The sequence below is a fragment of the Gambusia affinis genome, linkage group LG04 (genome assembly GCF_019740435.1).
Source record: "Gambusia affinis linkage group LG04, SWU_Gaff_1.0, whole genome shotgun sequence".
NCBI classification, from domain to species: domain Eukaryota; kingdom Metazoa; phylum Chordata; class Actinopteri; order Cyprinodontiformes; family Poeciliidae; genus Gambusia; species Gambusia affinis.
The window spans coordinates 11019903-11087503 of record NC_057871.1 but is presented as its reverse complement, the minus strand read 5'-3'; the positions used below and the strand labels follow the sequence as shown (position 1 = coordinate 11087503).

Sequence of the window (67601 nt, the reverse complement as noted above, 5' to 3'; positions counted from 1 at the left end):
CATTTTTTATGTTGTATAAGCATATATTGTTTTGGACATGCTACAGAAAGTGTTTTTGGAATACGGGCCTTCGAATTCCCTTCATTCAACAGCAGTGTCCACACAGAAAGGTGTTGTCAGAGGAACCTGTTAGTTCCAAAAAAAGAAGCAAAAGAAGAAAGGATTCAATGCACAAGTCAGTCAATCTCTCCTTGTATTTCTAAATAAAACAAAGCTGTATTGTTTTAATGCAGTCGTACTCACCTTGATTTCTGCTAAATGAAACCAAGGTGAGTTGGACTGAAACTCAACTAGCACGTTGTTCCCCATGAGTATGGGGAACAACAACCACAAAGGTAGAACAGAACCTATAGGAAAACCTGCAAACCTTGGCATTACTTTGAGATGATGTAACAGCTGCCAAAATGGCACCTCAGAGAGCAAAATCTGGACTGGGTGAACTCAGAAATGGGACCTTGGAGACCTGACACACACACAAGCCCCGGTGTCCCTGCACTGGCCTTTCAGTAGCATGCCACTTTGCCCGCGGGTATAAATGCACTCATGTGCATACACACACAGAAAGGCAGACACAAATATCAAAAAAAGTGTCCACCTACTATTTGTTTATTGGCATGCCATCGCCCTGAGGGTATGCAGATTTACATACACACGCACACGCCCACGGCCATGCACGCACACACACAAATACATTCACAAAGACAGAGCAGAATTCACATTCCACCAGAGGTTCGGCATTAACCCAGTGCAATTAATAGGGCTGAAGTAACAGGGAACCATAGTGAATTCAGGCAATGTCCCTGCAAACCAGCAACAGCCACAAACCGCTAATTACATGTATGCAAGCTTTAGACATGCCTGTGTCCAAGTGTGCAGAAAGAGGAGGGAAAAAACAAGTGAAAGTTTTCTTCCAAAGTTCAATGTCTCTCTCGCTCACCATGTCTTGCTGAGCAGCAGTTGTGGTGCCAGTTATGGAGTGTTTGCCATAGCAGGGAGCTGCCTTGGCATCGTGCCCTAATTTGGGAGAATTAAAAAGCACTAGACAGGCCCCTTTGTGGTACCATGCGCCCGCTTTAATCTCCCCACGCCTCAGCGGGCACCCACAGCACCAGGAGTTGGCTCTATGCCCACATGACCCCAGGCAATATGGAAATTGCCACCAAAAACCCCTAACTGAGCGCAGAACCCATGCCCTGGTACACAGTGCACACAACTCCCAGAGACATGCGCAAAGCGAAGCTATTCCTCACGCAGACACAGTGCAGGAGGGGCAACTCCCGGCTCACAATGGTGCTTTGTACAGTACGCTTACTTGCACATACTTACACATATGATTAAAAGCATGAAAAGTAACTGCAGGCTGAATGTGTGCTCCAACCTGCAGCACTGAGACACACACAAACACAGGTTTGTTTGTTTGAGAAGGCTAAAGGGGCTTGAAATGGATTGGTACTTCACATTTACTTTTCCACACATCCAAACTTGTTTCTGTTGATTGTTGTGAGGTCATTCATCAGGACTAATGAAACTGGCAGACCCCAACTCTGCTGCACTGGGCACCAACTCTGGCAGCACAAGCTAACTCAAGGAGAAAGGGGACTGATTTAATTACACGCTGAGGGCAAATGCACACACATGCATGGCAAAAAAAAATAAAAAATAGATGAAGTACAAACACATACTTTTTTTAGGTTTTCAGAACCAAGTCAGGGTAAAAGGAGTTCTCACACACCAATGTATAGACACATTATGGAAAATTGCATTGCAGTTTTTTTTTTTCTGATTCTGCTAAAATAACAACCTCATAAATCCAGCTGTTCTATGAAGGCCACAGCAAACACAACTGCAAACCTTTGTTTACATGGCCATCCACCTCAACTGTTGAGTCTGGCAAGGAGAGGGTTAATCAGGGAAGGAAACCAAGAAACCTATAGTGACTTTGGAGGAGCTGTGGAGATCCAGAGCTCAGGTTGGAGCATTTGTTAACAGGAGAGATAGTCATTTCACGCTCTCCAAATCCGAACTCATGAGAGACTGGTAAGAGGAAATGCATTTTCGAAAGAAAGCAATTAAAAGTACATTTTGAAAAGAACTTTTTAAAAATGGCTGAGAAGGTACTGCTGTTAGATGAAATGTGTGGTTTAAAAGTGACGTTGTGCATGAACCGATCATTTCCATGGTGAATCTGACAATAGCAGCAACATCCCGTGGTGATGGGAAGACAAATGAAGCTGATTAAAGAGAGTTTGTGGAAGAAAGCCTATTACAGGTTTCAACAGAATTGGGATTGGGATGCAGTTTCAATTTTCAGTGAAAGAGCAGATGTGAATCCAAACAAAATGAAATAGATGAAAGACAAAAAAAAAAAGTTATATTCACAATAAGTCCAAATGAGAATGAACTATTTTCTGAAGATCAGACAAAAGAGAAAATATTGTTTCTAGAGACTCTTGAAAGATACCTGAAAAGATTTTTTAGCAATTAGCATAGCAAAATGATGATCTTCAGCAAGTTTAAAAGGTACACTACACATTCCAGATATTTGTTTGTAAAAAAAAAAAAAAAAAAAAAAAAAAAAAAAGGCAAAATTATTTACTTCAAAATTCCATTTTTGTTGGTCTAACACATGACAACAAAGACACAAAAACAATTTGAGTTTTATTGGACAGATGTTCATCCTGGCAGGTGTTGAGAGTCACCGATGCAAGTCAACCCGGCATGACGGACATTTAAAAACTCCTCATCAGTGGCAAACTTTCCTGAGACAAACAATATTGTGCACCAACCAAACAGATTAAGGTGGACTCAGCAACTTTGCAGCTAAATTCAATGAAGGCGCCATTAGTGAGGCCACTAACCCGCCTCTCTGCAGGTTCACAGCGTTCCCTTTCCCTAAAACAAAGAGCCACTTTGGCCCTGGAACAGGATGCACTCCCATCCCTCTCTCTTTCTCTCTCTGTCTGCGTTTCCCCCAGTTTCCCCTTTCCCTGCTCGGTCTCCCTCTCTGTCCATTTGTCTCCCCACTGGGTTCACTTAATAAGCTTCAAAGGTTTCTGGGCAACGTGGTTTTCAAAAAAGAAAAAGAAAAAGTTACCATGGCATTTATTTGGCTCACAACATCTTCCCTCTTGCTGAGTATATGGGGTTGCCATGACATCAGTTGGCACATTATAAAGCATACAATTGTGTATATGTGTGTGTGCATGTGTGCACGTGTTTTTGACTCTTGATAGACATCGTGCGCCAGCCCCGGCTAAATGCTCAGACATTGGTGGAAAAGTGAGCAGCAACCGCACTAACAGAGTTCAGATTCGCTCTGCCAACTTACCGCTTCAGAGCGATGCAGCCCACAACATACATGTGCACTCAAACTCCTTCTTGGTGTGTGATGCTAATATGAATATCAATTGGAATTTTCATTAGGAAGTCAATCTTGGATGTGTGTATTTAATCTCACAATCTCAGAGCTGAGCATAAACTAGAAAACGTAACATGTGTTTGGCTTTGACATATTATTAATAAACTCAGCAACAGAAGATCTGGCTAAGAGTAACAGCAGAAATGCATTTTTCTGCGAGTACATTCTGTGTTTGTTTTGGTTAAACTTACCCGTGAGAGTCCTGGATCCAAGTGCAAACTTTGGAATTGGCTTCGGGTTTCCACGGATGGTTAATGTTTTTGTGCTGGCATCTCTCTTTGTTTCTGCTCCTGTTTGTCGCTGGGACTTAGGTTTTTTGTGTCCGTGCATTTATCCTGTGCAATTTAGTTAGCGACGAGCGCAGAAGTAACTTGTCGTCCCTGATTTGTACGTTTAAGGGAACAGAAATGAGATAAGTGGGAAGGTCAAAGCAACACTGAGTGTAGCAGGTAATGTATTGCAGAATGATTATTTTTCTTATTGTCACATTTCTACCTCTAATTTTGTGTGCTGGGCTTTTTATGTTTTGGTACCACGTTCAAGAGGCCTCAGTGAACCCCACGACTCTCTATTGTATGCTAACTGAGATGATCAGACAGTTAAGGACCAAATTATTTAGATTTACTCTAAAAATAATTTTCATTTAAAACTAATATGTTTGTTTCTCTTAGGATTTGAAACAAATATATTTTAAAAGATAAAACAATTAAAAAAGAAGTACATACTTAGAGGGCAAAAAGGGCTCTACATTTTGTAACAACAATAGGCATGTTGAATATTATTATGTTTAAACCCATCTAATATTTGCTAAGCAGAATCTTTTGCACATTTCCACCAGAATTTTGACAATTTATCTTTGATGACGAGCTCCAAATCACTGAGGAAAGGCTCTTTGCCTTCACCCCAATCAGGCCAGGACTCTTACTGTGCCACTTCAAAAAATATTAAAATTACTTATATTAAGAAGAAACTTGCTGACAAAATTAAGAAGATTATTTCAAACTAAAATCTGTGAGGGGCATTAATACCTTTTGGCTTCACTATTTTCATGATTTTGGAGCATCATACATTTACATCAGGTAAAAGATGAGAAACTAAAATTTAGACATTTTGGTCAGTATGTACGTTTATGCTCTTAAAATGGATCTCTAATGACATAAAAGTACGTTTTAGCAAAGTGAAAGATCAAATGAGTTTCTTTTGCCTTCTTTTGTTGCCCATACATCTGTGCGATTCTTTGATATTTTGTCCCTCTAGTGGCCTCTAGTGGTTAATGTAGAATGTTGCTGATGTCAAGTTTAATCAACACTCTACCTGGAGTTGATTGTTCTCCTGTACATGGTGTTCTTTTCTATCACCATTTAAATGCTACATGATTGCAGAACTAAATTACCTGTATGATAAATCACTATTTAAACTGTTTGAAAATGGTGTAAATTATGAATCAAGCCTCCTGGTAAAATTCAAAAATAGAGATTTAATAGCAACCAGGTGATAATAAAAGATTTGGGAATTTTGTTTCATAAAAATTTGTTTTATTTGTACAATTATCAAAGGCATTTAAAACAATCTCTTAAATCTCTTACTACAGAAGATTTTTCTTTGCTTTTATAGTCTGAAATATGGCAAAATGTGGAAAAATAAAAAGCAGGACAGTCAAAATATTTTTATATTTATATTTATCTCAGCAAGTACTCACACCCTTGGTGAACAGCATTAGGCCTTATTAGAAAGCCTCTTCTTTACTGTAGCAGGAATGTCTAATCTGGAAATTTGAGAACAAGTCAACATCTTATGCCTTGATCTATTCACACACACTAAGAAACAGTGGCAAAAAATTTTAATTGCTGATGTAATACGCCGCTTGTGCAAGCTTCATAAATACATTTCTAGCCTGTGAAGAGAAGATGTTCCCAATCTTCTTTTATGATATGCTGAAAACACCTGCAACCTTTTCAAGGCCAAGAATCCGGAACCAGCACTCCTCCGTTCCCAAACAGCTGTTTTTTTGTGAAACGTGTTGTATTGCACAGTAAAATGTTCTCTGTTGCCTTGAAGAAAACTTGTTAGTTTCGTCAACAGCTGTTGTAGAGCTCATCAGAAGTAACACTTTTACTTTTCTACATGTCTAGTGTTTATGAACACAGCCAATGGTCTTCAATAGGTTTTATAATGTCAGTCCTTATTTCATTGCGGTAAAATAAACTATGGAACTTTTTAAATTTTTTATTTCAACCAATCTGGTGAAATAACTGTTATTATATTACTGGTGCCTCAGGTATTCATGAGAACTGTTATAAAATAAACTAAAAATCAATATTTCTTCCCTTTTGTTATAATATCAGAGAATCTTTCTATTTTCTGTAAATGAAGTGTGACAAAACAGAGGATTGTTTAACTTGTTCCCTCCTCAAAATGGAAGGGATAAGAGCCACTTAAATGATATTGGTGTTCTTTTTTTAGGTCAGAAGGATGGTACTAAACACATGTTTATTTTTCACTTCAATACATTTGTAAATATAACAGCTGAAAAAAATATTGCATATGTTCAATAGGGGTGCCAATAGCAGTGGCGGCGCTATCACAGAAAACAATGATTAACGTCATGAGAACAGAAAGAGATGACCGCAGTTCTGTGTAAAATAGATTCCATCAGTGTCAGGATTACAGTGGACATGTTCAATGTGTAAAAGTGTTTACATCATAGTTAGAATTTGTCAAAAGTGGAATTACATGTTTGATAGTTGTTCGTCTTCCCTCGCAGAAACCTACAGAACAAAACGACTGTTTTATTCTCCTGATCTGTTTACGCTCGCCTGAGGAAATTTAACCAGCCAACGAGCCAAGAGTAAGAAAGCCCTTTCTCTTTTCTCTCCCTCACATCCAAAGTGGACTTATTATGTTACTTGTGGCAGTATTCCCAGTGTGGCATTAGGACTTTGAGCTCTGATAACGTTCCTGAATCCCGGCGCAGGCCTGCTTTAGCCGGTGGTGGTCACACACTGCTTTCTGTCTTCACCCTGAGCCGGCCTCGCCAGGAATTAGTAATTAATAGGCAGACAACTTCAAGCTGTTACTGTTTCTTATCCTGCTGAGGTAAGGAGATGTTTTGCAGTTCTTTAGTAGGACACAGAAATTTTAGGTTTGGTTTGGAATTACTGTGTCTTTAAAGTCTTCTTAGTCCTCATTTTTAGCAGTGCTATCTCCGGGCCCTCATGTTGCAATAGAAAAAAAACAACAAAGGGGCAAAAATCTTCCAGTCTCCCTAATGTTCACTAATCTAATGAGGGCAACAGGGATATTAAGCAGATTGCTGAGCATTAGGTTTTAGCAATAGCGACACAGACACCAACTATTTCAGCACTTCTGGGCTGTTTTTTTCTATCCAAACCCTTTACAACAATCTCCCTTTTAAAAAGGAAAAAAAAAAAAAGAAAAAAAAAGTAATTTATTATTATTATTCCTCCAGTCTGATCATATCAGCCTGCTGCATCTTTGGTGGATTATTTTTTGGCATGAAGGCGAGAAGTAATCCAATCATGCTGCTGCAGCTAGGAGTTGTTATTGCTGAGTGTTGGAGAAAGTGAGGGGGAGTAAGTGTGAGTTTTTGCGTGTGTGTGACTTTGACAGCAATAGAGAAAATGGTGCGGTTGGTCTGAAGCCAAGTTAATAAAGGGAAACAATTAGGACATTGATAGACTGATATAGCTCACAGAATCTGCAGCTCTCGTCTGTCTTCATAAAGTTTCCTCGACTTTATCTGCTTCACACACACACACATTCACGCCTATAGGCCTGCTCGCTCTCATTACAGTGGTCTCATCACTTCCCTCAGGCTCTCCTGACAGGTGTGTCTCACACACACACACGCACACGCCGATAAACATTCACACAAACACGCACTCAAACCAGCCCCTACAGGGCATTTTTCCTATCCTGAGAATGCACAATGGGCACTTTGTACACACCCCAGCCTTTAGCACCCCCACCAGCCTTCCATCACATCCCTCTTTAAATGGGAGATTATGCAAATGAGCTCACACCAACATGGAAACCCCACATGTAAGTGATGTGCATTCAGTGATATATGGGGAGTCCGCACATGGATGCTATAATGCTCGCTGTGAGGCGGATGTGGCCTCAGTCCACGGATGACATTCAGACTGTTGGAAACCAACCAGAACCTTTTCCATCATCACCTTTAAAAATGAATGAAATAAAATAAAATTGACAGAATACGATTACATAATTTACCTTTTACTTCACTTAAAAAAAAAAAAAATCAAACTTTTAATTTCACTAGATATATTCAGCTGACAAAAAAGGTACAAATATATCTATACATATGTGAAATTTTTTATTTATTTATTTTTTTTTGTTTTGCAAAATCACAGGTGCCAATATTATTCCCACCCTTAACAATTTACAGAAAATAAATTAAACTATTTTTATAGTAAAATAAATTTCTCTCCCCTGCCATCCTCCCTTACTTCCTGTTTATGTGACATAAAGTCTTAATAATATGGCCCCGTCTGCTTATTTCCATCTGTCGCTCCCCCAAACCCCACTGCTGTCCCTGTCCACGGCCTCTTCAGGTCTTGTATTGACCATTGTAACTTTCTCCATATGACCACTCCTTCCCGCTCCATCAGGTCATCCTCCTCCATCCACATTCCTGCGAATCTCTCCCAGAGTTCAGATTCAGACTCAAATCTCACTTGTTCGAAACACTTTCTGTAATTATATTGTTCCATTTTATTCTGTGTGCAATTTTAATTCTGTGGCTTTATTGCTTTGCTTAAGCCGTGTTCTTGTTTTGAGAGGCATATAAATTAAATGAATTATTCTTAGAGTTATTATAAAGTATTTGTTTCTTTTTGATTCTTTTTAAAACTATCAAAGCGTTGAGAAACATTACACTAAAGAAAGCAGTTTTAAGATTCCGCAACAAACATCGAGGAGGCTTTATGGTCGGTTAAAAAGAAAAGAGAACAGATGCTCAGAGTGTCACAGGGTGCGATAGAACAAACTTTGCTACAACATAGGGACCCATAAGAGCATTTGAAATTACAGTGAACAGGTGTAAAAATGCACCAGTTGTTAACATACTTGGAAAAACCTTCCAAAAGTTATGAAAACAGATTGATATTTTAGTACCAGTTGAATAGTTTGTGTTAATTGTGTCGGAGCAGGAATCTCATCCACATTATTTGCAGGTAAGTAGATGAATGTCTTGCAGCATTTTTCCCACAGTGGTTACTTTGACCCTTAGGTGAGGGACCACTTGGGCTCACAGCCATTTCCTTTGAGATATTTAAATACATCTTTAGCAGGTGTAGCTGTATCTGATTAATGTGTTGTTTTCTCGACCACAAGATATGTCTAAGAAATGTGTCTGTCTAGTAAAAATAACTGTTCAACTTCATAACAGCTGTATTTAAATTGGCAAAACTGATTAAGGAAAATTTAATAAGCAAGTAAAAAAATGTCTGTCTTTATGGGAGTAAAGTGTGAGCGTTTTTTTTCATTATTATCATTTCAAATGTAAAAAAATTTTAATTATGCAATAATTTAAAGAATATATTATCACTTAAAAAAAAGTATGAGTCCACAGAATTGATTAAATGAATTTATAAAATTTATTTGTGTGTGTTTCTTCAAAATGCTGATATGTTTATGTGACTTGGAAGTCTTGAGATAGCTACTTTTAGTTACTCATGAAATGTAACAATAAAAGATAGACATATGTATAGTTACAAAGTAAGAAAATAAATCTGATTCAGCAAGTAATTATGTCATCCAGCAATATTTCAATATTTAAAAGCATTAAAAAAAAAAGCAAAAAAACTGAAAGAAAAAAAATATCTCTGAGAATCTGACTTAAATTAGTTTAGTTCAGTGAACTCCAAGGTATGAAGGGTAGCAGACTTTTAGAGTGAAGCATGAGGTGAGCAGCCTACCGCAGACAAGTGAACAGCTCTGTGAAATAAACCCTGAGACTGAAGCTGCTGGAAGTGCTCCGCACAAACTGGGAAAACGAGTGAGTGTGCAGAGACAGAGACGTGGCGGACACGGACCTGCGTGGATACGAGCTCGCACGGCAGGCTTGTTACATCCATCCGCCAGGTCCGAGGTCAGGCTGGGACACAGGTTACCACAGGGTTAAAGCCTCCTGCACATGAGAAAAACAGCAGAAACAGATTTAGGAGTGAGGCGGATGCCAAGAGTGCCATCTGTTTTAGCCCCCTCTCGCTCTCCCCCAAAACACCCCGTTTCCACAGCTTGCTCCATCTTTGTCTCTGTGCACATTAGCCCCCTTTTTCCCATCCCTCGCCTGAGCAACAAACACATTTTCTCAGCAGCTAAATATTACTGTGGATTTGTTACCAGAGCACTGCTCGAACACTGATAATGAACTAAGATGGTATAGATATGAGGATTGGGGTGGGGGTGGGGTAGATGAAGGGTGTAGTGGGGGATAAGTCCAAATTTGGCAACCGTCTCAAGTGTAATGACACCTCCATCTCTGTGGAAAACCATCCCCTTTTGTCTTCACTTGCATGGAAGCTCTTTCTTTTTACTGTTTTGTTCCCAGAAAGCCCATGGAACATTTGCCAACATTTTTAAGAGCTGCGAAAAGCAGGATTTTTTTCTTCTGTTTTTTTTTTTTTTTTTTTTTTTTTAAAGTCTTCCACCTCGCAGGTGTTTCTTTTTAAGGCGTGCTCAACAATGCCAAGCTCGTCTTGGCTCGCCTTGAATGGCGTGAGCCCTTGGGGGGGTGAGGAAAAGAGAGAGAAAGAGAGAGAGGGGGGAAAAAAGGTTGGAGAAATCTTATTGATTAGCAGTTTAACGCTTCCCTTTTCTTTATCTTGCAGTCGCTCTCCTTTTCTGTCTCACTCACACCATCTTCACACAGATTTTTAAGTGCTGATAGGGGGATGAGAAAACCTTTTTAGGACAGGCCAAGTAAAAACAAAAAAACTTAAGCAGAGCAAAATATCTCAGATATAGAACTGCTGAAAGGGTCTGAAGTGTCAGAGAACAAAGTTGGATCATATGTTTGAAAACTGCGGTTTCAGTTTATGTAAAAGTTGACGTGAGAAGCTGTTGAGAAGTTCTTGACTGTGATACTTCAAGTCAGCAGTGGCTCATTTATCCATAGATGCCATAAAATGGATTCTTTCCTACCTAAATGTAGAAAAAAAATTGTCATGATCTCCAGATTAGCTCAAACTTCATTGATTAATTTGCTAATATTAACCCAGAAGAATTAGATAGGTCACATCTGTGAACCTCAGTCAGTGACTTTCTCAACTAGATCTAGGTCTACGCTTTGACTAGGCCATTTTAACATGTTGATATGCTTTGATTTAAACCTTTCACTTGCAACTCAGCTTTTGGAAAAAAGCAGGTGTTTGTCCTGCAAGAAGCTCTACCCATGCATCAACACATTTGCCAGATTTGTTTTTGTAAAAAAACAACAAAAAATGTTTAAAACCATGTGTCATTTTCCTTCCTTTTTGTTAATCTATCCTAAAATATGCGTGGTTTCCTTGTGACAAAATTATCAACAGTTTTCTTGGGCCCTGTGTCTCTCACATTGGGCATAGCTAATATGTTGCATAATAAATCGATTTAGTATTTGAGCATGAATTAGCTAAAGAATTATGTGTTGTTCAGTGAAAACAACATCGTTTGTTTGGGATAATTTGTTTGCAATGTATCTGCTACAAAATCTTGTGAGGAATTCTAGAAAAAAAAAAATCAGAAAACGTCTTGGAAAGCCAATTTGGCTGAAGTTGTTGACAAAAAAACATGGCCTTCCATCACAATTTTTTTTTACACTTTCAGTACTCTTACGTAACTATTTGCTTTGAGTCAAATCAGATTAGTTTGATAGATTTGATCTTCTCACTGTGAAATCTGAAAAGCACCAATCAATCATCCATAAGCAGAAACTGGCCAGATTTCCCTTCGTTTGTTCTAATCAGTGACGAGCACGTCAGGCACAAACACTTCAACAAACAGTCTGTTCTCTGACGCACTCTGATTTGAGTTTATTTAAAATCAGTTAAATGTTACGGACATATTCTTTGATTCATATGTAAATTTCTGATGGAATCAAAATTACAGTCTCTATAAAAGATAAACCTGGAAATTGTCAACATTTGAATCGACAAAATTTCACAAGTTCCAGGTTTTTCAGACCGGAGAGTCTGGAAAGGCAACCAGAGATTGGTATCAGCCAGGAAAAGCATGCGCAGTAATATGTATGAGAAAAGTAATAATTAAAACAAAAAAAATGTTAAGCAACTCCCCTGCTACGCTTCAGGATAAGTGGGAGTAGACAATCTATGCAACAATGAATACAAACAGCTCTATATAATTTTCTTATTGTGACAAGTATGTCTCCCGAGACTTTTCTTTATAGTTTTACCATTTAAAGCCAAATTTTACCTCCTATTATTCTAACATGTTGAATGCAAATAGTGAAGAAAACAAAACATGCTATTTCATTGTATTTTTTTTTTTAAACAAATCCATGGTCAGAAAATATTAAGCTTTCAAATTATTTACATGTGTAAGTCAGTATAAATTTAGTCCGAAAATTTATCTTTTTCCCTGGCCTTGAACACCATTTGAAATAAGACAGAAAAATATTGTACATTAAATAAATTATGTATTGGTTTGTTATTTTACTATTATTTTTATTTCCAATTTTATCTTAAAAGTTTATTTACTTCTATTACCTGTATGTGATGCCATAAATATTGTTGAACACTTTGGTCAGCTGAGGTTGTAAATGTGCCATGTTAAATAAACTTTGAACTGAATTGAATTAAGAATTATACTTTATAGAAGCAATATCCAATAATGCTTCAATTTTAGCAATTTTAACTTTTGTGAAACAAATCCTTTCCAACCCTTTAGACACGCATTTAACTGAAACTATTGATTCAGTGAGCAATTAATTTAATTGTTAAGGAGTGAATGTCGGCTTGTGTAGAGTACCCTGCCTTTTGTCCAATGACTGCTGCAGTATTCCATTTTCCCTCCTGAGATGAACGACACAATTTTGCTAAAGTCTCGGAGAAAAGGTTTAACAAGCCGACTTGGAGGAGTACGTTCAAATTGTACTCTTACAAGAGAGCACGAATCCCCCCCACATCCATGAAACTTGTGTGTGCAGAATATTCAGTGCAGCTGTAAAACTGCTGAATTAATCAGATAAATTTGGGATAGATCAATCTCAACTTGTAGGTTCTATAAGCATGTTTAAGAGGACTGATTCAAACGAAAGCAGGAAAGTCTGAATCTATCTAACTTATTACATTAGTTAAAATAAATAATTTGACATAAAATATGCAAGAATTTGAATAATTTTGGTAAAGACGTATTCTTTAAAACTGTATATACACTGAGATCTATTTAGGTGTATCTTAGCTGTTAAATGCATATAATTTCTACTAATAAATATTTATTAAAATCTATCAAATAAAATTGATTCAAGTGACTGTACTAATTTATTGGTGAAATTCAAATGTCCTGCTTTTTCATTGCATTCAAATGTAATCTGAGAGATGTTACTGAAATGTTTCAGCTGTTACAAATTGAACTTTTTTTTTTTCAATGACCTGGTTCCTTAAAACTTCTGACCAGGCAAACCTCCATCATAAAAATTGTTACCCACATAGTGGGTTAAAATTATTTAAATTATTTTCTACAGCACCGGAATTCTGTTATTTTTAATTTTTTGTTTGTTTGTTTACAGTCTCATTGGTTTTCTTCGAGTTGTGAACAGTGTTACTCTGCAGAGCCATCTAGTGGTAGAAAAAGTAACAACAGCTGCTGTGTTGAAGCTGTTGTGATACCTGTGCTGCCACAGGTATCACATGATGCAAGGAAATACAAAATGTAACAAGACTGGACTGGAAAACACAATAAAACAGGAAAAATCTAAAGCACATATTGGTATATTTCATACTGTTTTGTGCTGTCTGCACATATTCTTGAAACATCTCTTTTTTTCTGGCTGAATTCACAGTTCAAATAATAAGAATGCGTGACAAAAACAAGTTTTTTTCTTGCACACAAATCAAATTGATTTCTGAATTAAACAGGGAGGAAAACAGAGAAAAGACAGGTGGAGTGCCAGGATATGCCGGCTGGATGGGAAGAGACAGAGTGGGAGGGAAGCGGGGAGGGGGGAGACAGAGAGAGGGATGAAAAGAGAGAGCTGGGAAAGAAGTGCCATCTGTTTTTTTTTAGCAACAACGAAGATAAAAATGGGAGTAGTGCTCAGAAGCAGAATGTTAGCATTGATTCCGAGTGGGAGATGACTCTGCGAATGGGGTGGTTAGGGGGCTGCAAGGAGCGTTGAGAGGTAAGGGAAAAAGGGCAGATATGAGGGAGGTGGACAGATGGAAAACAGAAAGATGAGGGACAGAGGAGCAGAGATTGGGTCTGGCAGTCGAGTGAGCGCGCTGGCCACGCACACATCAGGAGGGGACGTGACTCGACACGCCGACTCTGCCCAGCTGGGTCAACGCTCTGCACAGCCATGTTGTTTTGGCATGCCACTTGCTTCGCTCAAACACACACTCACACGAACCTACAAACAAATCCTGTCACCTCCCGGCCCGCTCCCTGTCTCATATCTAAACACACACTCGTGCGCCGGCAAACACACAGAGCTCACACCCAAAATGCCACGGTTTTGGCCAGTACTGGACAGGCGGGTGAGGGCCCCGGACTAATGGAAACGCCAAACTCGTTACTCTAACACTGGGTGACAAGGGCACCTTGAGCTGCAGATGTTCCTGCTGATGACAGATGGAGCCTGGCACTGCCAGGGGACAGTGGGCCAGGCCTGCGCCAGCTTCATGCCACCTGCACCCCTCTTCTGTACCCCTCCACACAAACATGCACACTCTCCCTCCCCACTTCCTCACTTGGCCTATCTCTCCTGAACACTGGCGCACTGCTTTCCCCTTTGTACCCCCTCCTCCTATTTGCATGTCTGTCCCTGTCGCCATCACTCTTCCTCTTCCACTTTCTCACACACCGGGAAGATGCCTTTCCCACTTTGCCCACTGTTAGGATGACTGCAAAAAGATAACTATGACACTGGCAAAATGTTCTGGATCCAGCCTGACAGTAGCAGGAGTTATCCTCATCCTAAGGAACACCAAGTAGGACTCAGCAAAAGAATCAGTTTGCTGCAGGATTGTGAAAAAACACATAAGTAATGTTTGCTTCATTTACTTCGACTCTCTGGTCTGATGGCTGAGTGCATCCCGCAGCTATCTTCACTTTTGGGCAGAATGAATGTGAATTCCAGATCAGCCAGTGCATGGTGCTGACTGTAATGAGGCCATTTATCATAATGGAAGTAGTGACAGACTCCTGGAGGTGATTTCCTGGTCTGGCTCAAAGAGACAGTCCACCAGGATAATTTGTTTGATGCTGTTGGTAGCCAGATTACCAAAGAGTTTTCATATGTAGATCTAATACTGATGGTTTTAGTGTCTGCTTTGGGCTCAGGGTGAAGTACTGTCCTTAACATTATCAAAGGTGTCTCTTTAGTGACTGGAAAATGAATATAGATTAGAAAAGATTTAAGAGTACCTAATTTTTCTCAAACAGCACACAATACTTCCAAAATTGTAGCTTTGAAAAGGTGCTCCTGAAAATGGCCAGTGTGGTCCAATCCAACAGATGAGCTACTGTAGCTGAAACTGCAGAGGAAGTTAATGTTTTTTTCTGGAAGACAGGTGAGAGCAAAGACAACATCAACGAGCATCACAACTGTGCCATGGATCAATTGAAGAAAGTAGCTTGTTCGGATAAATTGTGTTCTCTTTTATGTCACATGGATGGCCTGGTGTGAGAAACATGTGGTATCAAGATGCACTTGGGAACAAGACATGCTAGCAAAAGAAGAGGCTTTCATCCTTCAACCCAGTGGCAGCTGGTGAAAATAATTCTTGATAGGGCTGATGTGCCAATAGTGTGCGCTTCCTAGTCCAGAATTAGGATTCAGATGTTGGAAAATGACTACAATTTCACAAAAATATAACATTCCACATGCAAAAAATAAAATAAAATAGTGCAAAGTTAGCTAAAAGTAAAAGGGCTTTTCAAGTACTTGGAAAACGTAATGTACTTAATGAAATCAGTGTCCACAGCTAATCCTGAATCAGAGTAAACACTGTGAAAAATATAAAACAACCCACAAATTCAACTCTGAACAACAACAGGTTTATTTTTTTGAGACATAACTTTTGAGAGTCAACTCCTGGCAGACAGCAGAGGCCTTCCTACCAAAAAGAAATACAACCACACTGGTATTGGCTGAAATAATCACAGCTACAAGCATAAAATTAACCCAGAAATCCAAAGGGCCTAACCAGGCTCTGCTAAAACCACACCACAACACCAAGCAATCACTCTGGATTTATCTGACAATCAGATGCTCTGCAAAATCGTACATATACGAATGTTCAAACAACCACCAAGCAGCACTTCAGCTTCTCCACAACAAAATCTCAGAGCGACAGTGTGACCCAGAAAACATTATATGAAGCAAACGTTGCACTGAAAAAAGAGAATGGGGATCTAACTTTAAAGAAAAAACATTAATTTGCTACATGTAATAAAATGAAGTTCATCAAATTTATTTTATTTACATTTTTTAACTGGTAAAATGATAAGGAATATCATTTTATAGTTTTATTCCCTCATCAAGAAGAAACCTGGATTGTTGCTTTGATATTTTTTTGCATGTTTGAGAAATTTTTGAATCTCCCCTGACAGCCATTCAGGGATGACTAAACGCTTGCTCACACAAAGCACTGCCTTCTGTCTCACCTCTTCCACTCAGCTCCATCAGACTACCAGCAGCAGAATCAATTTGCAAACACCTGCCAAACTTATCACATATGAACTACTTCTCAGACCAACTCTCCTAAGAACTGTTGTAACAGCAAAATAGAGTGGCATTGTTTTTAATGACCTGCTGAAGGTATAGGGTCAGAAAGACACAGGGGCCCAATTTTAAGGTGGCAAATTTCTTACATTTGATACATTTGATACATAAAGCATTTTTATAACAAGTAAAGCTAACATAATTACTTGGTTGTGCTATAAAATGGCACAGTATGCCTGGAAAATACACAATCCTGCCCCTCTTAAAAGAAAATACATCTTAGCAACATTTGCAGCCGCAATAGCATCATCTTATCCAGAGCAACAGAAACATGACAGAAACCATAGCAATATTCATAAGTGATAATCAGCAAAGGCCAAATGATAGCAGCTGATGAACAGGAAATGTGAACAGCAGAAAAGAGCAAAGTAACATGGAAGATAAAACTTGCAAAGCATTTTGAGCAACAGAAGGTACTTGTCATCAGGAAAATTTTCTTGCATTGTGGAGGAAAAAAGGTGGAGAATTTGGTCTAAGCTCCCCTTCACTGTCATCACCATCAACTTTATCACCATGACAATCCACAATGAAGTTTCTAGCCAATGTTTCTGGCATTCCAAAACACATTAAGTTCAGTGATGCTGATTTACCAAATGTTTATTGCTTTTCCCTACCAACCACATGACTGGCTATTTAGCTTTACTTCTGAGGCATCTCAGAAGAGAAATGGTTTGAGTCTGTTGGGAGAAATTTGATGTTGAATGAGAATCTGTTGATGAAAATATTGTGCAAATAATTCAGATTGCATTTAGGCACACAGTATTAAGGACAACTGGCATTGATAATACAATTTTTAAATTGTGTAGTAAGATTATTTCTTTTGACCCTCCACCTCTTCCACATCTGGGAGCACAGAACCCCATTACTGGGGTTCAATTCCCAAATCTATGACCTGCACTGCACTGTCTTACCCAATTCTCTCTACTCAGTCCCTGTCTGACCTGATGCAAATAAAGGCCATCAGTGCCAGAAATATCTTGATAAAAAGAATTCAAACATCCAGAGGACTTCTATACTGGTGACACATTCACCCACTCACAAACACACAAACAGTGATGTGACAATTTGTGACCAACTTGAGGTTCCCTGCCTTGCCCAGAGGCAAATGTTGCAGTGGATAAAGCTGAAATTGAACCCACAACTTATTAACTGTAAGAGTACTAATCTACCTGTTGACAAACACTTGCAAATTCACAGAACTATAAGAATCCTCTACTAACACCTTGGTGCCAGAATCCATAGCACTCCTTCAGGGGTCCACCTGAAGTCTGTTCCTCAACAGGTCAAGGATGTTTTGGTAAAAAAAAAAAAAAAATTGCTAACACACTGTTTTGCAAGTGTTAGTAATGTTATGCCTAACTTATGTATCTCCCACAACTAAATGTTGATGAAAGGTGATCTCCTGAGGACAGAATTTATACACCATGACCACAGAGAGTGGAAAACTCATGGTTAACATCAAACTCTTCTTCTCCCCCAAAATTATGATGAGATCCTGGAAAAGTGTCTGTGCTGCCATGCCAGCAACAAATCCAGGCACATCGTCTGTCAGTCTGGGATTCCAAGTGCTGAAAGAACACCAAGGCACCAGAGATTCATATGTTTGCCTTTTCATAAATTTTGATAAATCTAACCAGGACTGGTAGCCAAAGTTGTGTCTCCAACTTGGCCCAGAACAGTCTTTCCCACTGCTGGAATTTTGTAGACCGTGCATTTTGACATTGAAATCCTATGGAAGTCCCGTGACCGCAAGGCAGCAATGTGCATGGTCATAATCAAGGTTTCATGGGAGCTTGTGGATTGTCAGTAAAAAAAAAAAAAAAAAAAAAAAAAAAAAGAAACACTTTGAAGATCCAGTTTTGCAGTTTGGCTTTTTTTATGGGCTGTGTGTGACTGATTCCTCTATGTACTAACCCCTTCCTCCACATTTTTGCCCCCCTTCAATCAAGGCTGCACCCTTTACCCCTCTTTGCCCACTTCATCCAAAACCCATGTGTGGCATGTCATTTCAACTCCCTCTACACTGAAGAAGGGCCCCTAACAAAACAAAGCAATTATCTCTCCCCTCGTTAGGACCTGGCTTGTATCCGCTCTCCCACTCAAACCTCCCTATTCCTCCTTTCCGACGCAGCCTTCACTCTCTCCCTTCTCTAGCTGTCTGTGTGACAATAAGTCGAGCCGAGAGTCTCTTAAGTGCTTCTCAAGTGGAGCGTTTAGCTGATTTCAGGCTTCATGTTTCTTTTAGATGCCTCGGAAGGAGCAGCGGCACAGGACAGTTGTGGCAAAACGAGTGGGGTGAGCTGCCCACGAGAGAAAGATGAAGAGGAGGCGAGTGAGGAAACGTAGAGGAATGGATGAATGCATGCTCAGCAGTGGCATGAGCTGGGCGCTGTTGTGTACCGATGAAGAGGAAGGGGAATGGATTGCTTGGCAGAGGGAGAGTGGGCAGGATTCACCATGCCAGCTCTTAATTATTTTAATTGGAGTCATTAGCTAAGTGAGCTTGAGAGACATCACCTGCATGGCATGCAGGACCGCACCTGCCATAGTGACATGGCTATTATCATCACAACCCAGCAGAGATTTTAGTTATAGCTTGTTATTCAACATTAATGTTGCCATATTTAGGCTACAAGCACAATTAACAGTCACATGGACAACATAAACATATACAAAGATGTGTAAATTAGCATGTATTAACAGCTCAGACAAAATATTTACCTATGGTGTACAAAAATGCACATCCTTCCCAATTTATGATTGGTCAGGATTACCCAAAATATTTCTGTTTGCTAAACACCACAATAAGAAGAGATAATGTTTTAAAGTCTCTAAAGGACTTTTTCATTGGAGCATTTAGCTTTGTGTATATTCAAAGGTTTACATGCTTAGTATTTTTATATAATTGCCTTTAAAACTGCATGGCTTGGCTCCAGTCTTGGTCTATTCCACTAAACAAAACTGGTGTAACTGAATCAGGGTTGTTTTTCTGTCTTGCTCACACACAAGTTTTCGGGACTACCCTCATATTTAGTGTGATTAAAAACCAGGGCTTTCCAATGACCAGTGAAAAACATTGTCTCTGTCGTGTTTAGTCTATTTTGAAATTAATTTGGCAGTGCTACAGTGTCAAAAGGGATAGTGTTATCAGGCTTATAAGTTATTCTTAATGACCAGTAGTTATTATGACCACTACTGGTCATAATATCACATGACCAGTAGTGGTCATTAGATTTCTATTCCCTGAGAGGTCTTTTAGCCTATGTAGCTCTCTCTTACCAGCTTCAGCACATATATTCATGTTCTGTTACTTGGAGACAGAAGATCTTCACTGAAAGGAAACATTTTCAACTCAACATTAGATTTCACTTTGAACACACAATTTGTGAATGGGCAATTATGCCCCTTCATAATTGCATCTCTTATGCTGTCAGTTCTGCGACAGACTGGCGACCTGTCCAGGGTGAACCCTGCCTCTTGCCTGGAACATAGCTGGAGATTGGCACCAGCAACCCTCCCGACCCCATTAGGGACAAGGGTGAACAGAAAATGGATGGATGCTGTCAGTTTTACCTCTCCAATTTTGTTTCTGTTTACCAATCCTTGTTTATTCCAATCTAAATAGTTTTTTTTATGGAATTTAGTTCTCTATCTCTTGTATTTTTTTAAGAATGAATAAAATTAAACTGTCAATCTGCTGAATAAACTAGAAAATAAAATTGACTCATGGGATCTTCTTGCCAGTGCACTGACCCTGACGGGTTCCTGCATGCATACACATAATACTTGTTGTGTATATACTGCCTTCAGTTTTGGTTTAGTCAAGCTGCTAATGACACATCATCAAACATTCAACTAATACGATTGCAAAATGTATTGCAGACTACACATTTGGTCATTTTTCATTAAACTCAGGTGACAGCATTGTGATGCTAACTGCAGCAGGGCTTTACCCAGAGAGAAACTTTGATGTAGATAGTGCTATACCTATCTTTGTTCCCCCTGCACCCAGCAGACAGCCTGGCAGGTGGGCTGGCAGCCAGGCAGAATGGCAGTAGGCTGGCAGGCTTAGCCCCGGGCCACCATCTCTAGCAGAGCCAACTCTGACCAGCTGGTCCAGGCTAACACTGCACAGCGAGTATGTACCACCAAATCAGAGGGGAGGTAGATGTTAGCCATGGAACAGACAACCCCTCACCAAGAGCCTGACACCTACAGCAGAAGACCTGTCCTGGTGGGATTTAGGTGAGAACATGGTGTCTTGCTTGTGATTTGACAGTTTCTTTTTAGTGATGCTTACAAGTATCCATCCTGGCAGCATCCTGTTTGCTCTCCAAAACTGATGTAAGACCTGCTGTCTGGTCTGGTCCACAGTATCATAACTCTGTCTGAGCTCCAAGAATCTGAGGAAAGGATAGAGGGCCTTACCCTTCAAACATCGCTCAGCTGGTTTGTTAGCTTAGAGATGTTTAGACAACTGAATCATAGATCTAAACAGAGATGAACAGGCGGTAGGTAGTAGGGCGTCTTTAGAACCAAGATGTTCTGCTGAGATGAACCACGTCATTTTAGTTTGCACCCATGAATGCATAAAAAGCATTTAACAAAGCAAAACTTCAACATCTTACCGGTAAGCCAAAATATGTTATACCCCTAGATATATATTGATGGAAGTGATCTTATTCAAGTGGTCCCATCCCACGCATCTCTCAGCCATCTCCACATCTGACGGTTAAAAGGCTTACACACACACAGTGAAAGAGCAGGCAGCTCATTGTGCGTCTTAAAGCGCTAACTAGGCCACTTAGCACCCTGTGACGCTGATCTGATCCCCGAGGCGCTGAACTTGGCAGCAGGCCCTCCTTCTTTTGCTCCTTCCTCTCCCCTCGTCATGGGAACCAGGCCATCCTTAATGACACAGGAGCGCTCTGCCGGATCCCACAATGTGAAGGGGGCTAACATCTGTCTTGCTAAGTGGTGTACTCTCTTGTGCACCTTGTTTGTTCAATCAGTAACTATCCTCTCCAACCTCCTTCCTGTGCTCTGGCAATTACTGCCCTTTTGCCCCCAATAAGAAAAAAATAAACAATGAAAATGCATGATAAAGATCACACCAGAGGTCAACTCAGTATTGTCTTATTTGCATCATCGTTGCAGACAAGTATGCTAGAGGGGGATTGCTAATTCAGCTCTCCGTTACGGGCATATTACTCACAGCTCTGCCACTGTGAGAGATTTGGCCTGAGGGAAGAAAAAAATCCCTTCATTCCCTCATCCCTCTGCATGTTTAGAAGACATACAAGTGCCTGATTAAAAGAGGCCTCTAATTCTTCACCGTTGAGACCTGGGCAAATATTTGCCCCATCAATCTTGGAAAATATAGCCATCAACCCGAGATGGTAATCACATGCTAATGGAATCTGCAGGTCTCAATGTGAACCCCCTGTAGCGTACTGAACGCTTTCACTTTCTCAGAAAACCCACGTGAATGCAAATGGCCATCCAAAGCAGGCATTTTGACAGTGTGCCAAGGTAACATAAAGAGCCTCCTTCTTTATGCTCCTCTGGGAATGTATGTTGGGATGTGTGGGATGAGTTCACTTTACCAGACCCAGGTGCCAGGATATAAATGAATAATAGGTTTTATGGGCCTTAACTGAAAAAAAAAAAAGCTCATGCACATATAATCACACATGCATGCCTGCTCAAGTGCATCTGCGGTGAAGGATGTTCAAATTCCCACAACCACTCTGAAAAGACATCGAGCATGAGGATAGGTGGTGCCTATACATAATTCAGGAGTCCATGCTGAAACAATTATGTTTGCTTACCACTAAGTACCCATGCTCAATAGCTCGTTTGCTCTCCAGTCTGGTGCATTCAGATATAAGTGCAGTGTGCAAAAAAGTCGTGGAACATGGCTTTTTAATAAAATATAGGAGCCGACACTTGAATGCTTGAATATGAGAGTGAAGCGGTTGGGGGTAGAGGGGACAAAAACAACAAATACTCTTTGTGTTTTCACTCCCATGCAAAATAAATTGAACTTGTAAACCTAACAGCGGTGGGAGGAAACCAATTAGCAAGGCCAAGCAAGAGGTAAGTGGATGAAGAAGACATTTTAATGACATCATTACAGATCACATTATTTCAGTTTAGAATAATCTAAACATACTTTTATAGTGCAGTGTGAAATAGACGTGGACTGGTTACCAGTCCAGTCAAGACTGAATTTATTCACTCTCCTTGACGATGTAGGTTTAAATTTATTTTCTTCCAATCAAGTAGATTGTTTGTGTTTTAAGATGAGATAGGCATTAAAAGATGATAACACAAGTGTTTTATATTATTTGCTAAAATCGCTGGAAAAGCCTTTATTTCCACCAAAAGCAATTAAACCTTTTTATAATAGCTGACCAACTTTTTGCATTTTTCTTCTGGTATTTGAGCATTAATTGATGGATCTCAGGTCTGTCACCCTAATCCTTTGTTCCTTCCACAGATTATCCATCAGATTTAAGCTAGTACTCTGGCTCAGCTTCTCAACATAACTTTCAGCTAAAAGAAACATTTTTTAAAAATTAATTTACTCTAAAAGGATCCCCAGGCCTTGTTGGCATCACGTGGATCAGATGCCTAAGGAAAGCAACTACAAAGTTTTCTGACTTGAAATAAAGATACATTTTTCCAGTCGCAAAAAACACAAACAGCCATGTAGTGCAAACTTGAAGGATGGCCAGATATCACTCTTAATAAGGTAATTAAAATTGTCAAGCTACAACAGGAATGTCTGACTGAAAGCTGGCTATCAGAGCAGATAGCCTGACAAATCAACCAGCTAATAGCAGCTTGTTATTGTTACTTTACAAAGAGCAGAATGGCTAAAAGGTAAAAACTTTGCACAATATCTGCAAAATTACTTTATGAATACAACCTGGAATAAATTCAGATGATAGCTACCAGCAAAACAATACCATCTCCCGTTGTTCAGTCATTTCTCCATATCTGTAATTGAGATGTTTTATACATTAATGTTTTGGTAATACATTATTTAGGTAGGAAAGATCCAATAAGAACTAGAGTTTTTATTTACAAAGGTGTCCTGGTCTAAATGACAACAGGTCAAAGCAACAGCAAAATACAAGACACAACATTTCACACATTATAAAATATCAAATGTCACAAAAGAACTAATCTTGAAAAGACTCAAATGACATGTGCAACAAAAATCACAATCAAATCCCAATGAAAACTTAAAAAAATGTGACAGTGGTTTGAATGATCAACATACAACATCCAAAGCAAATAATACAACATCCTATAATGATGGAAACAGCTGCGTGATGTTGTTTGCTGTGTAGAGCCTCTATAAAATCATAAGTTATTTTTAAAGTTCTTGTTGCTTTCCGTGTATAAAAATGGCATTTTAAATAAATTACATATTTTTGCAACCAAGTTGTTTTTATTCAGGGTTATTATAACATAAGAACCTCACAAAAACAAAAATTGTCATGACCAAAGTAGGTCATTTGTCAACAGTCATCGGTGGGACACTCCACCAGAATTGTTTACTCTGAATGACACATTCAGTCTCGTTCAAATCTAAAGCAGTTGCATACAAATGTCAGAGGACTCAATGCACACGTGATGAAAAATAATCGCCCCATTCTTAGCAGCAATGTTGCCTTGATCTGACTACAAACATGAGTGGCAATGTTTCGTCCTTTTGGCAGCTGGGACTGTCACAGGTGGGTGTAAGCAGCAGCCTCAGCGCTCCTCTCCTCCCGGCCTGTCTCACACTTGCACTCCTCCACCACCATCACTTTCTTCTCCCAGACCTGGGCTCCACATCGCAGAGGCACAGTGACTGTCTGAGCTTTGAAAGGGGCACAGCGGGAGCAGGGGGCCCGACGGCGGAAGGCCCCCGTCTCAGGACTCGGGTCGACAAACTCCCCCTCGGACGGGACAAAGAGGGAGCTGCACTGGCCGAAGCACAGCTTGTTGTACACTGTCACTGTTTGGCATCCATCTGCCGTCACATGCTGGGAGGAAGACAGAGAGGGCTGAGTTTGGGATAAACAAAGCAGCAGCCTTATTGGTAAACACACATAACACAAAGTTGACTCTTTAGGTCATTTTAGCTCCATAAACAAACATTTGCAGTTTCAGTTTTTAGATTCAAGTTCTTCTTAATAATAGTATCATCAAAAAGTTTGTGTTTTGATCTAAAGCATGAACTTCAGTATCCACAAACTTACTGTCAGACAACACCGCTGTAAATGTGAAATGGTTCTTAAGTAGCCAATAGTATAAGTTCTGATCTCATCATCCTGTTGCTATGCTGCTCCACATACTATGAATTGATGAGCTCATCTTCACCCCTTGAATTCGTCTTCTACATGTCAGTAGATGCTGACATGTACTGACCTCTGAGCTCAAGGGGGTGCTGGGGACAGTGTTGGGATTGAAGAAAAGCAAGCAGAAACTGGCAGCACCAGCTGCGGGCAGGAACAGCACAGGAAGTGCAGCGGATGTCTGGCAGCTTAAATAAACCTCCCAGATTGTGATACATTGATGTATTCTGAAGAATGTGTAACAGATCACATGAAAAGCTGTGATTTTGCAGGGACACACTTCAAAACAAAGCGGTAGGAGCTGCTTTTGCAAGTCTTCAGATAATTTTAACAGTCACAACTGCGCTGTTTAATTTGATTTGTCCCATGATACTATGTTTGATATTATTGATAATCATTGTCAATTTTTTTATCAATGGCACAGAGAAAGCAATTCAACATATTTAGCTCTACCGACAGCTACGGAAATGTGTGTTTTAATTAATGCTAGTGCTTTACTTTTATTCTAGAAAGAAATATCTAACAATATTGCTTTTTTAAAATTATGCTGAAAATTATAGTTTTTATTTTACTATAGTTCTAAGTAAGTAGAACTATAAACCATAATATGATATGTTGAAAGTATATAACAATTACATATATCACATTTAATTTTGTAGGGTACATTAGACATCATATTTCTGTTCCCTTTAAATAAACAGAAAATGTATTTACTGTGAAGGGTTGACAATTGTTACTCAACACAGATAGGCAGGTTATTGGATTTGTTTATGTGATGCAAATTTCTGCTTCATGAAGGAAGATCCCATCTCTCCGAATATTTTGACTACGTCCTCAATTAAGAGCCAAGAGTTTGGGGAGCAGTGGGGAGCAGTGGGGAGCAGTGGGGAGTGTTCATATCCCTACTGTTAGCAGGGATCAACTAATTCCATATATATAGAGTAATGGATCTACATGGCCTTGCATATCTTTTAAAAAAACGATGAAAACAAAATCCCTTCCTTCAGTGCTAATGGGAGGTAATCCTGGATGAAAACCATTTGATTTTCCACCCCTACTTCCCAAGAAGACCGTGGTTGATCAGCTGTTTACCTTGCAAATTTGGATTTGACTGGAAAATATCACCAATAAACAATTTTGTTTCAATTTTGGACAAAAGTTTTTTTTTTCCAATATCATCTAGTTTTCATCTGACAAAAAAAAAAAGTTGATGTAAACTCTAAAAAAAACTAAATGAATACTGTTTCATCCATCCCCATGTAGAGTAACATGAATGAATTTTTAAATTATAAAATAATTTTCTTGGAGTTTTATATTATTAACTGTTTTGAGAAACTTGTGGTTTTTTTGTTTCCTGTAAACCAAAATCATCCAAATAAGGGTGTGAGTCCTCTGTGTGTCTGAGTCTGAGTTTCATTCTGTTGAATAACTGAAATAAACTTTTTGAAGATATTCTAAGTCATTAAAAGGAAACTTTCTTACCTGAGTAAACGGCACCGCAGTGCATGTTTGCTTAGTATCCTTCAGGTTAACAGGCAGTGACACCTTTTCTCCTTTATCCATGACCTTCTGCCACATTTGCAGTCCTTGTTTCTTCTTCAAATCTGCCTCTGTGGGTTGTTTAGGGCGCAGGTGGCGTAGTGGACTTACAGCATCCTTGGGGGCTTGGACAGGACCTGGACGGCCGCGAGACAGAAAGGCAGGGAAGGACAGTCTGGAGTGGTGGAAAGGAGCTCCCCTCTGATTAAGTCCTCTCCTGAAGAACGCTGAACTGACCAGGTTATGAGGGTCCAGCTGGACAACCTTGACCATTCCTTGCACAGCTTGGTCAGCTCCACCACCTGAGGATTCAACTTCATCTCTGGACTCTCTCAGAAGAGAATTATAGGGAAAAATAAGAGCTGAGGCTGTCGAGGTGGACAGAATGATCAGGCTGATGAGGAAAGCCATAATCTGAAAAAAAGACATAATTTTTGAGCGGAGACACTAAAATTATTATTAAAAAAACAAACAAACAAAAAAACAGTTGAAGCAGCTGTAGACGTAAAGCAGACTTTTACACTAAAACAAAATGTCAGTAGAGAAAATCAGTTGTCTGGGTGGATGATGGTCCAAGGTTCCAAACGGCAACCTTGCTGTCAGCGCTCTGTAATTGTGGTGGAGGGAGTCTTCTTATGTAGGCGGCTGCCAGTTCTCACCTGCTTTACAACGCAAGGAAGGTGTCGCAATTCCCACACCGGACCAGACATCGCACCAAGCTTACAGCCCTGGGCCGTGGTTACCACACAGAGAGGGCCTCTGTTTCAAGATAAGTGTTAAAAAAACCGCAATCATAAAAACATCTGAACGGGGATTCAGATGTGTGAGATTTGAAATGACAACGTCTGAACCGACTCTAGACTTTTATTAGGTTGTAGCTGTGGCTTCAGTTCGTTTTAGCCACTGAAACTAAGTTAACCAGAAAATTCCACAAAAGCACACACAAAGTGAAACCCTTCATGTACAGGATCAAACCTGGAAGCAAACAGGCCAGGTTCAATCTTAAGTTCTAGGTAAGGTAAAGATTTTTCCAGCAAAAGTTCCAATTATTACTAACAGGCTTCCAGACATGGTCATGATTAAAAGATGTACACGGTCCAGTTAAAACATCAAGTGTTTTATGATGTAATGAGATTCATATTATTAGAATAGGTGTATAAAAAAAACAAGCCAACATATCTGTCTGTCTTAAAGATGTCCTGTCACACCTAGTTCTGGATGGATTACCCATTCAAGAACTTTAATTTATGTTTTTCAGATGAAACCACTCTGTTGTTGTACTGGATGTATGTTTGGACCCCTTGTTTTTTAAAAATAGTTCTCTTTTGACTGCCTAGCATTTGGAGCTGGTTATGATGTCATTCCCCTCATGAAAAAAACAAATTTGTCTTCTTTTTTCTTTGGTTTTGGGGACATGATGAGTTCTGTTCACTTCTATTGGCTCCATATGTTTTTCCACTTCATGGTGCCTCTCTTAAATGTGCCACGAAGTATGTATCAAAATGCTGTGGAAATATTTTTAGTACCATGTTAATACATTTGAGCAATGATAGATCGCTGATACTTATAAAGCTGCAAGCTCTGCCAAATTGTTGGCAAGTTGACTTGCTATAATACAGTATATAAAAACATATAATTAAAATTCTGTTCACTTCATTTTATTTTATTATTTCACCACTGAATAGATTTGCATGTTTTTCAGCTAATTTCATGTCCAGATAAATGTCACATTAAATGTAGACTAAAGTTTCCTAAACAATCATAGAATCTTTCTACTGTAACAGGGGGCATATATGCTTTTGAGATCTACTGCAATTCTGCAAGGATGTGGAAAAAACAGGAAACCTGTTGGTTTTACAGTGTTAAATTTTTTTGTCTTAATTTATTCCCTAAAGAAATCAAACCCTTTTTAGATGATTTTAGCTATTTCATTGTATTTTTATGTGTTTAATAAAAAAAACCTGAATAATGTAAAACTTTTGTCTGCAGTAGAAAGCAAAGATTGTGTTATATGTTGAATAAATTGATCAGTATCCAATCACCAAGTAGTTAAAACAAAAACAGTTTACTCTATAAAAGTGGAATCTCTAAACTGTTGGTGCCGGGTCACCGCTGTTCAACAATTCAGCTCGTCTGGCAGACGTTCCTGTTAACTTTATTTGTGAAGCCATAATGAGTTTATGTTCCCTGTGCAAACAAGCCGTGTCCTGTTCATTTATCCTCTCCCAATCACACGCTGGCTGATTAGCTGACAGTTTTATAATGAAAGGAGTGTTTGACGTTCTCATATACAAGACAAGAAGCAAGTCTGATTGAGCTTCAGCTTTTATGTGAAGAGAAAATGGCAAAAACTGTGGCCTAGATGTGCAAAGCTGGTAGACTCACAGCCCAATTGTCTTTCAGCTCTAATTGCAGTAAAAAGAGATTCAACAAAGTATCTTCCTTACTTCAAAATGATCTGCAACTTTGTTTTAGCATACCACATAAAATCTTGATAAAACACATTGGCATTTGTAGTTTAATGAGATCAACTGGATAAAAGTTAAAGCGGTACAAATACTATTTCAAGGAACTCTATCACAGTTTAACGTTAGTAAAAAGATTGATCACTGTATCATTTTCTACCAATGACTAAAAACCTAGCTTTCTACCAAGTGAGGGTACATTATTTTATATCCACTTTATTTGTGTTCCGAATATGACAATCTGCCTCGTCTGAGGAAAGATTTTTCAACCACAAGAGGGCACTGTTTACAAACTATTCCCTTTCCTTTCCACTGCTGATGGCCAGAAGTATCACTTTTAGTGGGTTTCTAATACTTTTTCTCTGTTACAAAGAATTAAAAAAAAAAAAAAAAGAGGGAGAAATTATTGGAATAAAAATGATGAAAAACACGCTGTAAGAATCCAAATCCAATAAAACAGTGACTCTTGCTTTGTTGGTTTAGAGAGAGCAGTGGTAAATCATACAGTATTTTCACCAGTGAAACATTGAAGGAGTAAAGAGTAAGGTCAGTTCGATAACAAGGTGGCAAAGTTTAACAAAGCCTTTCTTCCTTTTAGATGTACTGAGTTTATTCTGCACAACTTCCTGTAAGGGAAAGCAGTCAATAAAGCCATATAAAAAGAACCACAGTGTTAACTGTGAAGACAAAGCTGCTCGGGGGAATAATAGGCCTGAGCCTGAGAAGGAAGTAACACATTAGAGTTTAACTTTTAGAGAAACATTAAAGTTAATTCAGACAGCCACCTTTGTCAGAATACTTAGAAATAACATATAAAAGTCTTCCTTATTATGTTCTGGGTGTGATACAGCCTACTATATGACACCGCAGTTTACAGGAAAATACGTCACTCTCTGCTGGCTGATTTCAAACTATTTGGATACAGTTAATGGATAACTTTTCTTCAGAAGTCTCAGTGTAAACAGGATCAGCTCTCTGTGATTTCATACCTGAAGCAGAGTTGAAGCCTACTAGAAGCAAAAGGAGGATGAGATAATCACATGATGGATTTAGTTTCTGATTTACAACCTCTCCTCCAGATAGCCTTTGTTTCAGTGGAAAGATCTGATATCTGCAGCTCAACATATGACAACCCCACCTGCAACTTTTACAGCCAAGAAGGATTAAACACCACTGACCAGACGTCTAGTAAAACACACTCGAATGCCAACACCTGCTGTACATCGTAATCAGCCGTGTCTAATGTAAATGGTAGTGTATTAAAAGTAATTAACCTCACATGGCATAAAGTGAATTAAAACACACTTCTGACCATGTGGCGAGACCATATTGATCAAATGCACCTTTTCGTTCCCCGTGCAATTAAACAGCTGTTGGTTCATATCGTCTAATGCCAGGGCTCGAGCTCATGAGCTGTGCTGAGTGTACTAATCAGCTGCCACATGTGCAGCTATGCCAACACACAGGGCTCAGAGGGTTAATTAAAATAGGAGCAGAAAATGATGCAGAAACAGACACTGCTTTGCGGTGTCAGTTGCGTTATGTTGATTTGAACTTGTTTTGTTCAGTGGCTAACCCGAGTCCTGAAGACAGGATGAGTTGCAGATCTAATCAACAATCTACACCACAAACCTCACACCTCAAAGTGCCCTTTGCTTCCCTGACCTCAGTGTATTGAGTGTGTCCCATAATTATATTATATTGTGGAAAACTGTAAATCTTTCCAGATCAGTTTCAAGTTTTAGTACACTGATTATAGTACAGTGAACATGGTATGCATTGTGCATGAGATAATCTAATATCAGAGCTACAGGATTGACGTTTTGGTGCAGTAAAAGGATTTCAGGTATTTTCTTCAGTATTTATAATGCTGATAAGAAAAAAAAGATGTGATTTTCAGAGTGATGGTTATACTTGTAGCCAAGTTTAATAGTTTTAAAATCACTTCTTGAGATGGTTCTCACACCACTGTTTAGAAAGTAGAGACTTTACTTCCTGACGCACCTCAAGAAGCAGTACAACCCGCCACATGTGCTGTTGGTCATCTTCTACAATGCCATTATTCTGTCTGTCCTGTTTTCTTGATCACTGTGAGGTCTGGCTCATTTGCAAGACAGGACTGGACCAGACTGCAACACACAATTAGGTCTGCAAAGAAAGTCATCAGGGCTGACCATCCCTTAATCCAGGTCATGTACAGGTCTGGGGTCAGGAAAAGGGCAACTAGCATCTCTGGAGACTCCTCACATCCTGGATACAAACTGCTTTGTCGTTTGCCTTCAGGCCAGCATTGCAGAGTGCTATTTACATAAAAACAGTTGCCACAGAGACAGTTTCTTCCCCCAGGCTGCTCCTCTGATGAACACTTAACAGTGCCCAGATCAATACTATACACATTTGCACTAATTTGACCTTGTTTTCTGTTTTAGTAAAAAGGAATGTCCAGGAGAAAATGAGAAATTTAACGTCACATTCTCCTCATGTTAAATCTATCAAAACATTTATATTAGTGAGGCCAATAAGCTCAGTCTTGAACTCAGTTTTTGTTTCCCCTAACCATATTTTTTTTTTTTTGCAGAAGACATTTGCCATGCCCCTTTGGAAATCTGCAAGTTTCATATATTTTGGAATATTTTGTTTTTGGAGCAGATGCTTTTCCGCTGACATCTCCTCATTCCATATTGATGCTAAACTCAGTTCACTGTGGACAATGACACCATTGTCCACAACGACATCATCTCACAGCTACTTTTATACATCATGGCCAACTTCTTTTCCTTTTGGGGAAGACAGTTTGGGCTATTTACAAGAAACTTAGTGCTACCAAAAAATATCAAAAGTTGTTCCAGGATAGGAAAAGCAGGCTGATATTAAGCTTCTAAAACTCCCTTGACAAAACTCCCTTTTTAGATAGTTTCTAATAAAGCATAAACAAGAAAGCTTTACAGATGGATTGCCAAACTCCAGGAGGAGAACTACATCATATTGGACCTGGGAAATCAGTTCAGAAAATAAAACTTTTTTAACCTGGGTGAACTGAATTTAGATACTGGATACTTGTACTGAAACGACACCGTCGTTAAGGTAGAAGTCCATAATAACAAATGTTTGCTGTATATTGGGCAGCCATGGTGTAAATACGTATGGTAGCCTATCTGTATAATTTCATCCTGGTGTGGATTTGAGAAGATCCACAATAAATTCAAACATGGATGTGGAGTCATAAGTCAAAAAGAACGGGTCAAATCCACATACCGGTAACAAGTGGATTTAAGTGAAACTTTAGCAAGCGTTTGTCCTCTTATCTGCAAAATTATTAACTGAATTGCTTGTTTTGTGCAAGATCAGACATGTGCAGCAGCTGGAAGATATCTTAACAACCTCAGCAATCACACCTATATCAACGAATGTGTTCTGTTCTTCATGTTTATTGCACAAAAATATGACAAAGGAAAAATAAATCACATTTCTCGAACAAGACAAAGTTTCATTCACCGTCCCTGCATAATTAAAAATACAAAATAAATGCTTTCTATTTTTGCCATAAATGTGAGTAAAACATAAAACACACATAAAAGCTCGACAGAAGTCACCTCAATGTGCATCATTACATCTCAATGTGGAATACATCAGCACAAACAACATCAGTGGAGGTAAAGACTTCCTAAAACTTTAAATAAATATAAACAAATAGTTTTAAAATGCACAACGTATTAGTATTCCTTCTATATTTTAGTGCTCATAAAGAGTGATAACACTGCATAAAGAGTGTCATCTGTTCATGTTTCAATCAACCTGCTTGAATTAAATATCAGAAAACCTTTCTACATAAAAGGTCCCTTTTTACTTCCATTGTGTTTTTATCAGTCCAAAGGTGAATCACTTTCCCTTTTTGCCAGCATTGCAGTAGAGAACCATAGAAACCACCATTGCAGCAATCTGTGAACAAAGAAAATTCATTATCGGTTGATGAAATTCACTAGTATTCCAGCCATTTTTAAACATCTCTACTCTGTAAATATATAATTTAAAAAATAGTCAAACATAAATCCAATGAAATAGTGTAATACTGTACCTCGAGGGCAGCTATTCCTATAGCTACACCAGCAATGATCACTGAGTTTTCCTCCAACAGCTCCAACAGCCTAGCAAAGCAACCTTTAATGTCCTGAAAGGGAAACATTTGGTTTCATATGAAGAAAGACCTGAGAGATAGATCTCCTTTGTATTTAAATAAGATGCTAAAACAGAAATGAGTTGGTTTCATACCGCCTTTTCTGCTGCATTTGAAGTGCATGGTCCTGTGCCAGAACAGCATTGTGAGGGGTATCTATCTCCTGCGTTGTTAAAAGGTGAGCCATAGAAATCTGTGTAGTTCTTGTAACCACAGCATTGAAACTGAAAATGCATTACAAAAAAAAAATTACACATCTCCTTCATTGCCTCAGTGGAATGTATTTTACAACAATAAATAAATGTCTGACAAAAGGAATAAATTCAGTACCTGCTCCATGGTTGTATTCCAGACTTTGGTCATTTCATTTTCATTTCCATAGTCTTTTTGAATATTTGCCCTTACTTCATCCTCTATAGTGTCAAAGATTTGATCAACCTGAGAATGAAAAATAAATAGTAACACATTGTTGTTATTTGCGTTTCAAAAAAAAAAAATCTAATCTGTAAAATTTAAAACCAGGAATTTCTTGGTTCACATTCCACAGTCTCTTACCTCATTGTTGAAGACGAACAGCACCACTCCTCCTGCAACCTCGATGATGAAGATGATCAGCACAAGACTGAAGAACTAAAGATAGGCAAACAATACAATATGTTTTAGAGAAATTAGAAAAACTAAATTGTTTTACATAGTATGATTTTTTTTTCTTTACCGCAGATAAATTTATATTCTATGCAAATGTAATGATAATAATAAGGATTACCCACCGTCAGCAGCATACACCTGCTCTCTTTGACGGCGCCGCAGCATCCCAGAAAGCCAATGATCAAAAGCACAGCGCCCACACCGATCAGCACATAGCCTACATAGTTCAGCTGGAAGATATCTTCTGGCAAACTGACCACTTTGTTCGCCAAACTCAGCAAAGAGTTGCTGTCCACCGTCACCCATATACCAACTCCCAAAATGGCCGCACCTGCCAACTGAACGAGCCAAGAGAAACAAGAGCATTAGAGGAGCAGAAACAAGCAAACAATGAGAGATCATGTAAATCAGGGGTGTCAAACTCCAGTCCTCAAGGGCCGGTGTCCTGCAACTTTTAGATGTACCTCTGCTGCACCACACCTGAATAAATTAATTAGGTCATTAGCAAGGCTCTGGAGAACTGATCTACACAAGGAGGAAATTAAGCCATTTCATTCCAGTGTTTTGTAACTGTGGCACATCTAAAAACTGCAGGACAGCGGCCCTTGGAGACTGGAGTTTGACGCCTGTGATGTAATTGATGATTATCCTCCCGGACATGTTGGGAAAATCAAACTATTCTAAATTATTACTCAATAGCTATTCTTTTCAAATGTGGTATTTTTTGAGGATTTCTGTCATATCAAAGAGTTAATGACAGGATTTGCCATGGTTTCTCTAGAGCATGCCACCTAATTCTGTGGAAAAGAAATGTTTAACTCCTCAACCCGATAAGATTTCAATTAATATCTTCCACAGAATGAAATACGAAAAGGTAAGATGGCAAAATGATGCCATATAATAGTGTTGGTGACAGTTTCACAGTTTCACAGAAAAGAAGTAACACTTTTCTCTTTTCTCAACTTACAAAGATGGCACCATTGAAGATGAACATCATGACTTTAAGGAAACCTGTGCAACACATCTTGGCTGATTTGGGCTAGAGAAAAAAAAGAGAAAAATAAAAACAAAAAAAAATTAGTATGAACAGTTCAGGTATTTAAACAGATATATATTTTTACTTGAATTGAACAGGGTGAGGTACAGGTGGAGATAGAATGCGTCAAATAGGCTCAAGCTCTGTCAAACATTAACCCATGGAAACTACAAAAAAGCAGAGAGGAGGATTCTAATCTTCTTTAAATATTGCAAGTTGTTCTTTCTCGCATGGGGCATGGGGTTTCGGTTTAAGTATTAAGCTGAAAAATCAATGCTGTATTTTAAGTCACTTGACTGTAAATGGTGTATGTTTAGCCCGAATTTACCACAGCATGTAAAATTTAGCTGCAACCTTTCCCCTTATGTTTAAACCCATTTTACAAATTGCTTATATAACTTCCTAGTGTGCCAGAGTAATTTATGGAAGCATGTAAAGGTGGTAGCTCATGTTCTCTTCAGTAGAGGAAGCGCTGCCATGATTTCTCAGAGTTGATGACTGACATTAACGTTCTTTAATTAGCTGTTTCCAAGGGTTTATGGGTCCAAATGGCACTTTGTTCTAACAAAAAAGCTTTGATATCTTGCTGGAACAAAAGCACCATAAAAAACGAACATTTACCCTTGAACCTAATATTGCCCAATTTATTCCCCTGCCTATTCCCGGTTGAGCTCGGTTTTATGGTTATTGAAGGTTTTTTTTTTTTTTGCCCTTCCTTATGAAAATAGGCAATAAAACGCTCATATGACAGGAAACAGGAAAACCAGCGCTTGCCTGCCTGCCTTCAGTGGAGACAGGATAATTTTATCCAGTGTATACGCTATATCACTATTATTTCTTTTAACCAAAATGTAAAAGTTTGATAAATCACTTGTTTTTTTATTGTGTTTTCTGTTTTAGAGAAGAGCATTGGACTTTGTATCTTCAGTTGGTTGGGACTAAATAGCATAAAAAAGAGAAAACAATAAAAAGATAGTATACGACTGAAAAGCACAATTGTGCATCAAATGATCAAACTATGGAACAAAATCTTGGCTACGGCTAAAAATAATGGAAGAATTCTTCACTTCTTTGACTTTTTAGAATAAAATGTACCTAATTTTCTTAAAAATGTCAAATCTATCCAGGTTCTGCCCAGATAAGTATTTTGGCAAAAGGTGTAATAAAGCATAAGATCGTACCTGTACTGCTGAGATGACTGTGTCTGTTGAGGTCTGATACTTCAGGAGTGTGTACTCAGCGAGGCTTGTGGCCGTCCTTTTATCATCCACGCCGTTCACACACCCACACACACGTAAACTGGAGTTTGTGCCCTATATGTCATCAGGAAATGTTTTTAATCTGATAGCATGACAAAGCTAGATTCCTACTGACCAAAGTGCACCTTGAATATGCTTTTATGATCCAAAAACTTTCCAAACAATTCATGATCAAACTAACTTCAAACAGCATGTTGAGAAACTCTAACATTTAAGACAATTTGACTTTGATTTAAAGCTAAATGTGGATGTAAACTCCAATGCATGAAAACTAGAAACCCTTTAGGAAAAAGTCATGTGACTTGACAACTTGTTGTATCAGAAGTTAATTACTGATGTGAATACGTCATGGAAACATTTTGTAATAAATAAAGAGCTTGATTGATTGTTTTATTTCATGCAAAGATGATAAATGAAACTGTAACCAGAGCAGTGAACAAGGGGGTATAGCGCGTCTGCGAGTATTACGACTATTTGACCAAGCACATGTTTGGAATTGGTAAAAATGCCTCAAACTAAAACAAATAAGACAATATACATTTGTGAAGTGGAAGGAAATAAAAAAAAAAATCTGAAAAGTGTTATGTATGTTCATATTCGGTCCAATTGGCTCTGATACCTCTAAATGAAATCTAGAGAAATGTACTGTCCTCAGAAATCACCTGAATGGAGTCTAACTGTCAATAATTTCATCCCAGTATAAATGTGGCTGTTCTGTGAAGGCCTCAGAGGTTTGCTCATGAAGAAAAAGGGACACAAAGTTCTGGAAAAGTTTAGAGCAAAGTTATGTTATGAAACATTGGCCCAAGCTTTGAGCATTCAGTGGAGCATTGTTTAATCCATCCACAAATAGAGGATGGCACAAACCTGTATTTAACACACATGGCCTTTAAAGAAGAACATGTAGAAGAAAGCCAATGTTGAGAGAAAGTCAAAAATGACCCTCATTCATTTCCTATGGAATTTAATGGGAATCTTTGTTTCTTACCAGCTGTGACTGTCAGGAAAACATTTTTTGCGAACCATACACACTGAGTCCTAAGTCTCACCCCTGAATAATGATATTTTACACAGCAAGAACTTTTACAAATAATTATTATTTTAATTTTTCACCTCACCTCACAAATGTGTACAGTACAGACCACACATACAGTCTGTACTGTATGTGTGTGTCAATCATGAGTAATGTGACAGCGTTATTGTCACGAATCAGCCAACACTAGTTATCTAACCAATTAGCTAACATTGCCGCCTATACTTTATTGTGCATGTGTATTATTTGTGTGTGCGTGTCTCTCAGTGTGTCTGACACGCTGCGTAAGAAAGCCAAGAGAGATTGTGCTGATTGACACGCAAAACCTGTTGATCAATGTGTTCAAGGTTCTTTCTTTTATCATCTCAATAAATAAAATTAAAATTCATGGCTATATAAATAAATGCATAAATAAATGAGCAGGACTCGCTGGAGGGACTATGTTTCTCAGTTGGCCTAGGAACACCTTAGGATTCCCCTGGAGGAGCTGGAACAAGTGGGAAGTCTGGGCCTCCCAACTTAGACTGCTGCCCCCCATGACCTGACATCAGATAGGTGGATGGATGGATGGATAAATGCACACACATACTCTCATATGCGTGACACATATAGCATAATAGAATACAGACTAATGCTAGCTTGCTTGGTTAGGTAGCTACTTTCAAGAAAATGTTCAACAAAGTGTTACAAATGTTCTACAAATTGTTCTAAAAATGTTTAAAAAAGTGAAAAATGAAAATATTTCAAACATGAAACAATTTTTGTGTGAAATAAAACACAGTGGAAAGTACAAAACATTATTTTGAATCAAAATGACAAAAGTAGCATAAAACCACACTGACTGTAACCCGGGTCAAAAAAAGACCCACTCACTGAAGACTGTTTAGTCAGTCACTCAACATCAGAGGGTTAAGCTGGAGCAGGGAGTCTGACTAGACTTAAAGAAAAGATGGATAGAGAGAGATGAATACAGATTGATTTTGGAAGAAAACCTTTGAGTCTCACTGTCACTAATCTGGAAGTGAAATTAAATGGTGACTTTAAATTTGACACAAGTCAAATCTGTAGAACAAAAACAATGAAAATCTTAATTGGCAAAATCAACAGATAAAATTTGGAAATCATGATTTATGCTTTTATTCACATATTGTACTTTGGTGACAAAGGATTTCCTCTCTTGTCTCCAGCTTGTTCAGAATGCAGATCAGTCACACCTCCCTTCTGTCCTGTAGTGGCTTCCTGCGTACCACAAAGCTGATTTTAAAATCCTTTGATTTGTTTTTAGATGTGCTTCAAGGTCTCCAACGTCAGCAGACCAGCTCCTCTAGATTGTCTCAAAGACAAAACTGAAGTTCAGAGCTGATTGGGTTTTTGCCATTGGTTGTTAAAAAACTGGTTGTCTCTATGTAGTAGACAGGCTCTGTCACTGTCTTTTCTTAAATTTGTTTTGAAGACCTGTTTTCACACTGGTGTTCACCACAGCATGAACCGTTTACGAGTTGTGTCAACCAGTGTTTTACACCTTTCTTCACTTATTAAATTTTATTTATTCTTAATGTCCAGCATCAGTTCAGAAAATGTTGCGTCATTTCATTTCTCTATACATTACAAGGTCTGCTTAGACAACTGTAACTGCTTCAGAACATTTTTTTTGTCTGGTTTTGGGATCCAATTTTAAAGTATTTCAGGTCATTTTAGCCGCTTTCCTGTTGTAAAGTTGAAAAAAAGTATGTTAGTACTTCACAAAAGTAAAACCAAGAGACATGATTCACAGATTCAGCTTTTTTTATTGTCAACTTTAAGAGGCTAGAAATCTGACAAATGAAACAGTACAGTGACAATCATTGAACGCACATGACAAAAATAAGTTAAATATAGGCAGATAATGGCATCTTTTCAAAGTAAAGAGTTACATGCTTTTTGCACAATAAGCACACCTGTTATAATGACATCCATACACGAGTTTGATCTCAACCTTCAGGAATCTTCAAACTTAGGCCTTTTTAGTGATGCATTTACACAAAATGGCCACAGGAGGGCAACACAACACAAGTAAATCCATGCTGATCTGGTTCACTTCCTCAACTGCAAAAGGGACTGTCACCTACAGGAAACTGTTAAAGCAGGGATGTTATGAACAAAGGCAAGGAGGAAGGTCTTTGGCTTTATTGGATAACAGTCCGAGGAGATTATGAGGGATCTCTCAAACCACCTCAAGGATGAGGAGAAAAATCCAATGAAGTTCATCTAATTATGTGTGTGAAGTGAAACTGGTCGAGAGAACTGCTCCTTTTGGCACCGATCGGCTATCAGCAAGCACAGCCTCCCTGACTCGTGTCAGGCTTATCCTTCAAGGTGTCCCCCTTCTGATTGACTGGCTGGCTGGTGTAACCGTTGACACTCTCATTCATCTTCTCACAGATAAGGTCCACCAGCTTGTCGAAGACCTGCTTCACGTTGATGTTGTCTTTGGCACTGGCTTCGAAGAACTGAAAACCTGTGGACAAATAAATATAAAAGGGAGATGAATCAAAACTCATCAAGCGACAGACGGGTGATCTGACTGCTCTAGCAAGATTAGATAAAAACAAATGCAACGTGTGTGTGTGTGTGTGTGTGTGTGTGTGTGTTTTATTACCAAGCTCTGTAGCTACTCTTTGGGCATCTGCTTTTGGGACTTGTCTATCGTCTTCCAAGTCCAGCTTGTTGCCCACTAGCACGACCTGAGCGCTGTCCCAGGAGTACGTCTTGATCTGGGTTGCCCTGGGAAACAGCCAGAACATTTTCACAATTATTCTACTGCTGACCCAACATGGACACTGAAGAAAAGCTGATTTCAAACAATGGGACAGTGTGGTTTTATTTCAGAACCATTTAAATCTGGTAATGAACAGAGTAAGTAAGGGTCGCTAACCATTTAATTAGGAGGCAAGGCCCAATTTAATAACACTTGCACTGATATCTGCTTCGCCTACCTTAAAATGTATTTAACACCAGCTAGAAGGAAAAGTTACTACAGACATATCTTGGCATTTATGTATAAAAAGCCTGAAAATAAATTTAATAATACACTTAAAGTCATCAGTGCCACCATGGTACCCATGATGTTAATACAAAGTACCGTTAGTAAGAAGTCATCATAGTCCTTTGTAGCATTTTACAAGGTTAGAGCATGCAGGGAAATTGATCTTGGACCCTTCCTCTATGCCCGTAGTATTTCTCAAAAGGATGTAGGCAATGAAAAAAAAAATAATGTTTTGCGTCTGTCAAAACATTTTTAGTATTCTGGAAATGTCAATCAGTTTTTTTAATCTGCTGGTATTTTAAAAGTTTGCAATGCTATGCTCTGCAGCAAGTCTCCAGTGGCTTTGGAAGGAAAAACTGTCCCACAGCATCACGGAACCTCTACTATATTTGACAGTGGCAATGAGTGCTTTCCAACATATCCTTTGTTTTGTTTGCTTTGCCCATTTAAAATCAAATATCTCATTTTTACACATCTGTAAAACATGTATCATATTTGTGTGTTGCTAACTTATTTATTTTCTATACCAATGTCTGACATCACAAGATGAGTCGTTATAAACCGAACATAAACCTTACCCACTAATTGGATTTAAGTGGGCAAATGCTAACATTTTATGTTCATTAACATACCAGGATGTGTTTATTTTTAAAATTTCATTAATTTCTTTAAAAACTACCTTTGGACAATTACAAGTGGTCAACCGTATTGGGGGCTGAAGTAAAAGTTAAAAAATCTAACAATCTATGCTGCCAGTAACTCAGAACATAATGAGACATGTTGAGTTCTGAGTGTTTAGCTCTATTTAATCACACTGATTTGTGTACAATAAACATCTGTTGCTATTTTAGCACATTTTGACATCGAGTTAATTGTGAACAGTTGTGTTTTTTGGGAGGTGGCAGGGGTTTAAAGAAAGAGCTGCGGATTTAGCTTAGACTATTATTGGTCTCCAATTGATAACAGCCCTAGATTCCAAATTAATGAGATTCGAAGACTTTTGAGATAAGTTAACATGAGGCGAGTTATCAGTGACAGTGGAGCTGAATTTCCTTGGTAGGTTGGAAATACAGGGAGCTTCTGCACATCTGTGCAGACTCAATTACAGCAGATTGATTTATAAAGTTACAGAAAAACTGCAGGTTTCTACCTTTTCCATCTGTTCATCTGGAAATAACATTTCAAACCAGATTTTGTATGCATTATAGCTGCCCTTCTAACTGCTTTTCACTTGCCAAAAACAGGAGCTCTTCCAAACAACAGCAGCTGAAATCATTTATCAGTCTAGCATGGAACTTAAACTCTGGTGTTCAGACATTATTGGGAGTCTTGCACCTGCACCAATAAGCATGTTGTTAATAATGTCACAACAAGCAGGTGTTTGTTTCAAGATTTCTTTTTTAAAGAAAATTATTACTCTGTCAATTTCTCTTTCGGTATTGTTAACTTGGCATAATTTCAATGAGTTAAAAACATCAACTTAAAAAAAATAATAACTGAACTTTAATTTTTGATGCATTTCACTTAATGTCAATTTGCGTGATGCATGTCATACATAAAGGTACAAAAGGTGTGTGCAAAGCAAAGAGATTCATTATCCCAAAGGTCATCGAACTTGAAAAACATGTTTATCAGCAAAAACTGATGTACCAATCTGCATTTTATTGTAAATATAACAATCAGCTCAGTTAGGTGAAAGGAAAATCCCCCTAAACACATCTAATATCATATTGCTCAGGTGAATGCTGCAAGTTGTGAGCCGCACTTCTTTGGTATTACAAGCCCAGCTTCATGCTCTGAAAGCTCACAGGGCACTTGATCTTTGTGGCTCAATTTATATGATGTGAAAGGAAAGCGTAAGATGATCCCTTTCCTTCAGTAGAAAGATGGCAAATCACAGTGAGCTCATAGAAAAGCCGTGAAACACTAGCAGACTTTTAAACCGTCAAATGCAACTGTGGAGGAAGTGATCCTGAAGCATACACACAGTGCATTTTAGTTGTTTTAATGAAAAAGAAACAACTAAAAACCTTTATATCTGTGGGGTACAACTGTGTAATAATACATATTAAACATCTGCTCTTTGTTAGGTTTGTCTTTGTTCCTGCAGTCAAACAATGTTTATGTTACTATGCTAAAGTTATGGTAGTTCAGTCAGGCCTGGGCATCATTCCCCCTGACCTCCTTGAGTCGTTCTTGTTCATCCTACAGGTGCTAAGATTTCTTGATTATGTTTAAAGCCTTTTTGTGCCATTTTGGCTTTGTAGTCGTTTAGAAATCTTTCCAGCTAAATAATAACCAGCTTAGGCTGGCTTATTAAACCTGGCAGAAGGCATTAAAACGCTGTGGTCTCATGTGAAAGTATGGAGAGTTAGTATTGTTTCCTTTGGCTAGAAACATGGCCAGTTTGAGTTGTTTTATATTGCTAAATTCAGCTAAAACAGCAGTTTAGCTGTTTTAGCTGATAATTTATTTTATCTGTCAATAAAATAAAAAAAAAAAAAAATCTAACTATCCCAGAAAGAAGAACTTACCAGTCCTGAACCGCACAGAAGGACTCCTGGCTCGTGATATCATACATGAGCAGGAATCCCATGGCTCCCCTGTAGTACGCTGTAGTGATGGTCCTGTAGCGCTCCTGCCCCGCCGTGTCCTGCAAACACAGGATTTCTTGGTAAGAATCGAGAATTTCACTTAAATAAATACCAACAATCATACAATCACATCCCTCTGATTTTAAGACAAAAATACGCAAGACAAAAATTAGCAGGTAAATAAAAGTTTGGATATTGATGTGGTGTTGCATCACTGTTGCAAAGTGCTATTTCTGCTGAACCTTCCTTTTGTCAGAGGAAAGTATAACACCCAGAACGTAAGATGTAGTGCAGTTATCAGACGGGCGTCCTTGCCTTCCACTAACATTCAGTAATAGATCTGTCCCCAGTGTCAGTCTGCGCAGTAAGCACATTGGGCTCCGGCAGCTCAAACCCATGCATCTTTCATGAAGCCTGCCGTCTGGGGACAATGTTAAACATCAACTGTCATTAGCTCTGGAGCACGAGAAATTACTTTAAATTCATGACAGGCAGGGACACATACGAGGGCAAACAATGGAAAGCTCTACTTGTTCTGCTACTCCCTCGGCAGAGACTGACGGATTTAAAAAACTTCTCACCCACAGGTAAGTGCTATTAATTATCTCAAGTAAATTACAGTTTTGACACTACAGAGACAGCAGCTTTTTGTGCCCCGTTTTGCTGACACAGAGACTGTCAATCTTGTTGCCTTTTAAACAAGCTATTTTATGTCATAAATAAGAAAAAAAAAATGCTTTCTGAGAATTCAAGCCGCAGCTGTTCTTTCAAGGCTCATTGCTTAGCCTAATGTGAACATGGAATGCACATTAACAAGGTAAAATATACAGCAAACACATAAAATAATATCTTCCTAATGTAGATAGCAATGTTTTAAAGGGCAGCATAATTGCAAAAATAAATTTGGTTCGTAGTCCAAAAACTATTCCTGAAGTTTTTGTTCTTCACTGCCCTGAATGTAAATCTGTAATGACGATTCACAGCAGGAGTACTAGAAAAGAAATGATCTTACCTTATATACTGTTTTTATACTGCTCATTATAGTTCTTAAAGATAAATGGACTAAAATATTTACAAAAATGGAAATTACCCCCCCAAGAAAGAAAATTAAACAACAATACTGCTTTGACAATTTAAACTAGACCACAAAATTTGTATCACTGCCCATCCATTTTATGTTGTTGTTAAAATAGAGTCGTTCACTTTTTCTCAGAACTAAAACTGAAGTGTATGGAACAGGAGGGGAAAAAACAAAAAACAAGATAAACATTCTCCAGGAAGGAGCCTTTAACCAATATTTTTCTTTTCTGAAACTGTTTCTCGCATGTCAAAATCTTGAAACAGCATTCTGGTTTTGTTGAGTTTTGACTCTTACCTCTAATGTCAGTGCATCAGCTTTATACACACGTTTTAGTTGCTGTACTTTAGGGTTACATTCTCCATTTTTGCTTGGATGAGAAATTTTAGAAACACTGCTGAATAAATGTTTTCACAAAACATCTAATAAAAACCAGTGTTTAGTCTCTATTTGAATTTTTTTTTGTTTTATTTCTGCAGGGAAGAAAAAAAATAAATTAAAAATTAAAAATACACTTTCCCTTGAAATAAAACAGTGTAAAACGGGTTTAGGTGTTCAACATTAAGTTAACTTGTAATACAGTGGTTTGAATCAAATCCTCTTCAAAATTGAAGAGGAACAAATAAAATGTTTGTTTATTTGTTGTTTCTTTGTGCAGTTACTCAAGAACCTCTGCACCTGCTTTTGTAAACAGCATAAAGAGATCGACAAAAAGGTGAAGGACTGAAAGGAGTAAGAAATTAAAAATGTAGCAAAATGGATGTGTAGGTTTTTTTGCACGTTAAAATGAGTCGTCCTACTATTCCTTCTAACACAGCTGATAACTGAAGGCAATTTTTAGTGCCGAGTCTCTGTTAATGTGGAGTTCAAAAAAACGTTCTTTACTTTAGCACCTCACCCAGATCTGGAGCTTGACCCTCTTGTCGTTCCTGTAGATCGTCTTGACTTTAAAGTCGATGCCCACTGTGCTCACAAATGCTGAAGTGAAGGAGTCGTCTGCATAGCGAAACAGGAAGGAGGTCTTTCCCACGCTGCTGTTGCCGATGATCAGCACCTTGAACATGTAGTCAAAGTTCTGGTCGGCCGCGTCCCTCTGCTCCTGGCCGACCCCTGGCTCCCGGGCTAGCGCCATCTGCTGAACGACAACAAAATGAGGACGATCCCACATTTGACAGCAGAATACAGATATGTTCATGGTCACCCTGGTAACGTTTCCATGGTTTGTCAGCTCCATAACAAGCCCCAATCAACACTTATACAACTCTCTGCAAGATGGCTGAAATGAGAAAAATTTTCAGCTGCTACACCGTTTGTTTTTCACCACAAGCTGTCAAAACTTCTTACCCAGCGGGGTTGAAACCTGCTGATGATCAGGCAATCAAGTGCTTTTAATTGGCAGCACCTGGCAGCTACTTGCCTTATTAATTCCTTTGAAAGCGGGAAAGCTTTGTTCCCATTTTTTCTTTTGGAAATTCTTGTTACATAAAAGACAAATTTCAACATGTTTTGGCAGAATTTAATGTGATAAAGCAACACAAATTGCAGTTCTTAAGAAAGAGCAAAATACTGTTTTTATTGCTTTTATATAAAATAAAAATCTGAAAAGAGAAGAGAGCATTTGTATTGGGAATGCACCAATGTGGACGCTTGAGCCAATAAAGATACTCAATATTACTACTGCCGTTAAAGCCAATAACAGATATTTAAAGATATTATCTGTATTATATACATTTTCCTACCTTTCTGAGATCATGAAAAAACCCTAACATCTAACATTTCACAGAGCTCTGTTTAATCTAAAAATGACACTGCTCAACTCCAACCTACCAAGATGTTGCTGTAAAGAACAGAGATACTAGTCAGAGTTGATACAGGGCAGAGCTGAAAGTGAAGAAAAATGGTTTCATACTGGGGTGGAGGTTCAACTTCCAGCAGGACAATGGCCCACGTTTCCAAACCAATCCATTGTCTTTACACACATATCCTTGCAGTGTCATGGGGGGTCAGAGTACCTGCCAAGAACCCACCACAAACCCAGGACCTCCTTGCTACAAGACAAGAGATTACGTGCTACTTTGTGTTCAAATAAAACTCACTAAAGTTTGTGTGAAAATGTGGAAAACCTCCAGGGGAATTATCCCTTTTACAAGGAATTACATAAATTGGTGAGTGAGACACGGCTGAACATATCTACAATATGAACATTTATAATATTTATTAATGACAACAGCTGGATGTAGATCCAGATTTGCTCCATAAAGAAAAGACAAGAAATGTGAAACTGTCCTTAAAAGTCTTGAAAGACTCGTTATCATTTATAGTTGATATAGTTCTATTTGAGAATCACCTTGCTGGTGGTAAGATGATGTTTCATATCTACCCAACTGTTCTTTGGTATTTTTTCAGATTTAGCTAAAGCAATTGGAGCAAACTGTGGCAGGCTGTTAGTGAAAAAGTACACAAAGATCCTTTTACGATAGCCTGGCTGTCAGTTATGGTTAGGTCATCTCTCTGTGGAATCATAATGTCTAAGGGATCCATAGTGCAAGAAAATCCCCTGGAAAAGATGTCATACTGGTGTAAAAATGGGAGAAACTGCAGCCAGTGTCAAAAGAAAAATTTTGAAAGACCTTCAGAAAATCTGGAGGAACATAATACTATTCTAAAAGAAGACAAAAGCACACTGTATGCATAGCAGTAAAATAACAGCATTAAGTAGTCATGTTATTTTGCTGTATAGAATACTAAACATGACATAACATTTAGGAGGAAAACTAAAAGTCAATGAGAGAAAAATAAGTCAGAGAACTATTTTCTACTGTGTAACATTTCAGCAGATCAAAACTTTAGGAGGTTTTGAGGTCATCCATTCAGGATTATCCAATAGTAACAACTTGCTTTACAGCAAAATTGTGTCATTCTTTCTCACTCAGAAAGGTAAGATGCAGTCTCTGGCTTTTTTTAAAATAAATAATCAAACAATTTTTTTAACATTTCCAAAATATATTTTAAATATTCACTGTCAAAGATGCACTGATTTAAATTTGTGGCATGCCCAAAAAGTTTCTTTTTAAAAACACAATGATAAAATGTAGGAACAATATTTAGAAAAAATTAAAGCCAACCTTCTTTGAGACCTCATTATTAAGTTAAAGGGGTAGTATGTATTTTCCAGACACATAGACCACATTACTAAGCTACTTTCAGTTAGTATACAAAATGCTGCATAAATCAAACTTTAAAAAAAATTACTTTACAATTTGATGCCTTGAAATTGGCTTCTGTCTCTTTAAGAAGCTCCTACTCTTACCGGTACTCCACTTTAGCACATAACCACAGCAATGCTTCTCATTATACCATTAACAACTGTTCTGAGAGTTAGACTGAGAAGCAGTTTGTATGCTGAGCTCAGTGACTCACAGTTCCACCAGGTGTTTGCTAGTGCTGCTGCTGCTAGTCTGATGGAGCTGAGCAGGGAAGTGCTCTGCTCAGCTCAGCTGGGAACTGCAGCTCCAAGGAGGAGCTTTGTGATAGCAAGCATTTAGGCAATGTTGAATGATAACATGGTAGTACATCATACCATGTTGGCTCAAAAAAGTCAATTTTACATAATACCCTCCCTTTAAAAGGAGAGATAAAGTCAGTTGTGGTCAGCGCCACTTGGAAGTAACTTTTGTAAAATATGCTTACTGATCAGAATGACATCAGAGTTTCCAGTTTCCAACCCGTAGTTCACCGGTCAAAGCCTATCAAGAAGAAAAATGTCTCATCCCAGTCAGAAGCTGATTTTCTCTAAAAATGACTGGAATTGCAAACTTTTATATCTGAAGTTCCAGATCATTACCAAAAAACAAAGATTTGCCAGGAAACACTGGACATCTGAAAGTCTGTGCATTGAGGAAGAGCATGAGCTCTCCGAGAAGCTTTTCTTTTTTTTTTTTTCTTTTTTTGGATGCGAGTAACAAGTCTTGTTTGGCAGTGCCCACTTTGCGGCTCTGGACCATCTCGGTATGGGCAAAGTTAATGACTGATGGAATAAATGTCTATCTGTCTTCCTGCCTTTCCTTTCTGAGACATCATCACTAGGCTGTAAATCACATCCAGGGCGTGCTCCCTCCACAGTATCCCTCATTATCAGTCACCCGCTGCTCCCTCCGTCCATTTGTCACATGAAGTCTCCACATAAACTTATAGCATCTGTAGGAACTGAGTGGTGTGCTGAGGGCAACACATCCTCTTAACCTCTGTGCGCTTTTCATCCATCACCCACTGACATTCGCACTCAAACGTATACACAAACACACACCCACTTTCATCCATCTCCCTTAACTCGGCCATATTCATCCATCTATGCATCCCCTCCTTGTCATAAGCCATCCATATCTCACCCACTCTTTCCTCCCCTCATCCCTCTGCATCATAATGAGGCTGAACCATCCATTCATCAGCAGCCCACCCCCTCCTTCGTCCCAGAGGAACAGGATGGTAGTGCTCCTCCCTGGCTGGCTGCTGATGGGATCTCTGGAGACCAGCTCAGCATTACCACTTCCAAGATCCTGGAGGAGGCGGATGGGCAGCGTGTTGCTGCGCACACACTCAGCAAAACACCCGTGCCCACGCATGCGCCTACACATCAATGAGCAGCAAACTGTTGGAAGGACGATTTTTGCAGTTAGTTTAATACAAAGAAGGCAAGTCTTTCCACATGAAAGCAAACACACCACACCGAAGCAGTTTTAGTTGGTAAATCTAAAGAAACTGCTCTAACGAGAGCAACTTATCCCACTTTTAAACGACTACAAATGTTCCCGATTTTCTACAAGTTAAATCCGTAAAAAAGTTATCATTAAGTCGAAACACGACTCGTGGCTATGCTTTTAGTCTGCAACAAAGCACCATATGGTATGATAGCTATACAAAAACAAACAATAACAAAAAAAACACCTCGACTGCATCCCTGATTCGCTGAAACACACGTGAACGCAACTTTACCTTGGAAGTCGTTTATGATCTGCACTTTTCCGTTCTTCTCCACAAACCGCCACCTGAGAGCCGAAAGTTGCGTGCTGCTATTGGCCGCTCTAGTTCAGGTGCTCGCCTCCAGGACAGCCACCCCGGTGCATGCGCCTGACACTGGGGCATCCACTGTGTAACGTGTCAAGTTAGACAAAGGGAAAAAGAGAAACACTTCCGGTTGGAGCTCACAAAAATAAAGGGCTTCGTAATAGATGATCAATGTTTTCTACGAATGATAAACTGTACATATTTAAACATCACATACTTTATTTTTCCAAACGTGTCTCTGTTCTTCAGAAAAAATGATCTTGCTGTAAATTGAGATCCAAATTATGTCTTAAAGTTAGGTGGGCCTGGAGATAACAAAAGGTAGACCACCCTAAAATTACACTCGGATAAGAAGAGAGATACTAATATCAGTCAAGTAAAAGAAAGCACAGTGTAGTAAAACTATTTTTAAAAGTTTCTTGGGTTTTTTTATAGGTTGCTCGACTAAATTGTAGCTATTTTATACCCATCACTGTATAGGTCAACTGTTATGTTTGTCCTCCTTGCCTACTGCTTGAAAGAGAGCAGGTAAAGGGTTAGGAGACTATTTTTAGTCAGAAGCGATATGGAATGTCCAAAGTTGCTGAATCAGCACAAGTCCTGTTAAACTGGCCTCCTCTCTATGGAAGTTCAGAAGTGCTGCAGTTCATAAAACATAAAATCAAATATTACTTCTTTTTTTTGTTATTGATCAATAGCAACTTTAAACAACTATATCAGTAGCTTATTAAATAAATATTGTAGGTGATATGTCAACTGCTGAGAACTACTTCTTATTGTAAATATGTGACACATTTTTTAATTGCTTTCATCTTAACATTTTCTGTTTTAACAACAGTTTTAACTACTGTATACATTTATGGTCAAATATTTTTGGGTGAGTCCACTATTATAACTTTTCTTTTTAGCTGTAATCCAAAATAATAAACAAGCCACACTCTTGAAAGGAAGAATAATCCACATTTTCAGTCAATTGATTATCATTGACATATGTGGTCAACATTTGTTTTGAAGGTGCTCTCTTGGTACATGACATTTAGTAAACTTCAACATTGTTGAGCAACAACCTTTACCCACACCCATGACCTTTCTGTTAAGCTGACAGAGCCTGACAGAGTGGTGATTTTAGAAAATTACCGCTGCAAGGATGTGAATATTTAAGACATGATCTTTAAAATGCAAAAAGTAGGACAAGCAGATTCATTTTTTTCTTTAAAGTGTTGGACAAGCAGAGTCAGGTAAAGTCAAATGTTTCATATTTAAACAAGATCCCCTCTACACATCAAAATTCCATAAGCAATGATGCACACAAACAATTTGGAACAACATAAAACATGTTACAGCGACAGCAAAAAAACCCCCAAACTGCACCTGGTAGAAAAATGATGCAAGACTGCTACACCGAGCCACCAGTCAAAACACAATAATCTTTTTTACAGCCACTGCAACTCAGTGCTGAACATATGAAGATTTACATGAACTTATATCCACAGTTGTATTAAATATACAGCAAAAAAACCTCAGCTCTTAGATTAAGAGCTAAGAAAAAAATTAAGCGTGTGACATGGTATAGAACAAGTATAAAAATGTTTTAGTTAAATCAACAGCATATATTTAACTATATTGAAACAATAGGGATTCTGTTTATTGGTGAACACACTATTTTAGACTACTGGGTCACCATCTGTAAACTAGTGCATTGGTTAATACCTAAACTGAATTGTTTTTTAGCAACAAAAAAGAAATACTAAAACAGTCTACAACAAACTGTAAATTAAATGTCAACTGAATTATTACACAAGTCTAATTCCCTTCAGAATATCTCAGAATCATTTTAACTTGACTCAGTTAAAATGGCAAGCTGAATAAACAAATTTTGTTCACACATCTCCATCTGTCAGTGACCATCATGGCTAATCACTTAATAGCTCTTATACAATTGGGCTGGATCATTAAGCGCCCATATCTGGTTGAACTCCTTGATGAAGGGTTGAACCAACTCCGCCTCCTCTGTGATGATGATGTTCTCCATGTTGCTCTGCACTGCTGTCAACGTCCAGTTGAGGGAGCCGGTGATAAGCTGGCGGCCATCCACCACTGCAAACTTGTGGTGCATGTACACAGAGCCAGCATCACATCGCACGCAGACGCCTATGACGAGAATGTTGGACAAGGGAGAAAGCCAGGGAAAGTGAGGGAAACCTTTCATATTTGCCTTCATCACACATACTGCCTGTTGTGATGTTGAGTTTGGATTTGTGCTTCCAGTCATTGAGAATGATTGTGCAGTTTTTTGATTACTCGATTATTGTATCAATTATTCCACATAAACCTATACTTTTATGTTAACCACATAGTTAATAGCAGCACACATAGCAAATCAAATCAAATTTAGCTCGATTGGACTAAATTTTCGGAACTTTGGGTGATATCTAATTGGCCGACACTTGCATTTAAAACCAAATTCGTCCACTACTCTTGTATACCTTTGCAAAGGTCTGAAAATTAACAACTCCAATGGACCCTTTCTCTTAGGACTGCAGGATGGTTAAAAAGAAATTGGTATTGCTCAAAAATCATAATCGATAGATCAAGCTTTTAAAGATAAACTGCAATCGCTGCATCCCTATTCTTTAGAATATTTTTGCGCTGAGAAGTTTATGGCTGTCTGGCTGCAACAATACCCCAAGTCATTACCATTCTACCACCAAACTTAACAACGGTATGAGGCATTTGCTCTGCTGTTTGAGTTTCCTTGAATTGGCCTCTGTGTGTTATCAATAGTAGCAGTGTGGAATCAGCTGTGTGTTGATTTAAGTCATTTTAGTCACAAATAAAGACCAGATTTTATACCAAAACCCCAGACAGTAAAGAGTTTGTACTTTCTATTTGTCATGACTGTCATGACTGTATTTTTACAAACCCCATACTACTTTAATCAAACTGTGACTGCAAACTGAATGACCTTGTGGTGGACCCAGTGGCATTCAGCAAGAATAAACAGCTTTTGCAAAACAAAATATGGAACAGGAGCTTAATTTTCCTCTAGCCAACTTAATTTTCCTGACGTTTGCATTCAACATTCAGTTAGGCACACACAAACACACACTCAGAAACACTTTGCCTAATAACATTTGCTGTCTGGTTGCCAGCTTTGTACTTACTTAATTCTAACCCGACCATATGCAGTGACAGTGATTTATTAAATGCAGAAGGGACTGAGAGACAGAGTGAGACAGCATGAGTCACACATGTGATACAAATCTTTCAAAGCACTATTACTCTGAGTCATTGAAGGGCTTGTAGAGGCAACCTCAACTAACCCCAACACCCCCATTATCTCACTGCTTGCCATTATAGATCATGTGGGACTTACTGACAATGATACTTCAGGTCTGAAAGCCTGGAGCAAGCTCCTGTTATTGAGTAAGACTAGTGTCATGCTCACTGTATCTTGAACTAAATGTGTCTATAATGGTGTTAAATAGATTCATAGCAACCTTTTATTATATATCTAAAATGTTTCTACAACGGAGTCATGACCCTATATCCACAACATTTCTAACATTTTGTGATGGGAGGACCCTTGACCACAATTAATTTTGATTTTTATAGCAACAGTTTACTGGAAGCTGTTGCTATAAAAATCAAAATGAATTGATGGTCACTGAAAAAATGAACAAAACTGCTTTATAATGCTTATAGCAACAGTTTATTGTAAACTGTTGCTATAAAGCATTATAAAGCAGTTTTGTTGAAGCTCAGAAAAGACAATTCTATTTATATACACTTAAGTTTATATCAATCAAGTAAAGTACAGTATCATATTTTATTGATTGGGGTTACGAGACAAATCTCATGTTAAAATTCCAAACTTTCCAGATTATAATTACCTGAGTTTCCTACTCCAAGTACAAAAGTTAAACGTGAATTCCCAGACAATTTTTGCTAACGAGTTCACACTTCTAACAAGATACTTGCAAAACTACAGGACCGGCAGATGAATGGAAAAGTTCACAAATACAACTTATTTTTATCTTTTATTCTGAAATGGAAACCAAAATAAATTGATCAAATAATTCTAAAGGATAAGTTATTACATGGAAAATAAATTTGATCATTGTACAAAAAAAGAGTGTAAAAACAGTGTTTCTCTTACCAGCCTTGCGAAGAACTCCTATTTGTGAGCCTGTGATGGCAGAATAGTGCTTGTCACTAAGGACTCGGATAGTTACGCCCTTGCTATGTAACAGGAGCACAGCTCTACTCAGATCCATGTTGGAAAAAGAAAAAACACACAGGTCCAGTGAGGAGGAGGCAGAGAGGATGTGACGGAGGAGACAAGAAAAAGACGTCTCTTCTCCGTGTGGCAGTGGACAGAAACATGAGCTGAAGCAGAAACAAAGAAGCAAGTCAGAGACCTGTGGTGATCCATATATCTCATACACATGCACATGCACACATGCAAATGCACTGACATGACAACATAGGTTTTCAGAACTATGTGAAACTCTCATGGTCTCAAAACGTAGTGGTTAAAATTCACCAAAATGCCTTAAAAAGTCAAATGTTGAGAGTCTAATTTATTCTACTGTGTTATGAGAATCTAATGTATTCTTCATATGTTCAGTTTGTGAGATAACACTAATTTCGTCACGTTGGTCTTACCAAGCTGAATTTTGGCTAAACAAGTGCTCCACACAAGCCACCTTTGAGGGGAAGAAGAGGACCCTGTTGACGGTTCTTCTGCGCCTACAGCGACCAAAGACCCAGCCAAGCAGCTCCAGACTGAGAGAGAGGGCCACCACTCCCAGGCCAACAACCTTCACACTCCACATCAGTGACATCTAACTCACATTAAAAAATTCAGTTAAGTCCAGCCATCTTCTATTGATCCTCTTACATCAGGATAACAATCATCTGGTATAAGAATATAACTATGTTTTGTTGTGCGTTACAAATAGTATTTTCAAATACAGTTGAATAAACTGTATAAATTGCAAATGTACTTGTGTAGGAGAATTAAAATGGAGCCTTTTTATTCTAGTAAGATTCTCCGTTAACAACACAGAGGCTGGAAGCCTTTTTTCACATTTTGTCATGTTACAACCAAAAATTGACTGTATTTTATTGGGATTTTATGGGGCAAATTAACACAAAGTAGTGCATAATGGTGTGTTATAAGGAAACATTTTTTTCTTTTTTTGTCAACAAGAAAATTGCTATTTGTGGCGAAAAACTGACACTGCACATTACCCTGAATATGCTAATGATGAAAAATAGCAGTGGCATTATCATGCTGTGCGGATGCTGAAAACATGGCTGCAAAAGACTTGTGACTGGGCAGAGGTTCAATTTTCAACAGGAAAATGATCCTAAACAAACAACCAGAGCGGCAGTAAAATGGTCTAGAACAAAGCACAATCATGAATCAGAATGGCAACATCAAAGTCCAGACACATAAATCAAAGTGGGAACATGTGAAAAGACATAATTTCCATTAAATCTAACTGGCTTGAGATATATTTGGAAGAGAAAAATGTCAGTCTAGATGTGCAAAGCTCATAGAGATATACTCTATAGCAGTGGTCCCCAAGCCCTGGGCCGTGGATCGGTAGCGGTCGGTGGACCAATTAGTACCACACAAGAAATAATTACACATTCCCGTTTTATGTATTATTTGAGTCTGGAGGATCTTTTATTTTGAAAATCCGTTAACCGGATTCTCTGGTTACGTCTTGGCGCCAGGTGTGCCTTAAGGGCCGCGGTCCTGCAGTTTTTAGATGTGCCACATGTACAAAACACTGGAATGAAATGGCTTAATTACCTCCTCCTTGTGTAGATAAGTTCTCCAGAGCCTTGCTAATTACCTAATTATTACATTCAGGTGTGGTGCAGCAGAGGTACATCTAAAAGTTGCAGGACACCTGCCCTTGAGGACTGGAGTTTGACACCCCTGTTTTAAGCGATAAAAGACGAAACAAAAAGAAAAGGCGTTTGATAAAGTACGGCGGGAGTAGCCGCTCTATTTTGCTACACTGTGATTTGGAGATGAGTTATGTTTTTCGTAGTTAACAGTTCTAACTGAATAAACATCCATGTTTATTAAGCACATGATAGTTCCCACATATCATCTCCAATGTCCACCGGACTCTCGGTCTGCTATTTGGGATTCCCTCCGTGCTTATGTCACCACGTTTTCTGATTGGCTACCTGTCACATTCAACAGGTTGTGTTCTCGCTCCCAGTTAGGGAAACCAGGGCAAGAAATGTAAAATTGTGCCATGGGAACTAGGCTTTAGTTTACACACCAACCTTATCTGACGATTCAGCACCCTCCTCCCCCAACCGGGCTGCAGTAAAACAGCCAAGTCTTGACCGGTCCGCGAGAGGCCTTGTCAATTTAAATACTTGTATATTTTCCTTATAATTTACAAACATGCACTGCATTGTCCATTTTAATCACATAAAATCCCATTAACAAAAAAATTTAAATTTGTGGCTGTAACATGAACAATTATGAAGGGTGCAAACATTTTTGTAAGACTTTGAATCTTCTCACAAAGGTTTTCTAATATTTTTTCTCTACTATTAAGCAGTTTAAATACATATTTATACATCATTAATTAAAATTAACTAGTTCTTATTATAACAGTATAAATGAAACACATCTGATATAGAACACCTTGATAAACGTTAAAATATATTTACAACACAACTACTGATTTGTCAGCTGGCTAAGCTAGCTGACAAAAGCTAAATGATAAACTGATTACGGTAAAGCAGGAAGTTCCTAAACAGCGCAATATGGTAAGGTCAGTGTGAAGGAAAATATATAAAAACTGAGAGCCTATGGAACAAATACGGGTTTAGCAACAGTTTCAAGTCAAAACAAGAAACATAAACTGGTTTTAACCCCGAACCTGCTTGAGTTTCTGTCGCCACCATGCGGGAGAAAGACTTGTCAGGTGCTGCCAATCGATGTGACTGTCGTCTCAGACAGCCAATGGGAGATCGTGACGTAATCACTATCCTCCAATCACTTCAATCCAACCGTTGTCGGTACCATGACTTAAGGAACTCTTTTGCCGAGCTCTCCAACGTGTATGTTCAGCCTGAACTCAGGTAAATACGATTAAACTTCCTCTAGTTAACCTGTAACAGTCACGCAGTGCTCCGATGTTGTTAGTAAATGAAAGCACTGGGAAAGTAATTTTCTTTGAAAAATATAGTCGATGTGTCTTTTATTCTGAGGTGAAGAAAGTTGTCAAGCAAGTCAACAAACATGCTAACGCTAGCCTGCTAAGTTTACAGCATAGAGTATTGAAATGATTTAGGTCCCGTTGTAGTCATTAATAAGGTTGTATATTCGTTCATATTTGGTGATATCTTCTATGAACCGTTTTTGTTTTGTGTTGTTCACCCAGACTTTATAAAGCTTGTGTAAAATGGGTCGACGCAAGTCTAAAAGAAAGCCTCCTCCAAAGAAGAAGATGACAGGGGATCTGGAAACTCAGTTCACCTGCCCCTTCTGTAACCACGAGAAGTCATGTGATGTCAAAATGTAAAACACAATATGTTCATCTGATCTGAAGTTCTTTTAATTTGTTTCGGCTGGGTTCCAACTTGTCTTTTTGTTACAGGGAGAGAAGCAGGAACACTGGAGTAATATCATGCTCTGTCTGTTTGGAGGAGTTCCAGACTCCTATTACCTGTATCCTTTTCACCAAGTGGATTATAGGTTGGTGGTTATGGTCTTCTTCTTAAAAAGAAACAAAACATGTTTGAATGTGTTTTCATTTTATAGTGATGGGATATGTTGTTTAAGAGGCGTGGTTCTTGTGGTTTGGCTCTTTAAAAAAAGCCATCTTTTTCTATTCCCATATGGATCCTCATATATATATATATTTTTTTTCTTAAATTAAAATTTTATTTAAAAACAACAACAACAAAAAACATTAAAATGAATTACTCTTTTACAAAACATCCTATTTAATGTTTATTAAACACAGGCTCACAAATACGCTTATAAAAAATTGTCTGTACTCCAGCTTTTGGTTTATGTATTCATCTTCAGTGAGTTTAATAGATTAACTGTCACCTTGCTCAAACATTTATAGCTTTGTGTTCAGCAATAATAGCGATGAGATTTGGCACCTTCGTTCGTTACACACAGAAACACATCTACCAAGTATGTAACGCCACCCATTAGTGGCAACTGGAATGATACAAAATTTATTGTCTGGTTTGTCCGTAAAGTTACGCGTCTAAAGCACAGTGTTTAGTCTATCTGCTCACCTGTATAAATAATCCCGACGTGCTCGTCCCCGCTGTTGGCTCTGAACCAGCAACTCCCAGAGGATAAAGGCTGCCATACTCCAAGCATTGCTCCTGTCATTTTAAGGATGCTTATTGGTCCCCCGAAAAATGGCAAAAACCCGGACATTATCATGAATCAATAAAATCCTCCTAGGTCGAACTTGAAAATTGGACCTTATGCTACTAACACTTAGCTTTCGTCAACAACTCAGGCGGAAGTGAGAGCTCTGCGCAACGCAAGTAATAACCTGGCCGGAATATGGTGCATTAAATAATAAAACATAATTTAACAAAACTTCGAGGCAGTGACATTTTACTTGAGGAATTTTAATAATCGAGGCACTCGAATCGCTTCAGCCCTACTGTATTGCAAAAAATAAATTTTAAGAAGAGGCTCCTTGAGATTTTAACACTGTACAGTCTGCTTTTGCTAATGTAATTTAAACGGCATCTAAATTTAACATCTTCCTCCCATTACAAATTTTTTCACTTTTCCAGCTTGTTGTCTTTTATTCATTGTTCTGTCTCACTCCGTAGCATCTCCCTCTTGCCTGTTTCCTTCTCTCTTTGTGTGTGTGCTGTGTCTGTAGCTGCTGCCCCTCCCATTCCTGCTCAGAGAGTCCACATAGCTGCTGTTTGTGATAAATATTACAAAGAAAGTGAAAAAAAGAAAACAGCAACTCTGATCCTTAGAACTGGTTTTTTGAGTTGATGTGTTTATGATCTGTTTGAAGATTAGTTTGTTTTAATGTGGAAACGATTTTTTATTTTATTTTTTTTTTGTTTGATGTTGAAAAATTCGGTTAGTTCAGCCCTTCACCAGTTATTGCCTTCATCTATCCACGTCGTGGCTGGAACTCGTCAGTCTGCTCTAAACCCACCAAGAGTCGAGTAACCCTTTGGATTTTGCGAAAGGTTGCCAGTTGTCCACCTCCATCAAAGATGGTGGATTGCTTTTCTGGTGCCCCGGTTTTATGAAGCAGACTCAGCCTGTTCCGGTTTTCTTGAAGAGATCTTGCTGAAGATTGTGCTTAAATGGTTCAATGAAGCCAGCTAATTAAGTCAGTAAATCAACCCAGGGTTACTGACGGTGGATATCTGCTCGCCATATAAAACAGGTGGAGCTGCAGTAAAAGGACTTAACCAATGTCACAGCCGTATTATTAAAGCATGAAACCATATACCATTTTTGTCAGGAATTTTATCATTCCTGTTCAACAATCCCAATTGCTTTAAACCCCCTTTATGCACTAAATGATCTATCAAGGTGGAAATGTTTAAATCTAGCAGGTGGAGATACTATAAATGTCCAAGACTAAAACATGTTGTGGTTGTTTTGTGATGTTAAAAGTTCCAAGTATAAACACAAGTGTAGCAAAACATGCAGAATGATAAACTCCAGCTCATGATGGATGAAATCTTTAAAGATGAAGGCATTTTAATTAATTGCTGGTTTTTAATCTTCAGCTTCCAGCTTAAACTTTCAAATAATCAGCCTCAGTTTTTCGTACATAACTATCAATTCTTCTATTTCTGTTTCAAAGCAGCATCACTCATTGAGGAGAAGAATAAAGGAGCATAAGCATTTTTTTAATTACATTGAGGAGACTCATTGGTGGAGAGCCGGTCCTTTTATTTCTCATTCGGAAAGCTAACTTGTTCTATTGTTTAATTGAGTGGAGCCCAAGTCCAGTCCTCAAAAGCTACTATCCTGTAACTTTTAGATACAAACGGCTGAATTGTCTCATCAGAATATCATTCATCTCTGCAGAGGCCCAGTAATGAGGCATTCATTTGATTCAGGTGTAGAGAAGGGATGCCTCTAAAAGTTTCAGGATAGTAGCTGTTGAGGGCTGAGTTGAACAGTCGTGTAGTAAGTTACCATGGTAACAGACCTAGGTAAGTTATTGACCAATTCAAGCAGATCATGAGATTACCTTCATAAACTACTTTCCCTGCTTCGTAAAATAAGCCTCTGATGTTGTAGTTAGGAAATTATTTTGGCTGAATCGCGATAGCCTCATAACAGCTGGCAGCCTCCGACAAAGTGATCATAATAACATTTGACCCACAATAACACTGAGCTGTCTACTTATTTTGTAATTTAAAATTTATCTACTGATATTTTTCCAGCCTTAATTAAAATAATGTGTTTTAATAAATTTTATAACGATAAGTAATCAAATATTTATAAATTTCCTGCATAATTTTTGCTAATTTAATTCCATATTATTTTCCAGTTGCTTTCTAACATACTCTCCATTTTGATTCATTAAGACCTGTTGACCATCTCTGAGTTATGACAAATTATGATCCTGATCAAATCAAAACTACCCCAACACCTCCTGCTTTTTCTTTTTTGTGTTCTCTGCAGCAGAGGCCACTTATAAAAGGGGGGCTCTTAGGCTATTAAAGCTGCTATTAAATATTCCTCTGTCCAGTATCAGTAAGTGTAAGAAGGTGTAAACTTATGTTTTTTTTTTGTTTTGTTTTGTTTTTTTAGGGGCGTGGGGGGGTTATCTTGAAATAAATAAAGAATAAATCTGTAGCTAGATGGTATCTCTAACACCTGTTCACAGATTCAGAATAATTAAGATTCTATCGATAATTAAACATGTTCTACTTTAAAGCCTAAGAAATGGCTTGGAAGCAGAAGGACTTTATAGTTTAATTGCAATACTTCTTGTCATGTGTTTGGCACTTTATAGAATGATCTTTTCCTTAATCAGAGGCTTCTCAGATCTGTCGGAACCTGTAGATGTGTACAGTGACTGGATAGATGCCTGTGAAGTAGCCAATCAGTAGTCCTCATGGAGCTGGACGCGCCTCAGGAAGCTGGAGAGGTCGAACATGCGTTAATAGGGCCGCGCCTATTCAGATCATGCTGCTTCAAGGATACAGTTGAAACATTGAACCATGATATTTTGTGAATTTTGATGGTCAGTAAAGACATACAACTCTGGTAGCAGCGGCCTCGCTTCAGACTCCTTAGCAAAAAAAAACAACAACTTTCATCTTGATTAAGTTTATTGTAAGATAGTAGCCTACGACTTTAGCTTTAAATCAGATTTTATATAATTTTTCCTGTGTAGGGTACCTTGACTTTTCCTTGATACGGCAGGGTGGTTTTGTTTTTAAATGTAATGTTAGATGGCCCTGAAACAAATGCTGTCTTTTTAGATATTTAATTTTGAAATAAAATGGAAACCAAGATATTTAGTTTATTCTTACTGCTAGATATTGCAGATTCATAGTTTATGCAAAAAGTGCATAATTTGAAGAGGTCAGGTCCTTGCATGTAATTGTGAGATCAGTAAGTACTGGATGAAGTGTACTAAATTAACTCGCAATGATCAATTTATGCAAAGGTTTAAAAATTCAAGCTCTGCAGCTTTTTCACCTTAATCCCTCCGCAGGATCTCTTTGAATTGCAACATTGTCTTATTTACTGTATTTAAACTTGGAGCTGGTGGGAACTTCTTCAGATAGATTTAGATGTAATTTAGGTAAATGATGCTTTGAATTAGTTATTTTTGTCTTAAATGCTGCAGATTGCCAGTTAGTTTTTGCATAAATAAAATAACCCATCATTACCTCTAGAGAGAGCATGATATCACCAGTTTTCTTCGCCAACACAACACTGTTAAAACACTCTGCCTCATCTTAAAGTACTGCAGCTTTAGGTCATCTAAACACAATAAAATGATTAAATGCAGAATAAAACCAGTTAGCTACATAGTTTAGAGGTCATTAGTTAAATGGTTCATTATTCCTTAAGTTTTCACTTCATTGTTTTTTCTTGTTTGATGAAAGAATCTTGCCCTAAAAGAGGGAAATTCAGAAAAGAGTATTTTGCTCTGCTGAAATCTGTAATGCTGGTTGATTTTAAATTAATTGTAATGCTTTCAACTGTGATCAGTGAAATAAAGACTTCTTACTTGATGTTATTCTGGTGTTTACTTTTATACGGAATCAACAAAATTTTGTGCATTCGAGCTGTTATTTTGTCAAGGTGAAATGATCATACAACTTTAAGTTTAAAAATATTGAAGCACAAAATGTTTTCTGATCCACACACATAAAAAAAAAATATTTATGAACCTTCACTAAAATTTGGATAAATGTCCTTGAGCAAGTAGGCTTTTTGTGTCCATGAGCATAATTCTAGCTGAATATTTAACCACTCTTCCAATCAGAACTTGCAAACCTTATTTACTTTGGCACAAACAGGGTTTTAAGCAAAGTCTATAAATTTCCAGAAGGGCTGAGCTCAGATTACTAGGGACACCATTCAGGAAGCCTTCCAAAACTAACTCTGATCTGTTTTTAGAATCTTTGCCCTTTTGAAACATCAAACTGTGCCCATGTTTAGCCCCACCTGAACTGTCACTCAGAACGAGGTAAGTCACCTTTACAACCCAAAGAGCCAGAATTGTACATATTCCTACTAAAAGATACAAATTTTATTTTGACCTTATAAACCTCTGACTTAAAAAAAAAAAAAAACTTAAAACTTTTCGTGAATGGAATATTCCATAGTTTTAGTAAGATAAGAAAAACATAGCTTGGAACAGGATGATAAAAGAATGTTCTCCACCAGCATTGTTCTTCTGTTGTGGGATTTTTATGCCAAAATTAAATGAAAGTGCACAGAAATGCTAGCCTTGTTTGTTACATTAATACTTTAGGATATCACTCAGTTCTGTTTTGTTTTTGGCCAATGTTAGTCTGATCCGCCTGCAACGCCAGAGCAGCAGGTTTCTGACGTCTGCCAGAGATCAAAGATAGTCTTCTAGGATTTTAACAAACAACCCAAGAACCAGCAAAAGTCAAGTCGATCATAAACTGGAAGATGCTATAATGGAAGCGTCATCACTGTCAACTGTGAATCAGACCGAGAAATAAGCACTTACACCAAAATAGGCGCCTTGTAACTGCATATTTACCACCAGATTTAAGGTCAGATAAGGCAAAAATTGAGCTTTTTGGTCAAGATAGCCAGAAGGTGTCTAGGCAAGGCTTTTATGCTTTTTTTTTTTTTCCACTCAGTACTATCTTTTTATATGATGATGTCACACCTGGGTGTTTCAAGAGGGCAATTATCCAAAACAAACATTAAATCTGTGTTGTCCCAGAGCTTTGCTTTATTGAAAATGCTTGTACTGAGATTGAAAACCTGAGCCATGCAGGGAACCTGATCGGTTTAAATCAACTGTATCATTTCTGCCAAACAGAAAAGTTAAATAACCAGCCAGAAATACTGTCAAACGTTGTTGATGGCTTAAAAATGTACTTACTAAGTACATTTACCAAAATGTTTGTGGAGATATATGTACTGTACATATTTAAGCCTGTATGCAGAATTCTTAATCTTTGTGGATTACAGAAAGTCGCCCTAAAATTCAATCATTACACCAATTTTTTAAAACCCAATTTAGTTTCATTATTCTACCCAAAAAAGTAACAATTCAAATGTGTCACTAAAAATCCTAATTTAATACATTCAGAGAAGACAATTGGTGTGGGTAAACTTCTGACCAGAACTGTACCTTGATAAAGACGACAGAACTCAGTCATGTTAATACCATTCAGTTTAAATTTGTCATGCACTTCAGACATTTTTTATTATTATTATTTTATTTTTTTGTTAGTAAAACAACATTTGTACGATGGAGGCTGTCTTGGCTCCACAATCTAGAATAGAAAACATAGAAAAACACATATTCCAACAACCACATGCTGATGTTACATTTCAATATGCTAAAGGCGGTCTGTGAATGCCAATCTACTGTCCTGAGGCATCTGTGACTGTTGCACGTTTTCAGGAGCCCATTCATCCCCACTGAGCGTAGAATGTAGCAGAAATGAAAGAAGGCAGTGTGGTGGGGTTGCGCACCAGACAGACCTGAGTGATAATAGATGAGATGTTGAGTGCTTGCCTGGGCTCTCCACCCAGGAGGAGTGTGTCCGTGTATGCATGCTCTGCGGCATGCATTGTGTTTGGTGATGGACCCCAGCTGGAGAGGTATTGACAGCGCCTTATGAAACATGCTGGAGGATGATTACAATGGAGAATGATTATCACTCAGCTTCTCCTGCTCCCTTCCCCTCCCTCCTCCTCCGTCTCTCGCTCCTTCTTTTTGCCTCTCCCATTCAGCACGCGAGGTCAAGTGTCACTCTGTCTCCCTGTTGTCAAGGCTGCCAATCAACCCACACAGCGAGTCCGGGGCAACTGTTGCCAGGGAAACAGCGATTTTGGTTGCTAAGCACCTGGAGCTGTGCTCACAATAGTCATTTTGTTGCTTGGAAGCAACATACAAGCGCTTGCATAAACACACACATAGCCACGGAAAGCGCTTTCCCCTAATCAACAAGTTCACGGAGCGTCAGAGGGAAATTTGCGTTAATTATGATTACATACTGTCACAGATTTGCTTACACATTGGAAAGAAATCATGCAAGTGTATTTGATGGGAGCGTAATCTATCTTCAGGCTGATGCTAACAAATTGCTGAATTTGCAAAGGGATGCTGATCTTCTAATTTATAATACTTTAGCAATAATGCTAATGCTCCGAAAATGTTATTCCGGATGTTTTATTCCACCATCTCAGCCGCCTGATTAATCAGCAAGCCTAAACGTCCCAAGAATTCTTCAAACCCACACCCTGGACCTGATCAATAAAAGACATAAACATCCATCACTGTGACCAAAAATAGTTACCCATAAAAGCAGTCAATCCCTCACCCCCCGCACCCCCCACCTCTCCAGGCGTACGGACCCAGTGAACCTTCACGCAGCATCGCATGTGTGCTCAAATGGACGGGATCTATCCATGTGCCTGTTGTCATGAGCTCCATCAAACCCCGCTGTTTCCCTGCTGGCATGTAGATCCCGTGTTTGTGTCAGTGTGAGTCTGATTCTGCATCATGACAGCCAGTCAACTGAGTCAAAATGCTGAAATGTCAGCCACGGGTGCAAGCTTTACATGTCCTCATGTGTTACTGTCTCCTGTTGCTACAGCTACTGGCATCAAACTAGCACTTTTATTTTTTTACTCCTTTTATAAGGTTTGAGCTGGAGAGGGGAAAAAAAATCAGAGCGCAGGGGGTCGTGTGGATGAGCTCATGGCTGAACAAAATTCTTAGGCACCGTGTCTGGAAATTTAAAGACTTGTTGTTTGGAATGAATATAGACATAAAAACGACAAGACAGCCGTTAAATGATGAGACTATGACATCGCTTATGAATGACAAGAGTAGATAATCAAAAGATTTAATGTGCAGTGGTGAAGACTTTTGAAATAAGCTCCCAGAACTGCCTGGGTTTTAGCTGAGCAGCGTGAGGCAAAGCTTCTTGTGAAGGAGCTGCTGAACGCAGCAGCTCCACAGGTGGACAGAGTGACACGGCTGATAACACCTTGTCAGTGGCTGAATTCAATTGAGACTTCTGGCAAGCCTCAATTGCTTTTTACTTTGCCTTGCAAAAGTAATCACTTCCATTTAACTTTCTGTCACATTTTGTCACATTACAGCCACGATGCTCTTCTTGGCTGGTTGTGGCTTGTGTTTCTCAGAAGGATGTGCAGTGCTAGCTTTCAGATACACATGGGATTTTTCTTGCATGCCAGAAAGTTTTAGTCTCATCTGATTAAAAAAAAACAACCTTCTACCACGTTTTTGCTGTGTTCCCTACATGGCTTGTTCTGGTTCTTATGCCCAACAAATCATATCGACACATCATCGACACACTTTCCTGACTGGGCTAAGACTCTCTGCTGCTCCTCCAGAGATACAGTGATTCTGCTTTTCTGATCTTGAATGAATGAACCAAAGTTTATTTAGGGGTACCGGAGCAAAAGCATGGCCCACTTCTTGAATTTTTATTTGTAAAAATGTTAAAAAATGTTTTTACAAAATGTTTTCCTTCACTTCACAATTATACACTAGTTTGTACATAATTGGACACAAAGTACACAGTTATTGGGATTTTATAAGAGATCCCAATAATAATCCCAATAAACCCAATTGAAGTCTGTGGCTACAATGTGACAAAATGCAGAAAACCTTAAGGTTTATGAGTACTCTTACAAGGTACATTTCCAATTGTTCCTTCCCTTATATGTTTGGACTCTGCAGCACTACAGAACAGATCTCCACATCAGATCCAGTGTTGATGATAAAGCTTCCCCTCGACTACGCGTATTCTCAAGCAATAACATCCACATCTGTATTATCAACCCAAGAATACCCGTGGTCGAGACCGGAGCACAAAATGCCCGCCTCCACCCACGCTTCCACTCCTTTCTCACTCCATTCAGTTCCTTTTTTTCCCTCTTCTGTGTTATCCTTTCAGCTCCTTTAATCAGATTGCATCGTAGAGGCGAATCTTTAAGGACAGCACCTGTGATAAAGGAGACAAAAGAGATGATATTTAGCCTTGAGTGGCAATGCACAGCAGCAGCAGCATTCACAACTTAAGCCCACTGCTAGAGTACTAATTAGATTGTATGCTTTATGTATGTCCACACACATTAAGAGATCATACTGCCATCAGCTCTTCCTCACATCAAGCCACCGTTTAGCCAAGCACTCAGGGAGAGGACAGGATCACCAATTATGTGCAAGGTGTCAGGAATTGCTTCTCTCCAGTGAGGGGGAGGGAGCGATTACCAACAACGGATGATGTACATAACAGATGTTCATTCCTCACCTATTGTTCCCTCTTTCCCAACTTCCAACTCCTTTCCAGGAAAAAAAAAACATCCACAATCCTTCTGCCTTCCTTACTCCGTCCCATGGAGAATAAGCCAGACTCTTCCCAATCCACACTTGCCAATTAGAGACACAGTAGCTGTCAGCTGAGGAGGAGAAAAGATGGGAGGAGGAGAGGCACTGGAAAAAGAGAGGAGGGGAGTTTGCATCAGCACCACAGTCAGCTCCTCCTGGAAAACTCCAGCCCCAGTTTACAAACAGGGCATGACGGTCTCCCTCCTTTATTCCCCCACTCCTTCTCACTTTGTCTCTTAACCTTTCCCCTCTAATCTCGCTGATCCGTCTGCCATCTCTTTCCAGCTCCTGCCCCGTGTTTGCTCTTTCATCGTCTGGACGGCTGCTTGTTTATCCGTCCAGACACATCCAGCACTTGAGCCACACATCCCCTTCAAGCTACCTGACTGACTCTCCTGCAAAATTCCTCTGAGACCCTTAACCTTCTGTCACTTAGAAGACCTCAACATCTCGCTCATTACCTATAACCCCCTTGGTCTTCCTCTCCTCATCTCCCTTCCCTCTTTCTTGCCTCTTCCTCCGCCCCAACTGTCCAAGTCCGGCCTGCCGGTGATGGCAACTCGTGTGGACGTGTCTTCTGTTCTCACCACGAGCTGTGAAGAGATGTAGGGAGGTGTCACAGATCTGGTGTAAAAATACACCCCGCTGCTGCCCAGCTCACCCCGCAGGAGCGGCCGTGTGTCTGCTCTATGTCATCGGGAACGTCTTGGTCTGAACTGCAAACACTTTCCAGTGTGGTACATCGAGGTTAAGCTATGACAACATGACACTCATGTGGGTGTGCCTGGAGCAGCAGTTCTGACACATTCATGCAAGCTGATCATGTACCCACATATTTATGATTTTACCTTCTTCCTCACCCACCCCAATAATATATTTATAGACTGGTAAGAAGTTTATTTGATGCCAAAAGACATCTGGTTTGCATCTATAAGAAAATCCATTTCCTGAATTGACTTGATTGAAAGTGAACTGGCTCCAGCTGGAGGGCCTAATGAAAGAAAATCGGTCTGTGTTTCATATTTATGTCTGACGCAAACAGACTTATCAATCATTTTATGTACCTGGTATTTGGAGTAGGACACAGAATTACAAGTGACTGAGCCTGGAGGCAAAGACGAGACGGGCTTGTGATGGAAAGACGAGACGGGCTTGTGATGGAAACAGAAGCAGAGCGGATGCTGGGCCTGCTGCTTGCACATTATTGCTTAATTGTTTGGAACTAAAGGCCCTGTTATGAGCATGTTTATGCTTTTGCCTGCAACAGCAAATCCTTCCAGTCATTTCTGCCACGCTGTTGAGTCTAATAGTCACTACATAAAAAAATAAATAAATAAATAAAAAATAAATGACCCACTCGTAGCTGTTCTAATGAATTTATTCTGGAGTCCAGAATTAGCAGATCTTCTCTTCATTTACCAAACTACCCTAAAGCACAGGGCCTGATTCAGGAGAAGGACTCCGCCTGGGACACCGTCACTTTTGATTCCCTACCCAGAGCTTGCTATATTAAAAAGCGACAATATTTTTGAACAAATCAAAATCTGTCTCAAGGAGGGAACTTCCTGTTAGAAATAACATCTGCCTCCAGCTGGCAAAGTAAATATGAGATTTTATTATCATCCTCAGAAATGAAGGTGTGTGCCTTTAAGCCGATTGTATTTATGCCTGACGCTCATTTTTTTTTTATAAGAAAAGGGATGCAGTACTTCAGATGTTCCCTTGCACTGTTGACAGAAGCATCTAAAAAGGATGTCATTGGACAACACTCGGTTACAAAACTGCTAAAGATTGTTTGTGTAATACAATATTGAGGAC

At 38.7% G+C, this 67601-nt stretch overlaps 5 protein-coding genes across 10 annotated transcripts; 1 reads left to right on the top strand and 4 right to left on the bottom strand.

Annotated features, from left to right (window-relative positions):
- Positions 1 to 23821: 23821 nt before the first annotated feature.
- Positions 23822 to 29926, bottom strand: dand5 (DAN domain family, member 5). 2 transcript variants are annotated; one of them, XM_044114900.1, is made up of 4 exons: positions 29754 to 29926; positions 26959 to 27058; positions 26243 to 26713; positions 23822 to 24448 (listed from the first exon to the last, which is right to left on the bottom strand). In XM_044114900.1, exons 2-4 carry the CDS (start codon positions 27007 to 27009, stop codon positions 24149 to 24151), a joined length of 822 nt encoding a protein of 273 aa, XP_043970835.1. In that variant the 5' UTR covers positions 27010 to 27058; positions 29754 to 29926; the 3' UTR covers positions 23822 to 24148. The 2 variants fall into 2 exon arrangements, with proteins under 2 accessions (XP_043970835.1, XP_043970836.1); XM_044114901.1 differs by lacking the exon at positions 29754 to 29926 and having other exon boundaries at positions 26959 to 27097.
- A 2248-nt stretch (positions 29927 to 32174) lies between these two features.
- tspan34 (tetraspanin 34) lies at positions 32175 to 35873 on the bottom strand. Its single transcript, XM_044114899.1, has 8 exons — positions 35804 to 35873; positions 34554 to 34625; positions 33709 to 33924; positions 33494 to 33568; positions 33269 to 33376; positions 33034 to 33162; positions 32840 to 32932; positions 32175 to 32703 (listed from the first exon to the last, which is right to left on the bottom strand). Exons 2-8 carry the CDS (start codon positions 34608 to 34610, stop codon positions 32644 to 32646), a joined length of 738 nt encoding a protein of 245 aa, XP_043970834.1. The 5' UTR covers positions 34611 to 34625; positions 35804 to 35873; the 3' UTR covers positions 32175 to 32643.
- A 2808-nt stretch (positions 35874 to 38681) lies between these two features.
- Positions 38682 to 49029, bottom strand: rab3da (RAB3D, member RAS oncogene family, a). 5 transcript variants are annotated; one of them, XM_044113154.1, is made up of 7 exons: positions 48893 to 49029; positions 48604 to 48756; positions 48000 to 48259; positions 44510 to 44743; positions 42474 to 42592; positions 39553 to 39677; positions 38682 to 39411 (listed from the first exon to the last, which is right to left on the bottom strand). In XM_044113154.1, the coding sequence occupies exons 3-7, from the start codon at positions 48243 to 48245 to the stop codon at positions 39224 to 39226; spliced, it is 912 nt and encodes a 303-aa protein (XP_043969089.1). In that variant the 5' UTR covers positions 48246 to 48259; positions 48604 to 48756; positions 48893 to 49029; the 3' UTR covers positions 38682 to 39223. The 5 variants fall into 5 exon arrangements, with proteins under 5 accessions (XP_043969089.1, XP_043969088.1, XP_043969090.1 ...); XM_044113153.1 differs by lacking the exon at positions 48893 to 49029 and having other exon boundaries at positions 48604 to 48777; XM_044113155.1 differs by lacking the exon at positions 48893 to 49029 and having other exon boundaries at positions 48068 to 48259; positions 48604 to 48776.
- An 845-nt stretch (positions 49030 to 49874) lies between these two features.
- pld6 (phospholipase D family, member 6) lies at positions 49875 to 55734 on the bottom strand. Its single transcript, XM_044113158.1, has 4 exons — positions 55599 to 55734; positions 53344 to 53522; positions 52835 to 53064; positions 49875 to 50826 (listed from the first exon to the last, which is right to left on the bottom strand). Exons 2-4 carry the CDS (start codon positions 53520 to 53522, stop codon positions 50597 to 50599), a joined length of 639 nt encoding a protein of 212 aa, XP_043969093.1. The 5' UTR covers positions 55599 to 55734; the 3' UTR covers positions 49875 to 50596.
- Positions 55708 to 60936, top strand: LOC122829013 (transcription elongation factor 1 homolog). Its single transcript, XM_044113159.1, has 4 exons — positions 55708 to 55800; positions 56103 to 56239; positions 56319 to 56389; positions 59735 to 60936. Exons 2-4 carry the CDS (start codon positions 56124 to 56126, stop codon positions 59797 to 59799), a joined length of 252 nt encoding a protein of 83 aa, XP_043969094.1. The 5' UTR covers positions 55708 to 55800; positions 56103 to 56123; the 3' UTR covers positions 59800 to 60936.
- Positions 60937 to 67601: the final 6665 nt, after the last annotated feature.

Coding starts and splice junctions, on each gene's coding strand:
- dand5 (XM_044114900.1), bottom strand. CDS start 27,009: ATGTCTGGTCCGGTGTGGGAATTGCGACACCTTCCTTGCGTTGTAAAG. Junction 26,714..26,958: donor TTCCTTGCGTTGTAAAGCAG/GTGAGAACTGGC, acceptor TCTTTTTTTCAG/ATTATGGCTTTCCTCATCAG. Junction 24,449..26,242: donor CTGCGGTGCCGTTTACTCAG/GTAAGAAAGTTT, acceptor TCTTCCTCCCAG/CATGTGACGGCAGATGGATG.
- LOC122829013 (XM_044113159.1), top strand. CDS start 56,124: ATGGGTCGACGCAAGTCTAAAAGAAAGCCTCCTCCAAAGAAGAAGATG. Junction 56,240..56,318: donor AAGTCATGTGATGTCAAAAT/GTAAAACACAAT, acceptor TTTTTGTTACAG/GGAGAGAAGCAGGAACACTG. Junction 56,390..59,734: donor GTTCCAGACTCCTATTACCT/GTATCCTTTTCA, acceptor GAGGCTTCTCAG/ATCTGTCGGAACCTGTAGAT.
- rab3da (XM_044113154.1), bottom strand. CDS start 48,245: ATGTGTAGGCGCATGCGTGGGCACGGGTGTTTTGCTGAGTGTGTGCGC. Junction 44,744..47,999: donor ATGAGGGGAGGAAAGAGTGG/GTGAGATATGGA, acceptor GTCGTTCAGCAG/ATGGCGCTAGCCCGGGAGCC. Junction 42,593..44,509: donor GGGTCAAGCTCCAGATCTGG/GTGAGGTGCTAA, acceptor CTGTGTTTGCAG/GACACGGCGGGGCAGGAGCG.
- pld6 (XM_044113158.1), bottom strand. CDS start 53,522: ATGTCACTGATGTGGAGTGTGAAGGTTGTTGGCCTGGGAGTGGTGGCC. Junction 53,065..53,343: donor TTTAGCCAAAATTCAGCTTG/GTAAGACCAACG, acceptor TTTCTGCTTCAG/CTCATGTTTCTGTCCACTGC. Junction 50,827..52,834: donor AGGAGTTCTTCGCAAGGCTG/GTAAGAGAAACA, acceptor TTCTCGTCATAG/GCGTCTGCGTGCGATGTGAT.
- tspan34 (XM_044114899.1), bottom strand. CDS start 34,610: ATGTGTTGCACAGGTTTCCTTAAAGTCATGATGTTCATCTTCAATGGT. Junction 33,569..33,708: donor GCAGGTGTATGCTGCTGACG/GTGGGTAATCCT, acceptor GCCTATCTTTAG/TTCTTCAGTCTTGTGCTGAT. Junction 32,933..33,033: donor CAAATGCAGCAGAAAAGGCG/GTATGAAACCAA, acceptor TTTCCCTTTCAG/GACATTAAAGGTTGCTTTGC.